The sequence below is a fragment of the Sorghum bicolor genome, chromosome 7 (assembly GCF_000003195.3).
Source record: "Sorghum bicolor cultivar BTx623 chromosome 7, Sorghum_bicolor_NCBIv3, whole genome shotgun sequence".
NCBI classification, from domain to species: domain Eukaryota; kingdom Viridiplantae; phylum Streptophyta; class Magnoliopsida; order Poales; family Poaceae; genus Sorghum; species Sorghum bicolor.
This window is the reverse complement of record NC_012876.2, coordinates 3,002,870-3,071,733: the sequence shown is the minus strand read 5'-3', so window position 1 is coordinate 3,071,733 and position 68,864 is coordinate 3,002,870. Positions and strand designations below refer to the sequence as shown.

The 68,864-nt window shown below is 44.3% G+C and overlaps 10 protein-coding genes across 12 annotated transcripts in view; 8 read left to right on the top strand and 2 right to left on the bottom strand.

Annotated features, from left to right (window-relative positions):
• Window positions 1–631, top strand: part of LOC110436995 — a 2,108-nt gene extending 1,477 nt beyond the window's left edge. The window contains exons 2-4 of the mRNA XM_021464918.1: window positions 1–156; window positions 230–376; window positions 456–631. The exon at window positions 1–156 is cut by the window's left edge and continues 793 nt beyond it. Of these exons, the coding sequence (XP_021320593.1) occupies window positions 1–156; window positions 230–376; window positions 456–631 (479 nt within the window). The remainder of the gene's footprint in view (window positions 157–229; window positions 377–455) is intronic.
• LOC110436994 lies at window positions 755–5,410 on the top strand. Its single transcript, XM_021464917.1, has 5 exons — window positions 755–1,528; window positions 1,606–1,782; window positions 2,211–2,315; window positions 2,399–2,487; window positions 5,296–5,410. Exons 1-5 carry the CDS (start codon window positions 755–757, stop codon window positions 5,408–5,410), a joined length of 1,260 nt encoding a protein of 419 aa, XP_021320592.1.
• On the bottom strand, window positions 14,322–15,570 carry LOC110436992. Its single transcript, XM_021464914.1, has 6 exons — window positions 15,509–15,570; window positions 15,290–15,436; window positions 15,187–15,210; window positions 14,998–15,071; window positions 14,429–14,920; window positions 14,322–14,333 (listed from the first exon to the last, which is right to left on the bottom strand). The coding sequence occupies exons 1-6, from the start codon at window positions 15,510–15,512 to the stop codon at window positions 14,322–14,324; spliced, it is 753 nt and encodes a 250-aa protein (XP_021320589.1). The 5' UTR covers window positions 15,513–15,570.
• LOC110436991 lies at window positions 16,474–18,737 on the bottom strand. The gene is made up of 6 exons (XM_021464913.1): window positions 17,726–18,737; window positions 17,480–17,626; window positions 17,335–17,400; window positions 17,188–17,261; window positions 16,623–17,114; window positions 16,474–16,527 (listed from the first exon to the last, which is right to left on the bottom strand). The coding sequence occupies exons 1-6, from the start codon at window positions 18,735–18,737 to the stop codon at window positions 16,474–16,476; spliced, it is 1,845 nt and encodes a 614-aa protein (XP_021320588.1).
• Window positions 26,010–29,333, top strand: LOC8076542 ((E)-beta-farnesene synthase). Its single transcript, XM_021464537.1, has 7 exons — window positions 26,010–26,305; window positions 26,987–27,263; window positions 27,394–27,760; window positions 27,960–28,178; window positions 28,287–28,422; window positions 28,509–28,760; window positions 28,887–29,333. Exons 1-7 carry the CDS (start codon window positions 26,186–26,188, stop codon window positions 29,166–29,168), a joined length of 1,653 nt encoding a protein of 550 aa, XP_021320212.1. The 5' UTR covers window positions 26,010–26,185; the 3' UTR covers window positions 29,169–29,333.
• On the top strand, window positions 42,904–44,723 carry LOC8076541 (U-box domain-containing protein 8). Its single transcript, XM_021464278.1, has one exon. The coding sequence runs from the start codon at window positions 43,121–43,123 to the stop codon at window positions 44,186–44,188; it is 1,068 nt and encodes a 355-aa protein (XP_021319953.1). The 5' UTR covers window positions 42,904–43,120; the 3' UTR covers window positions 44,189–44,723.
• Window positions 52,662–54,752, top strand: LOC8076540 (DAG protein, chloroplastic). The gene is made up of 5 exons (XM_002444976.2): window positions 52,662–53,062; window positions 53,707–53,804; window positions 53,903–53,968; window positions 54,069–54,248; window positions 54,323–54,752. The coding sequence occupies exons 1-4, from the start codon at window positions 52,725–52,727 to the stop codon at window positions 54,242–54,244; spliced, it is 678 nt and encodes a 225-aa protein (XP_002445021.1). The 5' UTR covers window positions 52,662–52,724; the 3' UTR covers window positions 54,245–54,248; window positions 54,323–54,752.
• LOC8076539 (organelle RRM domain-containing protein 2, mitochondrial) lies at window positions 56,122–61,426 on the top strand. Its single transcript, XM_002444975.2, has 4 exons — window positions 56,122–56,295; window positions 57,218–57,286; window positions 57,362–57,468; window positions 60,914–61,426. Exons 1-4 carry the CDS (start codon window positions 56,175–56,177, stop codon window positions 61,037–61,039), a joined length of 423 nt encoding a protein of 140 aa, XP_002445020.1. The 5' UTR covers window positions 56,122–56,174; the 3' UTR covers window positions 61,040–61,426.
• LOC110436801 lies at window positions 65,148–66,644 on the top strand. Of its 2 annotated transcripts, none has more exons than XM_021464310.1 (2): window positions 65,148–65,738; window positions 66,180–66,644. In XM_021464310.1, the coding sequence occupies exons 1-2, from the start codon at window positions 65,416–65,418 to the stop codon at window positions 66,235–66,237; spliced, it is 381 nt and encodes a 126-aa protein (XP_021319985.1). In that variant the 5' UTR covers window positions 65,148–65,415; the 3' UTR covers window positions 66,238–66,644. The 2 variants fall into 2 exon arrangements, with proteins under 2 accessions (XP_021319985.1, XP_021319986.1); XM_021464311.1 differs by having other exon boundaries at window positions 65,898–66,644.
• LOC8076538 (protein CHROMATIN REMODELING 35) overlaps window positions 68,215–68,864 on the top strand; it is a 6,137-nt gene continuing 5,487 nt past the window's right edge. For both annotated transcript variants that reach the window (XM_021464862.1, XM_002444974.2), the window contains exon 1: window positions 68,215–68,579. In XM_021464862.1, coding sequence (XP_021320537.1) covers window positions 68,549–68,579 — 31 coding nt within the window. In that variant the 5' untranslated portion in view covers window positions 68,215–68,548. The remainder of the gene's footprint in view (window positions 68,580–68,864) is intronic.

Genomic DNA, 68,864 nt, shown 5'->3' with positions numbered 1-68,864 from the left:
GTCCTGCGCGGGAGGCTTTGGCTGGAGGAGGATCTCCGCCGAAGGGTGGGCAAGAGGAATCCAGTGATGAGGCAGAGTCTGTCTCTATTCGAAGGATAAAGAGGGTGGAGGCTCCACCGCGTGCGGCTGGAGATGGTATAAACTCGTTGTACATGGGTAAAGATTTTATTTTTATTGATTCTTGTTTTTCTGCGTTTTTTGCTTGACTTGGTCTCATTTTTTTTTTCAGAGGATGTTTTTGCTGGGCTGGCTACCGCGGAGGAGTTAGCTAAAGGCGCCAGCGTTGCGCAGGAAGGACTTGCTGTTCCTCCGCGGCGTGAGCCCGCGCCTTCTGCGTTGGCAAGTAGGCCTTCGCCTGCTGATGTTATTGGTCCCGGTGAGTTTCTTCTTTTTTGTTCAACTAATTGGTTTGTTTTTTGGCATTTTATTCTAAGGTTTGTTTTTGTTTTGCGCAGGTGCTTCTGATCCTTCGATCACAGGTTGGACTGATGCCTTGCGCGAGGTTCATTCCTTGGTCGGAGGTTCGTTGTCTGGCCTCCGCCAAAGGTTTTTTGTTTCTTACGATGTTTTTTCTTACTTGTTTTTGCTTTACAGATCGTTTTCGTCAGAAGCTCCACGGCATGGACTTTGACACGCTCCTTCGCGTGCAATATGAGCACCATAGCCTTGTACGTTTGCGATGTGTTATATTTTCCTTCGCCGTTTTTCGCTCGGAGGTTGGTTGTAATTCTTATTTTTTGAGCAGGGTCCTCACATGGCTGCCGCCTTGGAGGAGCGCTGCTCCCGGGAGGTTATTTGCCGGGACGAGGCTATTGGTGCTCTGAAGAAGGAGAACGAGACCTTGGAGGTTGAGAAGGCTCGCCTGACGGAGGAGGTTAAGGAGTTTTCTTCCGTCAGGCGGGAAATTGAGTCCCTGAGAAAGGAAAGGGATGACTACAAAACTGGGTCGGAGGCCTTGAAGAAGGATAAAGAAGATGCCGAAGCTTCGGCGGCTGTCCTCCGCACGAGTGTCACTGAGGCGGGGAGAGTTAGGGACTTGGCCCTGCAGCGAGCCGAGAAGGCGGAGGACATTGCTGAACGCCTTCGCAAAGAGCTTGACGCTGAGCGGACGTCTGCGGCTGAGCTGCAGACTCGCATACAGAAGGCGGAAGCGGAGGCTGCAGCTATTGTTGGGCTCTATGCCGACTCGCTGGCGAAGTTTGGGGGTAGCACCTCTGCTCCTCCGTCCGGCGGCGACGTTGGGGCTGCCCTCGCATGGCTGAAGTCTCATATCCGCATGCTCCCTGACTTTGTCGGGGGTGCTGTTGATTTTGGGGCTTTGGCCGCGGTTAGCTCCTTTGCTAAGCTGCTGCGCCGCGGAGGTTGCTCCCACGCGGAGGATGTTGCCAAGGAGGAGTTCGCGTCGGCGAAGGATGTTGGCGAGGGCACCTCGAGCCTGCGCAAGTCTGTCCGGAACTTCATTAGTTCGTTCTGGATTAGGTTTGGGCGGGCTGAGGCGAAGAAGATGGCGGAGGCTCGTCGCGCTGAGGTATTCTTTGACTTGGTTTTTATTTTTGTATTATGTTTTGCTGTTTTGCAATGTTACTTAAGATGGATATTTTGTAGGAGATTGCGAAGAAGAAGGCTAAGGTTGACAAGGCCGGTCCTTCGCGTCCACCAAGCGAGGCGCATCCTCCGACCCAGGCTGAAGCGGAGGCTCGTGATGCTGGTGCCAAAGCTCCGGAGGGATATGCTGCCAAGGTTCCAGAGCTGCCCGAGACTTCTGCTCCTCCTCCGCCTCAGGTGTGAGGCTTTTTAGTTTTTAGGTTTTTCTTAGTCTTTTTTGCGTCCAAGCATGTGACGTTTTTTTGTAACTAAGGCCGGAGGTTTTGCTTAATTTGTAAAGACTGTTGAAAATGTAATATATTGAGTTGTTTTCAGATAAGGACCTGCGCAGGATCATTACATTACTCCCCTTTCAATTTTTTACAAAGGGATTTATGTTTCTGGCGAATTGTGGGAGTACTGGCGAATTGCCTTCCCTAACATGAGGGTGGTGGATATGTTTGAGTTTGTTGGATATGACCTAGATGACGAACGATCTGAATTCGTCCGGTCGCTTGCGCGCCGAGGTTCATGGCCTCCGGCTTAGGTGGTTGTTTTTGCTTTATTTTTCGTTTATCGTAGGTTATGTGTATATTTCTTTGACAAGGTTTGTTGTTTTTGCGCAGCCGCCATATCCTATCCTTCGCATCTTTGGTGAGAAGGATAGGGTACGCTGGGTGTCGGAGGTTTCCGAGGATTTGGCTGAGCCTTTTCTCCATGGTTATCCGGAGGTTCGAAAGTTTCGTAATACGTTTTGGTTTTATCCTTCGTAATACGTTTTGGTTTTGAAGTTTCTATCTTTTTTTTTGTACAGGTTGTGAGGTCTGGTCCAGAGGATGTTCTTCCTTCGAACTTTGTCGAAGGAAGCTACGTTACCCCTGTGACGTTCAAGCGTGGAGATCTGTATGCGAGGGGTTACCTGATTGATTGGTGGCGCCATAAGTATCCTACGCGTAGTATTGATGACTTAGTGGATTTTCTTGTTCGTGATTACTGCGATGAGCTTAGGCTTATTCCAGATTCGTATGTAAAAATTGTGCGAGGGTCTTAGAACCTTCGACTCTTGACGGTCGAAGGATGTTTTTCGTTTTTGGTTGTAAACTTTTGTTGTTTATAGTTAATAAAGATCAGACATTTTAACCATTGCTTCGGCCATGGTCTCCGCACCTTTTAGCTTTATTTTTATTGCAACCTTCGCGCTATAACGTTTATACATTGCAACGTCACGGTGGTGTTGATCCTAAGGATCTTTGTGTTGTTGTGGCATGCTTGTGCTTGATGCTCGATGTTGCGAAGGTGTTGTTGATTTTTTCTTGCGCGGAGGATCGCCGCTTCTTGGCCTTAGAACCTTCGACTTTATTGGTGCGAAGGAGCCTCCGCTGAATTGTGCTACTTTTTTTCTTTGCTCGACTCCCATGGAGTGTTGTCGAGGAGAACCTTCGGGTATCTGAGTCGGAGGTTCTGAAGGGACGTTACGAGACTTCGTGCGATACCCTTCAGAGACCTCTGAGTCTGACTTCCATTGTTTTTGTTGTGGCTGTACACGACTTTGTGGTCGATGTTCATCACAACGCCGCAGTTCTAGTATTACGAAGCTTCGTGTGATACAAACTTTTGTTGCTGTTGTGAGGCTAACTCCTGCTTCCATGGTGGCCTAGGATTTTTGCTTTTTGACTGCTAGGTTTGCACTCGATGCTCGGGTCTTTGTATACTGATCCTGATTGAGGGTGGGGGCAAGGTGAGCCTGGTTTTATAGGCTTTCATGCATTTATTTTATGTACTCTGTTAGGTTAAAAATTTATTATCGGGTTATTGATGGTTGTTGTGGTAGTTGGTTTTGCTGTACCTGACTGAGGGTTATTGTAGTTTTGTTTTATTTTCACACTTTGTTTGTTAGGGGTCTGCTTAGAGTAGCAGGATACCTTCGACCTTATTTTGGTGAAGGTTATGTGAATTTTGATGAGGTCTGTCCTGTGAATGTTAAACCTCCGCTGCCTTTTGGCGAAAATAATATAGTTCCTGATGCCTGATTGTCCTCAGGTCTTTGTCAGGTTTGAAGGTTTTGTTCCTTCTGGCCGTGTGATGCCTGAGGAGGACAGGACTTTTTCACTTTTTGGCCATGCTATCCTTGCTGCCCGGCTCTTGGCTAGGTCTTTTGCTAAGGATTTGGTGCTTTTTCACCTTTGAGGACGTTCCGAGCTTTCTTTGCTTTTGGATGAAAGCTGCGGAGGGTCCTTGTGATCACGTGATGGTTTGTCGAATGCTACAGCCTCGTTGCTGGCTGTTTTTCGACTTTTGGGCTTTGGTTCTGGGGTGGATTCCTCTTTATATCTCAGAGGTTTTTACATAGGTTCTGCCTCGTTAAAAACCTCACCTCCTGGTAGGAGTACCCTTGTGAGGAAAAGAGTGCAGACCTTGGAGTGCGAATAAGTAGAGAGAAAAAGAAAACAAGCGTATTTAGGGACGTGGATGCCGCCGCTTATTTTGCGGGGGTCATCCTTACACTCAAATGTAAAATCTTCGTAGATTGTCGACGTTCCACGTGTGGGTGGAGGTTCTACCTTCGAGGTCTTTCAGGTAGAAGGATCCCGACCTTCCCGCTTGTATTGCTGTATAAGGTCCTTCCCACTTGGGTTGCAATTTACCAGCGTTTGGGTGATCTCCTTTTTTCCTGAGTACCAGGTCCCCATTTTGTATGTCTTTTCGTACTACCTTGCGGTCTCTCCAATTCTTGGTTTCTTGTTGATACCTGGTAATGTTCTCCACTGCCTCAAGTCTTATTGATTCTAAGGTTTACTTGCAGTACTCTTCATCTTCAGCCAACTGCTGCTTCATGGAACGCAGGCTTTGGTGTTTGATTTCTTCGGGCAACATTGCCTCTTCCCCATACAAGAGCTTGAATGGAGTGAACCCAGTTGTTCTTGAAACTGTTGTGTTATGTGACCATACAACTCTGGGTAGTTCTTCAACCCATTTCCCCTTGCGTAGGTTGAGTAAGGTCTTGGAGATTGCGGAGAATATTGTTCTGTTTGCTCTTTCCACGGCCCCGTTTGACTCTGGGTGATAAACAGACGCGAAAGCAATTTTGGTTCCTATGTGATGGCAGAATTCCTTGAAACTGTCTGAATCAAACTGCTTCCCGTTGTCAACTGTGAGCAAGCTTGGAACTCCGAATCTGCAGACTATGTTCTGCCAGAAAAATTTCCTGATTGTTTCAGAGGTTATGGTTGCCAGTGGCTTAGCTTCGATCCATCTTGTGAAGTATTCGATGGCCACGACGGCGAATTTGTTTCCCCCCTGGGCAGTTGGCATCGGTCCTACCAGGTCCATTCCCCATCTCTGCAACGGCCATGATGCTGATATAAGCTGAGTTGGTGCTGAAGGTCCTGACTGAATTGGTGAGAAGGTTTGGCAGGCTTTGCATGTCTTCACTATTTCTTCAGCATCTTTGATGTGAGTTGGCCAATAGAAGCCTTGTCTTAATGCTTTAGCAGACAATGCGCGAGGTCCAATGTGAGACCCGCACATTCCAGAGTGTATCTCTTGCAGGAGCTCTCTGCCCTCGCTTTGGGTTATCCTTCACCCGAGTAACCTCCAACCTGGTAGCGTCTAAGGCTATCCTCCACCCAGGAAACCTCCGTGCAGATGCATGCGGAGGACCCTGAGAAAGGCTAACGTTGACATGACTCTCGCTATGTTGAGCATATGCAGGGACTGGAGCACCGGCGGAGATCTGCGGGCGAAGAAGGGGGGAACCTTCGAGCTTTCCTATGGCGAAGGATGTTCGGGAGATGCGGCGGAGGAGATAAACCTCCGGCGCATCTGAGCCGAGCGGCCTCCGAAGTGGCCAACCCGAGCAACCTCCGACTCAGCCAGCTCATGGAACCTTCGACGCAGAAGAGTCGAAGGATCGACTGCCGGGCGAAGGATACGAGCGTTCGACAGTCTGAAGCCCCGGACGAGGAGCGCGTGGAGAGCCTGTAGTGTGAAATTACGCAAGTAACTTGGGATCAGCAGACTGTGATGTACGAATATGCTGGAATATTCCCCCACCGTCACGGGGCATATCTGTAACTGTCTTAGGTCGGTTTCCGAGCCCTATAAAAGGAGCACGCCGACATTAATAAAAAGAGGGAGGGCATTCACTGTTTTCACCTACTGTTGAGCCTACTGTCCGTTGGAGCTCAAACCCCTCACGGCACCGAGTGAGAAGGTTCACGATTCACCGTACTGCTGGGGAGTGCGGAGAGCATCTCCCCAACATTGGCGCCCACCGTGGGGCCCGAAGGATCACCTACGATGGCTGGAAAGAGAACAAGCACCACAAGACCTCAATCAGAGCCCTCCAGGAGAGGAAGGCCGAGAAGGGCCGTGCGGAGCACGTACGCGTCCGAGGAGAGAGAAGGCTCTGAGGGCGAGCAGCCGGACAACGAGCGGCCGGAGCCCGACCAGGATCCTCCTCCCGCCGCAGGTCCGGCACAACCCACGGCCACGCAAGAGCTCCAGCTACTGCAGACGCAGCTGCAGAACCTCCAGCAGGAGCGAGACCGGATCGCTGCCGCCTACGCCGCCAGCCAAGAGGCAGCAGTGGCCGCGGTGCAAGCTGCTGAAGTCAGGCAGCAGCTTTCAATCCTGCAGGCAGAGATCCTTAGCATGCAACCTCCACCTCAGCCGACGATCCAGCCCACTGTCTTGCCCAGCACCGGCCCAACATTGAATGTGCGGCCGGCAAACTACGGTGGCACGCTGCGGAGCACGTTGGACCTTCGTTCCCCTCTGTCCGAAGGATTGCAGACCTCGCCTTGGCCAGCAACCTACAAACCAATCACGCTCCCCAAGTTCAACGGAAAAGCTAACCCCCGCCAATTCCTGATGAGTTTCGAGGCAGCTGTAGCCTCAGCTGGAGGAAACGAAACTGTAATGGCGAAATCCTTTGTGATCGCGGCCGAAGGAGATGCCTTGGCATGGTACTCAATGCTCAGGCCCGGGTCGATCTATTCATGGGAGAACCTCCGAGACAAGATTTTGGCAAATTTCCAAGGATTCGCTGTTGAGTCGCTAACCTCCACGGACCTGTTCCAGTGTCGCCAGAGTCAAGGAGAAGCACTGCGGGAATATTTCCAAAGGTTCGTGCAGACTAAGGCAAGAGCACCCGGCGTGCCGGAGGAGGTTGCCATTGAAGCAGCCATCAAAGGTCTTCGCATAGGGCCCTTTGCAGCTCACTTGGCCAGAGAAAAGCCAGCATCCATGCACGAGCTGTACCTTGAGTTCGAGAAGTATTGCAGGTCCGACAACGACTACCGCAAGAGGTTGGAGGACCAAAACTCTCAGAAGAGGCAGAGCAATGACAGAAACTCGCAGAAGAAGAACCTTAGCCAGGATGAACGCCGGCCACAGCGAGAGGCTGGTGGACACATGATGAATATTGAGCAACCAAAGAATGACAGGCCGGAACATAACCGTCCACCGGCGGAAACGCGAAACCCGGAACGCAAACCCAATCAAGCCGGGAGAGGGGGCCGAAACGCAGGATGGCCAAAAAATCAAAATCAGCGGCCACGGAAGCAATATTGTTTCTTCCATGGGGAGGAGAAGGGTCACTCCACCAGGGATTGCCCGGATGCAAAGGAAACTCAGGAGAGAATCAAGAGCAGGTCAGCTCCGCAACCTCCGACACCAGTTGCCCAACCTCGGGAGGTAAATCACACATTCCCTCAAACCTTCTACCATTCATATGTCAGAGGTTCAAGCCAGCAACACCCAGCTCCAATTCAGCCAAGCGCGCTAGCCTCCGCTTACTATCCCAGCTTCCTACCAGCTTGGCGCCCAGCCCAGCAAACCGCGGACCACAACCTTCCACCAAACTATGTTCCTCCACGACCTCCACAGATTACATACATCGAAACCCCGCAACTCCACCAGCAATCACTGCCTCCCCCCCCAAACCAGCTGCAGTTAGTCCAAGCTCCACCTCCACCGAAAATCGAACCCCACCCCGATAATCAGATCGGCCCTCATACACCCCTGCCCACGATTGGAATGATCTTACCAATAGCTGGAGGGTCCTCAATGGAGTTCCAGACAAAGAAGCAGAAGAAGGATCACCTCCGGCTTGTTAACAACGTTGCAGTTCAAGGGCCAGTAAGATATACCGATTGGTCCAGAACCCCAATAACCTTCACCGAGGAAGATCTAAGGTTGGAAAGCTACCCTCACACAGATGCCTTGGTCATAACAACAAATGTTGCGGGTTGGGGAGTAAGCAGGATCTTAGTGGATTCAGGAAGTTCCGCAGACATAATATTTGCTGGAACCTTCGACCAAATGAAGCTCAGCAGAAGCCAACTCCAACCTTCAGAGTCACCTTTGATCGGGTTCGGAGGAAAGCAGATACATGCTCTGGGGAAGGTCGCCTTGCCCGTATCCTTCGGCACATCGGAGAACGCAAGAACAGAGTACATCACCTTCGATGTGGTAGACCTGCACTACCCATACAATGCCATATTCGGACGAGGATTCTTGAACAAGTTCAATGTGGCCGCTCACATGGGATACCTGTGCATGAAAATCCCGGCTCTGCACGGAGTGATAACGGTTCACGGAAGTCAAAAAGAAGCAAGAAACATAGAGAAAGCGATTTACAAGTCCTTCCGGAACATAAACTCCGTGGACTCCACGCAACAGGAAGCTTCCCAGCCACCAGACATGCCAAGGGGTAAAACAGACCTGGCCGATCAGGAGGAAACGAAATGTGTCCCTCTGCAGGAGGCCGTTCCACATAGGAAGGTCACCATCTCCGCCACCCTCAGTAGAGAGGAGGAACTCGATTTGCTGAACGTGTTGCAAAAGAATCAAGATATCTTCGCTTGGAGCGCCTCTGACCTACAGGGAGTCAGCAGAGATATCATAGAGCATTCGCTGGACATCGATCCAAGAATGAGGCCAAAGAAACAGAGACAGAGAAAAATGTCTGAAGAAAGAACCTTAGCCGCAAAAGCAGAGGTACAAAGACTTCTGGACGCAAAGGTCATCAGAGAGGTCATATACCCGGAATGGCTGGCGAATGTGGTCCTGGTCCCCAAGAAGAATGGTAAAATGAGAATGTGCATAGACTTCACAGATCTCAACAAGGCTTGCGTCAAAGATTCCTTCCCCTTGCCAAGGATAGATACCTCCGTTGACAAAGCCGCTGGTTGCCAGAGATTTTCACTACTGGATTGTTTCTCCGGGTACCATCAAATCTGACTCAAAAAGGAAGACGAGGGGAAGGCAAGCTTTACAACCCCGTTCGGCACGTATTGCTACACCAGAATGCCAGAAGGTCTTAAGAATGCTGGAGCAACCTTCTCCAGAATGATGGGGAAGGTTCTGGGAAGTCAGCTGCAGAGAAACATCATAGCCTACGTTGACGACGTTGTCGTCATGAGCAAGCGCAAAGAAGATCATATCAAGGACCTACAGGAAACCTTTGTCAACCTCAGAACCGCCGGGCTGAAACTCAACCCGGAGAAATGCGTATTCGGGGTCAGCAAAGGGAAAATGCTGGGATATATTATCAGTCCTGAAGGAATCAGAGCAAACCCAGACAAGACAAAGGCAATCATGTCAATGGCGGAACCTTCAAGCAAGAAAGAAGTGCAAAGGCTGACTGGCCGAATAGCAGCCCTCAACAGATTCATTTCAAGATCCGCAGAACGGAGCCTTCCATTCTTCAAAGTGCTGAGAGGAGAAGGTAAAACAGAATGGGGTCCGGAAAAATCAGAGGCCTTCAGGCAGCTCAAGAATTACATTGCAACCAACCTGGTGGTAACAGTGCCTGAGCCAGACACCCCACTACTACTGTATGTGGCTGCCTCCGAGCACGCTGTCAGTGGTGTCCTGGTGCACGAGACAAGCGACAGCAAGGGAACGGTGCAAAGGCCCGTTTACTACGTATCCGAAGCTCTGTCAGGAGCAAAGTTGAACTACACGGAGATAGAAAAAATCGCGTACGCGGTCTTGTGTGCATCAAGGAAGCTCAAGCATTACTTCCAAAGCCATGAGATTAAAGTACCCACTTCGCAGCCATTGGGTGATATCCTTAGGAACAAAGAGGCTTCCGGACGTATAGGAAAATGGGCGGCCGAACTGTCACAGTTTGACATCACCTATGTCCCCAGAACCTCCATAAAATCTCAAGCCCTGGCTGACTTCATGGCAGATTGGACACCTTCGAACAAAGAAGAGGAGAAGGTAGTCGATCAGCCGTGGACGTTGTATACAGATGGCGCCTGGGGTCAAGCAGGAGCAGGAGCAGCAGCCGTTCTAATCGCACCATCTGGACTCAAACTAAAGTTTGCTGTACGACTCGAATTCAAAGCAACAAACAACATAGCTGAGTATGAAGGTCTCATCCTCGGGCTGAACAAAGCTAAGGCTTCGGGAGCAAAAACCCTACTCATCAAAACAGACTCCCAGGTGGTGGCAGGGCAAGTGGAGAAGGAATACCTAGCACACAACCCGGAGCTGGCAAGATATCTGGCCGTCGTAAGAGGCCTGGAAAGAAGGTTCAAGGGATTCACTCTGCAGTACATTCCAAGAGCCGAGAACTACGAGGCAGACGAGCTAGCGAAAGCAGCAGCCAACAACACCCCCTTGCCAGAAGGAACCTTCCACCAGATTATTGCAACACCCGCAACCGAATCGTTGCCAAAAGCTTTTCGCTCAGTCCTGCTGACAGAAAGCGAAGATTGGAGGCAGGCAATAGCTGATTGCCTCAAAGGCAAGACAGCTGCAGATGACGAAGCAATAGCCAAGAGGATGGAGGCAAGAGCAATGAATTACACCACCATTGACGGGATCCTGTACAAGAAAGCCGTAGTCCAACCTTTGCTGAGATGCATATCACAAAGCGAGGGCAGAGAGCTCCTGCAAGAGATACACTCTGGAATGTGCGGGTCTCACATTGGACCTCACGCATTGTCTGCTAAAGCATTAAGACAAGGCTTCTATTGGCCAACTCACATCAAAGATGCTGAAAAAATAGTGAAGACATGCAAAGCCTGCCAAACCTTCTCACCAATTCAGTCAGGACCTTCAGCACCAACTCAGCTTATATCAGCATCATGGCCGTTGCAGAGATGGGGAATGGACCTGGTAGGACCGATGCCAACTGCCCAGGGGGGAAACAAATTCGCCGTCGTGGCCATCGAATACTTCACAAGATGGATCGAAGCTAAGCCACTGGCAACCATAACCTCTGAAACAATCAGGAAATTTTTCTGGCAGAACATAGTCTGCAGATTCGGAGTTCCAAGCTTGCTCACAGTTGACAACGGGAAGCAGTTTGATTCAGACAGTTTCAAGGAATTCTGCCATCACATAGGAACCAAAATTGCTTTCGCGTCTGTTTATCACCCAGAGTCAAACGGGGCCGTGGAAAGAGCAAACAGAACAATATTCTCCGCAATCTCCAAGACCTTACTCAACCTACGCAAGGGAAAATGGGTTGAAGAACTACCCAGAGTTGTATGGTCACATAACACAACAGTTTCAAGAACAACTGGGTTCACTCCATTCAAGCTCTTGTATGGGGAAGAGGCAATGTTGCCCGAAGAAATCAAACACCAAAGCCTGCGTTCCATGAAGCAGCAGTTGGCTGAAGATGAAGAGTACTGCAAGTAAACCTTAGAATCAATAAGACTTGAGGCAGTGGAGAACATTACCAGGTATCAACAAGAAACCAAGAATTGGAGAGACCGCAAGGTAGTACGAAAAGACATACAAAATGGGGACCTGGTACTCAGGAAAAAAGGAGATCACCCAAACGCTGGTAAATTGCAACCCAAGTGGGAAGGACCTTATACAGCAATACAAGCGGGAAGGTCGGCATCCTTCTACCTGAAAGACCTCGAAGGTAGAACCTCCACCCACACGTGGAACGTCGACAATCTACGAAGATTTTACATTTGAGTGTAAGGATGACCCCCGCAAAATAAGCGGCGGCATCCACGTCCCTAAATACGCTTGTTTTCTTTTTCTCTCTACTTATTCGCACTCCAAGGTCTGCACTCTTTTCCTCACAAGGGTACTCCTACCAGGAGGTGAGGTTTTTAACGAGGCAGAACCTATGTAAAAACCTCTGAGATATAAAGAGGAATCCACCCCAGAACCAAAGCCCAAAAGTCGAAAAACAGCCAGCAACGAGGCTGTAGCATTCGACAAACCATCACGTGATCACAAGGACCCTCCGCAGCTTTCATCCAAAAGCAAAGAAAGCTCGGAACGTCCTCAAAGGTGAAAAAGCACCAAATCCTTAGCAAAAGACCTAGCCAAGAGCCGGGCAGCAAGGATAGCATGGCCAAAAAGTGAAAAAGTCCTGTCCTCCTCAGGCATCACACGGCCAGAAGGAACAAAACCTTCAAACCTGACAAAGACCTGAGGACAATCAGGCATCAGGAACTATATTATTTTCGCCAAAAGGCAGCGGAGGTTTAACATTCACAGGACAGACCTCATCAAAATTCACATAACCTTCACCAAAATAAGGTCGAAGGTATCCTGCTACTCTAAGCAGACCCCTAACAAACAAAGTGTGAAAATAAAACAAAACTACAATAACCCTCAGTCAGGTACAGCAAAACCAACTACCACAACAACCATCAATAACCCGATAATAAATTTTTAACCTAACAGAGTACATAAAATAAATGCATGAAAGCCTATAAAACCAGGCTCACCTTGCCCCCACCCTCAATCAGGATCAGTATACAAAGACCCGAGCATCGAGTGCAAACCTAGCAGTCAAAAAGCAAAAATCCTAGGCCACCATGGAAGCAGGAGTTAGCCTCACAACAGCAACAAAAGTTTGTATCACACGAAGCTTCGTAATACTAGAACTGCGGCGTTGTGATGAACATCGACCACAAAGTCGTGTACAGCCACAACAAAAACAATGGAAGTCAGACTCAGAGGTCTCTGAAGGGTATCGCACGAAGTCTCGTAACGTCCCTTCAGAACCTCCGACTCAGATACCCGAAGGTTCTCCTCGACAACACTCCATGGGAGTCGAGCAAAGAAAAAAAGTAGCACAATTCAGCGGAGGCTCCTTCGCACCAATAAAGTCGAAGGTTCTAAGGCCAAGAAGCGGCGATCCTCCGCGCAAGAAAAAATCAACAACACCTTCGCAACATCGAGCATCAAGCACAAGCATGCCACAACAACACAAAGATCCTTAGGATCAACACCACCGTGACGTTGCAATGTATAAACGTTATAGCGCGAAGGTTGCAATAAAAATAAAGCTAAAAGGTGCGGAGACCATGGCCGAAGCAATGGTTAAAATGTCTGATCTTTATTAACTATAAACAACAAAAGTTTACAACCAAAAACGAAAAACATCCTTCGACCGTCAAGAGTCGAAGGTTCTAAGACCCTCGCACAATTTTTACATACGAATCTGGAATAAGCCTAAGCTCATCGCAGTAATCACGAACAAGAAAATCCACTAAGTCATCAATACTACGCGTAGGATACTTATGGCGCCACCAATCAATCAGGTAACCCCTCGCATACAGATCTCCACGCTTGAACGTCACAGGGGTAACGTAGCTTCCTTCGACAAAGTTCGAAGGAAGAACATCCTCTGGACCAGACCTCACAACCTGTACAAAAAAAAGAGAGAAACTTCAAAACCAAAACGTATTACGAAGGATAAAACCAAAACGTATTACGAAGCTTTCGAACCTCCGGATAACCATGGAGAAAAGGCTCAGCCAAATCCTCGGAAACCTCCGACACCCAGCGTACCCTATCCTTCTCACCAAAGATGCGAAGGATAGGATATGGCGGCTGCGCAAAAACAACAAACCTTGTCAAAGAAATATACACATAACCTACGATAAACGAAAAATAAAGCAAAAACAACCACCTAAGCCGGAGGCCATGAACCTCGGCGCGCAAGCGACCGGACGAATTCAGATCGTTCGTCATCTAGGTCATATCCAACAAACTCAAACATATCCACCACCCTCATGTTAGGGAAGGCAATTCGCCAGTACTCCCACAATTCGCCAGAAACATAAATCCATTTGTAAAAAATTGAAAGGGGAGTAATGTAATGATCCTGCGCAGGTCCTCCGCCAGAGACCTGCGCAGGATCAAAGTGTAAAACAAAGGCTTATCTGAAAACAACTCAATATATTACATTTTCAACAGTCTTTACAAATTAAGCAAAACCTCCGGCCTTAGTTACAAAAAAGCGTCACATGCTTGGACGCAAAAAAGACTAAGAAAAACCTAAAAACTAAAAAGCCTCACACCTGAGGCGGAGGAGGAGCAGAAGTCTCGGGCAGCTCTGGAACCTTGGCAGCATATCCCTCCGGAGCTTTGGCACCAGCATCACGAGCCTCCGCTTCAGCCTGGGTCGGAGGATGCGCCTCGCTTGGTGGACGCGAAGGACCGGCCTTGTCAACCTTAGCCTTCTTCTTCGCAATCTCCTACAAAATACCCATCTTAAGTAACATTGCAAAACAGCAAAACATAATACAAAAATAAAAACCAAGTCAAAGAATACCTCAGCGCGACGAGCCTCCGCCATCTTCTTCGCCTCAGCCCGCCCAAACCTAATCCAGAACGAACTAATGAAGTTCCGGACAGACTTGCGCAGGCTCGAGGTGCCCTCGCCAACATCCTTCGCCGACGCGAACTCCTCCTTGGCAACATCCTCCGCGTGGGAGCAACCTCCGCGGCGCAGCAGCTTAACAAAGGAGCTAACCGCGGCCAAAGCCCCAAAATCAACAGCACCCCCGACAAAGTCAGGGAGCATGCGGATATGAGACTTCAGCCATGCGAGGGCAGCCCCAACGTCGCCGCCGGACGGAGGAGCAGAGGTGCTACCCCCAAACTTCGCCAGCGAGTCGGCATAGAGCCCAACAATAGCTGCAGCCTCCGCTTCTGCCTTCTGTATGCGAGTCTGCAGCTCAGCCGCAGACGTCCGCTCAGCGTCAAGCTCTTTGCGAAGGCGTTCAGCAATGTCCTCCGCCTTCTCGGCTCGCTGCAGGGCCAAGTCCCTAACTCTCCCCGCCTCAGTGACACTCGTGCGGAGGACAGCCGCCGAAGCTTCGGCATCTTCTTTATCCTTCTTCAAGGCCTCCGACCCAGTTTTGTAGTCATCCCTTTCCTTTCTCAGGGACTCAATTTCCCGCCTGACGGAAGAAAACTCCTTAACCTCCTCCGTCAGGCGAGCCTTCTCAACCTCCAAGGTCTCGTTCTCCTTCTTCAGAGCACCAATAGCCTCGTCCCGGCAAATAACCTCCCGGGAGCAGCGCTCCTCCAAGGCGGCAGCCATGTGATGACCCTGCTCAAAAAATAAGAATTACAACCAACCTCCGAGCGAAAAACGGCGAAGGAAAATATAACACATCGCAAACGTACAAGGCTATGGTGCTCATATTGCACGCGAAGGAGCGTGTCAAAGTCCATGCCGCGGAGCTTCTGACGAAAACGATCTGTAAAGCAAAAACAAGTAAGAAAAAACATCGTAAGAAACAAAAAACCTTTGGCGGAGGCCAGACAACGAACCTCCGACCAAGGAATGAACCTCGCGCAAGGCATCAGTCCAACCTGTGATCGAAGGATCAGAAGCACCTGCGCAAAACAAAAACAAACCTTAGAATAAAATGCCAAAAAACAAACCAATTAGTTGAACAAAAAAGAAGAAACTCACCGGGACCAATAACATCAGCAGGCGAAGGCCTACTTGCCAACGCAGAAGGCGCGGGCTCACGCCGCGGAGGAACAGCAAGTCCTTCCTGCGCAACGCTGGCGCCTTTAGCTAACTCCTCCGCGGTAGCCAGCCCAGCAAAAACATCCTCTGAAAAAAAAATGAGACCAAGTCAAGCAAAAAACGCAGAAAAACAAGAATCAATAAAAATAAAATCTTTACCCATGTACAACGAGTTTATACCATCTCCAGCCGCACGCGGTGGAGCCTCCACCCTCTTTATCCTTCGAATAGAGACAGACTCTGCCTCATCACTGGATTCCTCTTGCCCACCCTTCGGCAGGATCATTACATTACTCCCCTTTCAATTTTTTACAAAGGGATTTATGTTTCTGGCGAATTGTGGGAGTACTGGCGAATTGCCTTCCCTAACATGAGGGTGGTGGATATGTTTGAGTTTGTTGGATATGACCTAGATGACGAACGATCTGAATTCGTCCGGTCGCTTGCGCGCCGAGGTTCATGGCCTCCGGCTTAGGTGGTTGTTTTTGCTTTATTTTTCGTTTATCGTAGGTTATGTGTATATTTCTTTGACAAGGTTTGTTGTTTTTGCGCAGCCGCCATATCCTATCCTTCGCATCTTTGGTGAGAAGGATAGGGTACGCTGGGTGTCGGAGGTTTCCGAGGACTTGGCTGAGCCTTTTCTCCATGGTTATCCGGAGGTTCGAAAGCGTCACATGCTTGGACGCAAAAAAGACTAAGGAAAACCTAAAAACTAAAAAGCCTCACACCTGAGGCGGAGGAGGAGCAGAAGTCTCGGGCAACTCTGAAACCTTGGCACCAGATCCCTCCGGAGCTCTGGCACCAGCATCACGAGCCTCCGCTTCAGCCTGGGTCGGAGGACGCGCCTCGCTTGGTGGACGCGAAGGACCGGCCTTGTCAACCTTAGCCTTCTTCTTCGCAATCTCCTACAAAATACCCATCTTAAGTAACATTGCAAAGCAGCAAAGAAAAGTACAAAAAGAAAAAACCAAATCAAGAATACCTCAGCGCGACGAGCCTCCGCCATCTTCTTCGCCTCAGCCCGCCCAAACCTAATCCAGAACGAACTGATAAAGTTCTGGACAGATTTGCGCAGGCCGGGGGTGCCCTCGCCAACGTCCTCCGCCGTGGCAAACTCCACCTTATCAACCCCCTCGGCGTGGGAGCAACCTCCGCGCCGCAATAGCCGAGCGAAGGAGCTAACCGCAGCCAAAGCCCCAAAATCAACCGCTCCTCCGACAAATTCAGGGAGCATGCGGATATGGGACTTCAACCACGCGAGGCTAGCCCCAACGTCACCGCTGGGCGGAGGTGCAGAGGTGCTACCTCCGAACTGCGCCAGCGAGTGGGTGTAGAGCCCAACAACAGCCGCAGCCTCCACCTCCGCCTTCTGCAGACGGGACTGCAACGCAGCAACAGACGTCCTTTCAGCATCCAACTCCTTGCGCAACCGGTCAGCAACGTCTTCGGCCTTCTCAGCGCGCTGCACAGCCAGGTCCTTCGTCCGTTCATGCTGGGAAGCACTCTCGCGAAGGACAGCCGCAGCAGCTTCAGCCTCCTCCTTCTCCTTCTTAAGAACCTCCGACGCAGTCTTAAACTCTTCCTTCTCCTTCCTTAGCACCTCAACCGCCTGCCGAATAGAAGCAAATCCCTTAACTTCCTCCGACAGGCGAGCCTTCTCAGCCTCCAAAGTTTCATTTTCCTTTTTAAGAGCCCCAATTGCTTCATCACGGCAAATAACCTCTCGGGAGCACCGCTCCTCCAAGGCAGCAGCCATGTGATGACCCTGCCCAAAAACAACACACATGAAACCTCCGAATAAAAACGGCGAAGGAAAATACAACACATCACAAACATACAAGGCTATGGTGCTCATATTGCACGCGGAGGAGCGTGTCAAAGTCCATGCCGCGGAGCTTCTGACGAAAACGATCTGTAAAGCAAAAAAAAGTAAGAAAAAACATCGTAAGAACCATAAACCCTTTGGCGGAGGCCAGACAACGAACCTCCGACCAAGGAATGAACCTCGCGCAATGCACCAGTCCAACCTGTGATCGAAGGATCAGAAGCACCTGCGCAAAACCACAACCAACCTTAGAATAACATACCAAAAAACAAACCAATGGATAGAACAAAAAATAAGAAACTTACCGGGGCCAAGTACATCAGCAGGCGAAGGCCTGTTGGCCAACGCAGAAGGCGCAGGCTCACGCCGCGGAGGAACGGCAAGTCCTTCCTGCGCAACGCTGGCGCCTTTAGCCATCTCCTCCGCGGTAGCCAGCCCAGCAAAAAGATCCGCTGAAAGATATACAAAAAACATGAGACCAAGTCAATCAAAATATGCATAAAAACACATAATCAACAAAAAATCATTACCCATGTACAACGAATTAATACCGTCACCAGCCGGACGAAGGGAAGCCTCCGCTCTCCTGATCCTCCGAACAGAGGCGGACTCAGCTTCATCGCTGGACTCCACCTGAACCTCCTTAGGCGGGGAACCTCCTCCAGCAGATACCTCACGTGCAGGACTCGCCTGCCGTGCACGACTCGCCTCCCGTGCAGGACTCCCCCTAGGGGCCTCCGCGTCGGAGGAATCCTCACCAAGAAGCGACGCAAAAGGCGCCCGCAAAGACGAGGCCGCACGGGAAGCTTGAACCTCAGGACCTCCGCCAGCAGCGACGATCTCCGCAGGAGTAGAAGCCACCGAGTTCGACTCGGCAGCAGAAGATCGCGCGGAAGAAGACTCCACAGGAGTCTCCAGCACAACACCCGCCTTGTGCTTCTTCGCAAGCTGCTTGACTGCGCCGCCCCCCTTCCTCTTCTTCGACTCCGCCAAAGCAACAGCCTTGGAAGAGTCCTTCTTCTTCTCCAATCCAAGCAACACATCCGGAGGAATAACATAATCCTCATACTCGATCCCCAATTCCTCAAAAACACGGTTGAAGCGGGGCATCGTCCCGAGCGCAGACCTCCGCTGGAGATATTCCTTCTCCGAGATCTTCCCGACGATCCTCCGAGCAGAAACCTCCACGCGATCAAGGAAGGACTCCTTGGTCTCATCCTCCGGAATACCCGCGCCAAACCGGGGAAACGGTAACCCCTCCGGAGGACCAAACACAGGAACTTGCACCATCTCAATGGTGAACTCATCGGTCCTGCGGCCAAGGGGCCAGTAGTCAGCAGCGACCATCTCCTCAACCAAATCCCGGCCTCCGGAATATCGGCATGCCAGCGCAAATGCCTTATCACAGGCCAGTCGCTCCTCCGACATTTCCTGCGAAGGATCAACCTTCGAGAAAGGCTTCAGCTCCTTCATCAACGACGCGTAAGGATAAACCTTATCAACGCTGCCGTCATCTAAAGTCTTCGACGCAGCGGGGGTCTTCACGTAGAACCAGGCTCTCATCCAATCCTTCTCCCACTTGCCCTTTTGGCAGTAGGACATCTCGCACCTTGGCCCAGGCATTGTGCGGCGCGGCATGAACGCGCAGCTTCCAAACTGCGCAATGCACTCAACACCTTCAGCATCCTTCACCTTCTTAGGTTGACGCTGAAGTTCAAAATACGAGCAGAAAGTATCAATGTGGGGCATGGCTCCGTAGGATTCACACGCCCAGGCAAATTTGCTAAGGGTTAGTATCCCATTGGGGCTGAAATGCTGTAGCTCCACGTTGAAACTCTCCATCACTTCGCGAAGGAAATGATACGGAGGCATCCGAAGCCCGCAGGTGAAGAAATCCCTAAAAACCACCGCATAACCTTCCCCAGGCGCAGGCACCGTTTGACCCGCAGGAGGAGCCTCCGCCCGACCATCCTTGAAAAATCTAGCCTCAACCATATCGGCGATGTCCTCCATCCTCACAGTCGACTGCCCAAACTCAAAGGTAATCGCCGCCATCTCCTCAAACTCCTTCGCACTGACCAAGTCACCAACAGAAGCTTCGACGTCAGATAACGTCTCCTCCAGATCTTGAGCTGCGGCCACCTCAATCATCCACTCCTCAAACCTCCGCAGCCAACCTCCAGACCTCACACTAAGGAAATTGCGCAAAGGACCAGAAAAATCTGACCTCGAAGGACGCGGCGGAGGAAGTTGAGCCACCGTAAAACCTCCGACAACACTTGGGAACACAACCAAAAGGCGCGCGAGCAGCTCAGAGAGCAAGATGTGGCGAAGGAAAGCGTGCAGGCAAAGCGAGGCAGGGGTGAGAGCTCAAAGCTCCCCATCATCCCCTTTTATAGGGGGGGGCCTGCGACCACGTGACCGTTGCGATTCCCCGCGCCCAACGGCTAAAAGCGGAGGATTCGGGCCGACCGTTGCGATTCTCCATCACCAACGGCTAAATCCAACGACTATAATAACCTCCAAAATATAAATCGCGAAGGATAACAAGGTATCAGAACAGTAATGACCATAGGATCCTTGCAAAACAAACAAACCAAAGAAATTATGACTAAGTAAAAGAAACATTTTTCCAACAATGCTAACAAGCACATCCTGCGCACCAGGGGGGAAGGCAGCAACCGTGCTCGTAGCCTCCGCAGCGCGGCATGTTTTTGAGCACATGGACCGCAGGAGTGCCATTAGCCCAAAAAGGGGGGAACTGTTGGGGAACAGCTGCGTCCTTCCCCCTGGTAGCGTCGAAGGTTATCCTTCACCCAAGGAACCTCCGACGCCTGAAGCGTCGAAGGATATCCTTCACTGGAAAACACTAATGTTGACGACTCGTCTGGTCGTGCTAAGTGTGTGCAGGGACTGAGACACCGGCGGAGGCCCGCAAGCAAGGAAAGGGGGGAACCTCCTACCTTCCCGGGTCCGAGGATGGCGAGAACGCGGCCAGGCCGAAGACCTCCGACTCGACTAGGCTAAGGGGGAACCCCCGGGGTGGCCGGGACGAGCGACCTCCGGCCCGGCCAGGCTGAGGAACCTCCGACACCGAAGTGTCGGAGGATCCGCGATTGGGCGGAGGATCCAAGCCTCCGACCGACTGAAGCCCCAGACAGAGGATAAATGAAGGACTTGCAATGTGAAGTTACACAGGTGACTTAGGGTCAGTAGACTGTGGTGTAAGAATATGCTGGAATATCCTCCCACCGTCACGGGGTATTTATGTAAATGTCGTTAGGTCGGTTTCCGGGCCCTATATAAGGGGCGCGATGCCGTCGTTAATGGGGAGAGAGTATTCACTGTTTTCACCTACCGTTGAGCCTACTGTCCGTTGGAGCTCAAGCCTCTCACGGCACCGAGTGAGAAGGTTCACGTTTTACCGTACTGCTGGGGAGTGCGGAGAGCATCTTCCCAACATTTAGCCTTGTGGTCGTGGGTTCGAGCCCCACGGTGGGCGCCAATGTTGGGGAGATGCTCTCCGCACTCCCCAGCAGTACGGTGAATCGTGAACCTTCTCACTCGGTGCCGTGAGGGGTTTGAGCTCCAACGGACAGTAGGCTCAACAGTAGGTGAAAACAGTGAATGCCCTCCACCTTTTTATTAATGTCGGCGTGCTCCTTTTATAGGGCTCGGAAACCGACCTAAGACAGTTACAGATATGCCCCGTGACGGTGGGGGAATATTCCAGCATATTCGTACATCACAGTCTGCTGATCCCAAGTTACTTGCGTAATTTCACACTACAGGCTCTCCACGCGCTCCTCGTCCGGGGCTTCAGACTGTCGAACGCTCGTATCCTTCGCCCGGCAGTCGATCCTTCGACTCTTCCGCGTCGAAGGTTCCATGAGCTGGCTGAGTCGGAGGTTGCTCGGGTTGGCCACTTCGGAGGCCGCTCGGCTCAGATGCGCCGGAGGTTTATCTCCTCCGCCGCATCTCCCGAACATCCTTCGCCATAGGAAAGCTCGAAGGTTCCCCCCTTCTTCGCCCGCAGATCTCCGCCGGTGCTCCAGTCCCTGCATATGCTCAACATAGCGAGAGTCATGTCAACGTTAGCCTTTCTCAGGGTCCTCCGCATGCATCTGCACGGAGGTTTCCTGGGTGGAGGATAGCCTTAGACGCTACCAGGTCGGAGGTTACTCGGGTGAAGGATAACCTCAGACGCTACCAGGGGGAAGGATGCGGCCATTCCCCAACACAGATGATCACCATAATCTGAGAGAGCTCGACTCCCTTGGCCTCTTCTCTGTTCTGGAATATTCTTTTTGTTCTTCTCTATCTGCTGCTTCTCCCCTTTATAGCTGCTACTTGGTGCTTGCAGTCCAAAACAACAAAGCCTAAAGTCGCTGACAACTAGGCCCATGTATCGTATAGTATCAGGTGTGACAATACCACCCCCACGAAACATTGCATGTCCCCAAGCAATGGCTTGAATGTTGTGGCCGTCAGTGCCACCAGGATCCCATGGTACATTCAAATATATTGCTAACAGTGCCCTCCCCATGTCATATAGGGTGTCTCCAAAGACAGTTAAGGTGTAGCATCCTCTTTTACTACTCATACTTGGAAGCCAGACCCAGAAACGCTCCCTTGGATCATACCTTTCTGCTGATTCCAGGTACACGCTTCCATCATAGCCACCAGACATATGGACGACTCCATTCGGGAAATCAGACTATCCTATTTCCACGATATTCCCGAAGCTGAAAATTCTCTTATCCAGGCTACAAATTAGATGTTCTAGATAGCATTTCAATTGTCTCAATGAAAACCATGGTGAAGCCTAATTGTTGATTCGACGAAGTCTTCAAAAGCGCTCTGGCCGATATATTGTGAACCAGAGGCACGCTCAGGTTTAGCCATTTTCTGCATTGGTGCGAGTTCTTGGCCCAAAAAGGTGCCATTATGTTAGCAACCCACATCCACAGGCGACCCTGCAACAGCTCCCAAGCCCAGGAAGTCATCAAGGCCTAATTCAAGGAACATCCGTCTCGCTGGCCCTGAATGGGCTTGTAACGCATGCGGAGGGCCAGCGCGTGACATATATGGGAGGATAGGATCGACAGCGAGGGCATCGTCAGAAACCCTAAGCATTTACTTTTACTTCCTGTAATAGAACCGGCTCCGCCGGCAGCTACACACATTACTGTAGTTCTTCTCCGGTTCTGATCGGCAACAGTCGCTATTGCCGACACATTACTCAACTCTTGACCCATGCATCTTCTACCAGTTGGTTGAAAGATTTTGTAAGGTGTCTCTGGAAGAGATGCCTTGCCAGGACCATACATGCAGGTTTCTACATGCAAGTGATAGCATTGATATTATACTAGATATATGCTCGTCATGAATTTTTTTTGTCCACACATACGGCGTAAAATTAACGACGGACATAGACGCTTAATAAGCAGCAATGGATTTGCATCGGACATGAACATGTGGATGAGGTCTTTGTATCGAAACCGAATTGGACGTGGACGTGTGAGGATAGATCGAGATTTCATATCACCATGTAGACGTGTGGGTATGGATCAAAATTTGTATCGCCTTGGTAGACAACGGCGAAAACTTACAGGCACGCACCACAGAAGTCATTCCCCCATATCATGCATGGCCCCATCGGCCATCCGGGGACGACACCGCGGCACCCCTCCTTCTCACGGAAGTCGCAGCTAGCTGCAGCGGCGGTGTGGCCACGGCCACTGGCCAGCAAGTCGGCCGTGCGGCCACGGCCACGGACACGGTCACTAGCCTGCGAGGTAGAGACACAGCAGCGGCCAGCGCGCCTAGCGACGCAACCGAGCGGCCAAAGTCGCTTAGCACGTGTGTAGCCTGGTCCGTATTCAAAGTCGCTTAGCTTAGCATGTGTGTAGCTACACAGGGCCTGTTTGGTTGTCAGCATGTATGTAGCCTGGTCTAGCTGTATCCATAAGTCTCGCTCACCTTAGCCAGACTGAGCACATGTATGCTCTTCTGTTTGGTTCCTTGTATACAGGTAGTATGATTCGGAAGAGACATTGTTTAGTTCTACGTATAGGTATAAATCATGTAATGCAAATATGTCAAAATAAATACTAAAATATTAATTATTTATGATATTATGTCATAATAAGATTTAATTTACTTTATACCATCTTAATTTATCTTAAAATCACTTAATATTCACTAATTATATGCTAATAACATCATTAGCTACACTAATCCTGCACGGCACGAACCTGGCTTGCAGGATGCGATCAATTCTTGTGTTCTCCTTGCGCCTGGCTCGGAGGGCTCCTTTTGCATGCGATGGGCCTGGCTCGGCGGTCCACATAGGCAACCAAACACAATGGAGTTGCATACGACGGACTTGGCTAGAGGGCATGCAAGCAACCAAACGCCTCCTTACATAGCGCGGTAGCGGTGTCCAAGGCCCTCTCAAATTGAGCGAGCAGGCCAGTAGCGTCCGGACCCTCCCCCTTTCGTTTGAGCCAGAGAGGGTCTTAATGACGCCAGAGCCTCATGACTTCCGTTCAGGAGAAGCGCGCATACGAAGTCCTGTGCATGAAACCCCTTTGTATTTTTTTGGCACAAGCGGCAAGGAAGCCCTCTATCTATTTTTTCTTTTATTGAAATATAGACAAAAGAATACAAGAATGAAACGAAAAACAAGGCCTTCAAGGCCCAAAACAAAAAGCTGGAAAACACTAAAGCCTAATCTCGCACCAAGCTTTCAAAGGTTCAGCAATCTCTTCTTAGCCTTGACACAAACCAGGCGAAGGTACTCCTTTAGATGGATTTTCCAATCAACTAGAGAGGTTGCTTTATTGTCCAAGATGATGCCATTTCTTAGCCTCCAAATTGTCCAGCAAGCTAAGATGAATATTTCTCTGAAGATATGACTTCCAAAGTCTGTTCTGGCTTTGATCAACATATCGAGAGGCTGAAGAGAGGTATCCCAATTGATGTTTAGGAGATTCCAGCAAGCTAGACTGAAGCTGCATTCAAAGAAAAGGTGGAAGCAGGTCTCTTCTGGGCAGTGGGGGCAAAGCACACAGGAATAGCTATTCAGATGCATTTTTTCTCTTGAGAAGGTTCCTTGTGCATAACCTCTCCCTAATCAACAACCAAGCAAAGAATTTTCCGCATGTTTCCACCTTTCCAAATCCATAGGAAACTAGAGAGGCCTCAACTTGTCATTTGAGGTGTTTATAAGTCTTTCTGGAGGAGTAGGCTTGACCCCAAACATATTCCCAGGAATCATCAGCCTCTGGGTCCTCAATCTTATCAGTTACGAGCACATCTAATTCAGAGAGTTGATCAGTAGCTATTTCAGAGGTGTAGGAAGAGGGTAGTTTCAGGATCCTTTTCGACAAAGTACTTGAGGGACCAATGCTTCTTTTTACAGAAAGATTGTAACTGAGGGAACACAGGCTCAAGCAATTGTCCTTATCTGACCAGAGAGTAGTGGAGTTTCCTTTTCCAGGCTTGCAGACTACAAATTTCCTGAATTTTGGGAAAAAGTTTCAGAATGTCTTTCCACTAGAAATAACCACAGGGGCTTTTTGTATAGGGGGATGTTTTCATTGTGGTATAGCTTGGTCCATGTTAACTGAACCTAGGGAATTTCAGCATGGTTATAGAACTTATCTAGGAATTTTATGAGTAGTGCTGAGTTTTGGTTTTCCAAATTGACAATGTTCAGGCCCCCTTCTTCCTTTGTTCTGCACATTGGTTCCCATGCTACTAGATAGGTACTCTTTCTGTTGATGTCACCCTTACTCCAAATGCAGTGTTTCCTGAATCTATCAATCTGCTTAATGACCTGAGGTGGTAAGATGAGGGTGCACATATAGTAAGTGTGGGGAGAGCAGACATGATTAGCCTTCCATGGTAAAAGCTGCACCGTATATCCAACATCATAGTGTTGTCAAACTGAAAAATGAAACCAGAGCATCTAATCCGACTTATGTACAAGTGCGATGACGGGAGATATGCATGCGTGAACAACGTCTAAAATTCAGAGGACATATATACATATACATAAATATATATGTCGTTGTCACGTGGAACATGTGGAAAATATGTCTTCCTCACGTATATTTGCCACAAGTGGGCAAGAGATATTGTAGGACCATCAAGAAGCAACTTGTGTTTGTTGTTACAGAAGATCTAAAGGACAACCGTGCATTGTCAAAAAAAAAAGGACAACCATGTGTTTCTATCTCACTCAGCACACGATTTTTCCGAATCGCTCCAATGCCAGCCATGCCTTGGCCCCGCTAGCTAGCTAGCTGAGCGGATGCGAAGGTACCTAGCGCTTATTAATGGGACCTGACGGGAATGGAATAATATTTTGTAATAATTTAACATATATTTCTCTGCCATTGCAATTCATAGAAATAAAAGTTATGTTATTCCTAAGCTATATCACTTTATTCAATAAATTATAGAAGTCGCATGTGTAATGCAGTCTACGAAGCTAATAACGGAAAACATGTTGTTGTCAGATTTAATATGCATGGTTCGCAGACTGTTAAAACTTGAGTAAATTAAATGATGCTTCTCTCGCGGGCGCGCTTGAATTGAATGGTATTTTTTCATTATAGGACAACTTAGATACTCATGACGAACGCAACTACGCAAGTTTATCCCAACGTACACACATTCAACCCTAATACATAGATGCAAACTCTATCTTTATAAGTATCTTTCAAGACAAGGACGGCATATCCTTAAGATCAAAAGAGTCACTCATTATCAACAGGAACATCGGCTACTGCTGAAACCACAAGTCAACAATGGCGTTAACCTTGAAATATTCGCTCTCACGAGCAAGTCGTTTTTAACTAGTGGTATTGAATTATTGATTTATTCATTTCCTCCAGTTCGGGGGTCTATATAAATTAAAGCCAGGCAAGGCCATCTCCTCCAAGCTACCCAGGGAGCCCCGGCAGCCATCCTCTCGGGGTTTAGCATTGAGATAGATCCATATGGCCACCAGCAGCCCCGTCGCTCTGATCTCGCAGGTGCAGCAGCGCAAGCCCCGGCCATACACCCCAAGCCTATGGGGTGACTTCTTCCTCCACCACATCCCATGCACTCCATCACAGGTAAGGTACACGCAAACCGGCCGCCATTATTGTTCCCTTCCTGTCGTTTTAGAGACACACATGTTCGTCTTTGTTCCTTTGGCAAAAAGTACTGGATTTTGGGCTTTCTGGAACCAGGCTCTGAGTGGATGCAAGCTATATGTTACCTAGTTAATGATGTCGTTAAATGGATATTAATGTATTTTAAAGAGCTACAATAAGGCCAGCTTGTTTAATTGGTAAAAATTTTTGAGTTTGGCTACTGTAGCACTTTCGTTTGTATTTGACAATTATTTTCAATCATGAACTAATTAGGCTCAAAAGATTCGTCTCGCAAATTACAGGCAAATTTGTGCAATTAGTTATTTTTTTATCTATATTTAATACTCCATACATGTGTCTAAAGATTCATGTGACAGATAATCTTGAAAAATTTTGGAAAATTTTTGGGAACTAAACAGGGCCTAAGGAAAATAGTGGTTTTCATGGCAAACTTTTTCTTTTGTTTCTTCCCACATATACTTTGAGTAGAACTTCAAATTTCAAAGCATGGTATACAACAAACCATGCATATATTGACTCCAAACTAATTTTTCAAACACAAATATGTTGATTCAATGAAGTTTTGTTGCCCACATGTGAATCAAATGGTGCATGCTTGTGGCTGGATATTTCCCTTTATCAATTTATTATCCATTGCAGCTCTTCTCAATGAAGAAGAAGGCACAGATCAAGAAGGAAGAAGTGAGGCAGATTATATTAGAAACCCTTGCCTCCTCCAACCTGGTTGAGAAGATGGAGCTCGTCGACACGCTTCAACGGATTGGGGTGGACTACCACTACAAGAAGGAGATCAATGATTTGCTTTGCTACGTCTACAACGACAAAGATGGAGGCTCTAGCAATCTCTACATCACCTCACTGAGGTTCTATTTGCTCAGGAGTCTCTTCAGGTACATAAGATCATCAACTACAAGTAGTATTTGCTTCCTTTCATCGATATTTGGTGACGGTAAAGTGTGTTGGCTAAAGTAGTATTTATGTAAAGTGTGAAATTTTGAGCTGTGTTAACATATGCATGATGAATGAATGTTCAATTACGTGTGCAGATGTGTTTGAGAAATTTAGGGATGAGCAAGGGAACATTACAAGTGATGATATCAGTTGCTTGCTGATGTTGTACGACGCTGCGCATCTGAGAACTCATGGGGAGGACATACTTGACAACATTATCACTTTCAACAAGAGCCGCCTCCAGTCTCTACTGCTGGGAAATTTGGAGCCACAGCTACAGGAGGAAGTCCAGTGCAGTTTGGAGACACCTCGGTTCAGGCGGGTCAAGAGAGTGGAGGCAAGGCGCTACATCTCAGTATATGAGAAAAAGGCTACACGGGATGGGACCATACTGGAATTTGCAAAACTAGACTACAACATCTTGCAAGCTATCTATTGTGATGAGTTGAAAGAACTTACAGTGTAAGGAAACCTCCACACGCGCATTAGTATATGTTGGTAGCAATAATTTACTTAGGTGAGTTACTTACATAATTGACAATATAATAATAACAGTGTAAGGAAACAAACATTGCCATATAAATTACTTAACTAAATTGCTTACATAATGAACTTATTATAGTGTGCATTGTGCTACAACACTAATAATACCCATGTACAGATGGTGGAAAGATTTCCAATCACAAACATATCTGAGCTTTGCACGGGACAGAATGGTGGAGCTACATTTTTGGATGCTCGGAGTGGTTTACGAGCCCTATTATTCATATTCAAGGATAATGATGACAAAGTTCATCGTATTTGCATCCTTGCTCGATGACCTTTATGACAACTATAGCACCACAATGGAGAGCAATACCTTCACCATGGCCATGCAAAGGTTTGCCTAGCTATACGTTCTTGAATTATTATGTTGGATCACAAGTAATAGGATGAACAAATTTCATGCATCACCTAAGTTTACCTTTGCTCGAAAAACTAATGCCAGGTGGGATGAACAAACCACAGAACAGCTTCCAGCATACTTGAAAGCACTCTTCATCAACATATTAAACACTACAAATAAGATTGAGGAGGAGTTAAAACTTATGAAAAACAAGCATGCTGATTTGATCAAAAGACTGGTAATGAACTCCAAAAGATCACATTAAGGCAGGAAACATGATGAGTTTTTTGAGTTAATTTTAACTCATGACATTTATCTATTTAGGTGATTGACACTGCCAAATTCTACCATGCTGAGGTTGAATGGCGTGATGAACACTACATACCAACTAGTGTCGAAGAACACCTCCAAATTTCCACCCATAGTAGTGTTTGCATGCAGATAACAAACCTTGCGCTCATTTCGCTTGGAGACGTGACTACTAGGGAGGATGTTAATTGGGCTCTCACCTTCCCCAAAATCATCAGAGGTGCTTGTATTGTGGGGCGTGTTGGCAATGACATCGTGTCACATGAGGTTTACCAAATCTCTCCACATATAAATAAACTTCTTATAAATGTTATTAGCTCATTTTTAAATGTTTTTATAAGCAGAGGAAATGTTTACATTCTAACTATTTGCACTTTTCGCCATCCCTTGAAGCGTGAACAAACTTCAGAGCATGTCACATCCACGGTGCAAACTTGCATGAAGGAATATGGGGTGACAGTAGAAGAAGCCAATGAAAAGCTTAGAATTATAATCGAAGAAGCATGGATGGACATCGTCGAAGACTGCCTTGAGCAAAAACGTCCCATGGTACTTTTAGAGACAGCCATCAACGTTGCAAGAACAATGGATTTCATGTACAAGCGTGAAGACGCATATACCCTCTCATTCAGCCTCAAGGATGTTATAACTTCAATGTACGTCAACTCTGTGTGAGCTTGTTGATCTAGCATTAGTAAGCAATACTTTTTTTATGTTTGTGGATTGGCATAATGTCTGCTGAGGGTACAGTTAACTCCTAGATTATGAAAACAGTTGTATTATCCTATTTACGTGTATTGGGGTCAAAATAGAGCCTTTGCGGTTATTTCTGAAACATTATTATTTTAGCTCTCAATTAAGTGGTACCTACAGTATTCCAAAGAAGAAGATATTGTTCTCAATCGAGCCATCAGTTTACTTGTGGAAAAGATAGTGTAATGCAAGAACATTCTACGCAAATGCAACGCGCCTATCTATATGAGGCTACCGTGGTGGAATTATTTTTCCAATAACAGTATTGAAGCTGATCGGGAAGAATCAAAGAATAAAGCATAGACATAACAGAGAGTTGTAATTTTCTAATTTTACTAGGCTAGCAGTCCACGGCTCACGAAACTTGATGGAGCCCGTCCCTAGGTATGCAAACTTATGTTTAGGGCCTGTTTAGATTGAAGATGAAAATTTTTTAGATGGTCACATCGGATGTGTCGGAAGAATGTCGTGAGGGGTTTTTAAAAACTAATAAAAAAACAAATTACATAACTCGTTAGGAAACTGCAAGACAAATCTATTAAACATAATTAATCTGTCATTAGTATATGTGGGTTACTGTAGCACTTAAGGCTAATCGTAGACTAACTAAGCTTAAAAGATTCGTATCACGATTTTCAACCAAACTGTGCAATTAGTTTATTTTTTTATCTATATTTAATGTTCCATGCATGTGTCCAAAGATTCGATGGGATGGATGAAAATTTTTAGGTGGAGAACTAAACAGTGCCTTATAGGGTGTGAGCAGTAGGCATGAGCATTTGCGTGACTAAGACTCTTAATTAGGTAGTGCTTGGTTAGGGGACAATGTGGGATAGTATGGACCCGTCTCAGTTTGTAGGGGCAGGACGATCACATTTGTTATTTGGTTGAGAAGGGACAGATGACGCTATTTTCTATTGGGTTCTGAGATATTAAAGGGGAGACAAATGACCTCACAGGTTGGATCCACCCGTCAATATCTTATTTATTTTTCTTTCTCTTCCTTTCCCTTTCTTTTTCTTACGTACACACATATAGTATCTTCTTTCATCACAGTGCTCGCATGCATCTTCCTCCTCTCCCTTCTTTTTTCCTACGTCATCTTCTTTCTTCCAGAGCGAGGCGGGGCTGCTGCTTGCTCACGCACCGTGGGCTGAATCTCGGTAGCGCGCCGTCTTCGCGGCAGCAACGGCCTAGACTCGGCCACGCGCTCGCGGTGGCAGCGGCGGGCTGCATCTCACCCAAGCATTCGCCCGCCGGAGCTTCACCGAGCGCTCAAGGGCTAGGGCGGAGCTCTCTCCCACGACAGGTTGATAGCATGAAGCAGACCTCTCTTCTCTTCTCCGCGACGCGCTTCTGCCTCTGACGCGCCACCTCTCCGTGAGCGGTGAGCCGCTCATCCCACTTGGGGCGACGTGAAATTTTTGGGGACAGGTTCACCCCGTGTCTCGGGCGAATATTCCGGTCAAAGATGTCCTTGCTCCAAGTTGCCTCCCAACCAAACAACCCTTGCTCTAAGGCCATCACATCACACTTTGTCCCCTGCAGCCCTCCCCCGCCACACACACACACACCAAAAATAGCCTTATGTTATAAAGTGGAGCTAGATGCTACTAGGAAAAACCATTTTTACCAAAAATGTTTTTACAATTGATTTTAGTAAAACCAATGGTGAAAAGTAGATTGCTTTTTACGGGTGATTCAAAACACAAATTGATGATGAAAACCAGTCATGATAATATGAGCATGTTCGCTACAGCTTTTTTTAGGGTAGCCGCAACGTCTACAAAGGATAGGTCCATTTTCCTCCTTTAACTTTTGCGAAAGTCCGCTTTTCCACCTTAAACTTTAAAACCGGTCAAACCACCTCCTTTAACTTCTAAAACCGTGTGTTTTACCTCCCTGGCCCGATTATAAGTGGTTCTAAAGACGGTTCTATCTTTTTCTTTTTATTTATTTTCGCTGAATCTTTGAAAAATCATAGTAAATTAAAAAATCATAAAATAAAAAAATAATTTTATTGAACTTCACATGAGTAGATTTACACAGTAAATATATAATATGGTATACTTTAGTATAAAGTTTTTGTTGTAAATTTTGATCTATTATTTTCTATAATTAATTGAAATAATTCATAACTGAAGTTTCTATGGTCCAATTGTGGTAAAATTTTTATGGTAGCCTAATTACTGTATGCTTAAACTGTAGTAAAATTTTCATACTCATTAGATATTTAATATTTCATCTGTCTACAAATGCAGCCGTCTAAGGTGTGAAGGCCCAGTACGCTAATACGAGCAGGAGCAGGCCACACCCACACGATTTGACTCCAAGCCTGATCGATAGTCGATGCGACTTCGAGGGTAAGCCCGTGTGCTGCCCATGGGCCACAGGCCCATCGCGGAAGAAGAGTGTCAGGCCGGCCCACAGCGAGATGGATCACGGCAACGCGGAGGAGGTTGCTGCTCTGGGCCGTCTCGTGTCATCCGGCCCATTTCATATTCCAGACAGGCACTAATAGTGGGTGGCAGCCAGAACCACAAACTGGGCCTTTGAACGGCCTGTTAGAGAGTGGCTCGACACACACGCACCAGCAAGATATGTGAGCTTATATTCACTCCTCCCGTCCTTCCGTCCAAAAAAACAATATTAATATCATTTTTAAAAGTCAATTAGTTATAAATTCATCTGATTATATAAATACTAATATTTATGGGTGTAATAAAAAGTACAGTTAGAGTAACCATAAAATATACTTTTATAATAAATCTAAAGGAGATGTAAATATGATATTATTTTCTATAAATATAGTTATATTTAAGAATATGTTTGACTCATGAAAACGCTTTGTTTTTTTGGACAGAGGTAATACAATTACTTTTGCTGCCGTCACTGGTCACCCCATAATGACATGCCGCTAATAAGCCTCTCGTAAAGAAGTTGGTAGTAATGCCTCCGTTCAAAAATGGTGTATTCCCTTTAATTCCAAATTATAAGATATTTTAGATTTTCTAGCTACATTACTTTCATTATATCTGAACTGAAAAAACAAAATATATTATAATCTAAAATGGAGGGAGTAACTATCATAGCTATTATGCTCTAATCAAACCTTCTAATGTTTAACCAAGTTTATAAAAAAAACTATTAATAAGCGCAATGCATCTATACTCATACGAGTCAGAACAATGTGTCTTCTAGCCACTAATAAAGTCCAAATCTAAGACATATTGAAACAAATGTCGTAATAGCTAAATATTTTTGAGCCACAAATTTTCTAGACAATTATGTAATAAACACTTATAACGCACGGACAAATTTGATATCATAAGTTTAAGGCCTTGTTTAGTTTCAAAAATTTTTGCAAGACAGGTACTGTAACACTTTCGTTTGTTTGTGAAAAATATTGTCCAATCATGGATTAACTAGGCTCAAAAGATCCATCCCATCAATTCCGACCAAACTATACAATTAGTTTTTATTTTCGTTTATATTTAATACTTCATGCATGCATCTAAAGATTCGATGTGACGGGAAATCTGAAAAATTTTGTAAAATTTTTTAGAAACTAAACAAGGCCTAAATGATAGAAGTTTGAAGGGAAACGGCGGCACACACACAGACCTCCCAGCGTAACTGACGGGCTGACCGAAGGAGCACGCCTGCTGACTGACTGAGCTGACTGACCGAGGGCCTGTTTGGTACAGCTCACAACAGAGCTGTTTTTTTGCCAAACACTTATTTTCAAAACAGCTTCATAGGTGAAGCTGTTTTTTTCCTCCTCTCACAAAGACATAAGTTGGATGAAGCTGAAAAAAAATAGCTTATTTTAGCTTCTCCCTCATTTCTCTCTCTCAACAATGCATGAAGTAGTTGGTGAAGCTATTTTGCCAAACACTTTCTCCAAAACAGCTCAGCTTCATCTAGAAAGTCACTCATAAAGCTATTTTCTAAAAAAACAGTTTTACTAGTGAAGTTGAGCTGTGCCAAACAAGTCCTGACTCTAAGACTGACTGGTTCTGTCCGTGGGGCCCACGACGCGGTCAAACTGTCAGTCAAAGTACACGCGGTAACCAACGAGGCAAGCGGCTTTCGTTTCGTAGCCGTTGGGACAGCGACGGACGGTCGCTCCGCCGGCAGCGCCTCGCCTCGGCTTCCGCGCTCGCTTTCACCTTCACCGCGCGGTGGAACGAACGGTCGTCGAGCTAACCGTACCTGCACGTGGAGCCCAGTCCCGTGGGTCCCGCCGGCCGGTGACCAGGAAACGGATAAGGCGCAGTACGGTGGGTGGGTGAAGGTGAACCTCGCCAAATGGTTGCCTTGCCCCACGACGAGCGGTGACCCTACCTACCCTACCGCCTTGTTTTTTTTTTTGGAAAATTCGTTAGTATTTAATAAATATTATTAAATCATGAATTAACTAGGTTCAAAAGGTCTTATAAATTACAGATAAATTTTGTAATTAGTTATTTTTATCTATATTTAATACTACATACATGTACCGCAAGATTTTAACTGAAAAATTTTATAAAAAATTTAGGAACTAAGCAAGGCCTCAGTCTCCGGTACATACTCTTTTGCAGCATGCACAATGGTTTGGCGTGAGATTGTCAACCGAGAGAATGATTTTTACGATCTCTTCTCATTCATCATTACATAATACTCCGTCCATCATTGAACAAATAGATTTTTGAAGTTATCTGAAGTTATGTTTTTTAAACTTTGACCAAGTTTCTAAAAAATCTCACCAAGATTTATAATATTAAATTAATATTATTACATAAACTATAGGATATATTTTCATAATACGCTCATATTATGAAATAAATGTTATTATTTTTTTCTTATAAAGTTAGTCAAACTTAAGATAGTTTGACTTGCACGGATTCTAGAAATTTATTAATGGTATATCTATATCAATAGTTCAATACGCTTGTTAATCTCTTCTATTTTTTATAAAGGGCTGTTTGGATAGTTTCTATTTCTACCAAAACCAGCTTTCACCCGATTAGTTCTTTGAATAATCATAAAAATTGTTTATTGTTTGGATTTGGTCCTTGGTCGCGCGCCCTACAAAATTTGACAGCCGAGCAAAATTCGGCTGCTTAAATGGTCATCCTGATTTAGCTGTGCGACAAAGGGTAAAATGAATTATGTCATGTTGGCAATGCTAGTTGGGGCAAGCCAAACTGCATGAACAAACCAAATATGGCTTCTTCCTAGGGTCAATGGCCTAAGTTTGCCCTAGCTGCATAGGCGAATCTAGTTAAAAACATCATCGAAGTTATTGGAGTAAGCTTCATTACATGACATAGGTTTTAAAAAGTTACAACGGTATTTTACTAAAAGATTTATAGTTTTGTCAGGATATATAGGCAGATCTCAGACATCCACCTCTACTTGGCACCTATTGGCATCCAACCAAACACGAGTCCTTAGTCAAACATATAATAAAAAAACATAGCAAGTTTTCTTTGTACTTGAACTACTGAATTTTGTGAAACCTATTCATCATATTCCCTTTTCCTAATAGGCAGGAACCCTAGCTACCTTGCCTCTCCCTAGCGATCCCTTTTCAACTGTTGGCCATATGACATTGTCCTACAAGAAATAAACTATTATCATATCTACTCATTTGAAAATGTATATGTACATTTGGTGGCTAATTACTTTTATTATGGGTGGATAGTTACTTTTATATGTAAAAAAGCTTCCATTAAAACAAACTAACTCATCGATGGACTATATTAAAACCTTGTTTACTTAGGAACATACAATAAGAATAAATAATATACTCAGAATTTAAACTAGTGTGTTTTGAAAATTACTCTGGTTATTTTTCTGATTGTTGGTGACCCTACCCCAATTTCTCTTGGTTCTTAGCTCTTTGTGTTGGTTCATGCATGATGATACCACTAGTGCCATCATATGTTGGTTGGTGCATGATGACATCACTAGTGTCATCATATGTAGCATATAAATACTAAGCCGAAGCACAAGTGCACGATATAGATGTGTATATGTTATTAGCATATGATTCTGAGATTATCAAACAAGAAAGCTATAAGAAACTTTTAAGTATATTTTGCTATTGAACTGGTAGGGATATCTAGTCACTGATTTCCTGAAAGTGAAGAAAATTGCTAATGGTTTAGGTAACTTCTATTCATATGTTGGCAAATGAGAAATTTACCTTATGAGATAGTTTCAAACATATGTTGATTGTTGACGGTGGAACAAGAATTATGGACCAAACCATCATACTAGAATTGAATGAGGGATTGCGTATTGTAATAAATACTCCTCACACACCAAATTATAAGTCATTTAGTTTTGTACTAAGTCAAAATTGTTTAACTTCGACTAAGTTTGTAGAGAAATTTAGTAATATCTATAGTATCAAGTAAAAGCAATATCAAAATATGTTTCATAGGCTACCAGTGTATCTAGTTTGATGTTGTAGATGTTTGTGCACATTCCTAAAAACTTAGTCAAAATTATAGAACTTTGACTCTGGAGTATGTGTTTATTGGGTATTTTAAACGCAAACAGAAAAATCCGCAAGCGCACAGATACCGATGTAGCTTTCACCCGGGAGTATTCCAGAGTATCGATTTTCCACAGGGAACGTGAGTATACTAATTAAGATTCAAGATCGCCCAAGGATAACTATATAATTATTTTTGGTGGGAAGAGAGGAAGTTTCCTGAGAGTTCTCTAGTTGATCTAATAATCAAGAATTACTTCAAAGATTATTTATTTCGGGACATCAGAACACTAACCAGAGAAAGAGATGAGAAGGGGGCTAGGAAGCTCTGACTACGGTCCTACAAACACCGATCCGAACGAGATGGAATACGTCGACCGTTAGGGCTGTCACTACCCTAGGGCTACCACAACAATCCGCAGGATTGGGTGCAATTCCAGGTAATTGCAAGACTAAACACCACGTCTAATCTATTAATTACTACTCTAGCGTTTCAAAGACTAGAGCACTTGATGCAAGCAGAAATCCAATAAATAACTTGAATGTAAATAAAAGTAATTAAAGAACTCAGGAATTATGAATTGAAGAACTTAGAGAACGATGAAGAACGAACCAGTTGCTGCATAAGTACAATGTTGAGGAAGATCCAACAGATCCGGCTCCTCCTCCGCTCTCCTCTTCTCTCTCCCTATTTTCTAGATTACAACTAGAACTAACTAGAACCAGAACTAGATGAACTAGAACTAGAACTAGATAAACTAGAGGGATCCTCTCTACTTGGATGGATAATTGAAACCCTAGCTTTGATTTTGTAGAAGAGGTATGTTCTCCAGGGGCCAGGGGCCTGCTTGTATAGCCCTTAAAAATAAACGTAGGCCGTCGGATCAAACCGACCTTAATCGCACGGTTTTCCTTGATCCTCAAAGGCGGTGGAGCACGATCCGCGAGACCTGCCCTGATTGGTCACCAGGGCAGGGCGGGCGCCCAAGGGGGAGGGCGGGCGCCCAGCCCCCGTGCCCGCTCGGCCTTCCGCTCGTTCTCGTGGCTTCTGGACTCTTCTAGATGTTGGATAATTTCGGTGCACGTTAATATCTCTATGTAAACCCGACGTGTGGACCTTTCCTCCATATTTCCTGATAACCCCCTGCAGAAATAGACAAACATCAAAACTCGTGGAATTCTGTCAGATGAAACCCTAATTTTGGATGTTGGTTGCATATAGGTCCTTTTCCATGATTAGTTGACGGTTAAATGTGAGCATCAAGGACCGTCAACAGTGTTAAATATGCACAACCACTCTGAAGTATATCAAATATGCACTATGTTTTGTTGTCCTTGCATGGGATGACTTTGTTGATTTTATAATGATAGCAAGCTGCATACAAACTTAGCAAGCATGATGAGCAACCTTGTATTCAACCATCAACCCAAAACTTCTAATGTGGTAGAAATTGGCATTCCAAGTTGTAATGTGTGTGGAGACGATTCTGTAGTTCAAAACAAGAAGATACAAATTGCTTGCTAAGTGCTAGCTACAAAGGATTTTATGTTTTTTATACAATTTTAATATAATTACTGTATATTTTTCCTTGATAACCATGTTGTTGCTTTGTCACAACAATAGGCACTTGTCTACAAAATAAGGAACAATAACTTTTCAACCAACTACACAAACATCTATTTTAGCATAACACAAGATTTAAGTTTGTGTATAAGATTTTTTTTCATCTAATTCCCCATGTTATCCTTGCCTGGTACAATAGCTCGTTCTTGTCACAATACATACATCATTATGAAATTAAGAAATGTGAGAAACCCTTCTAGCCAACTAAACTCGGAACATTTGTTTCCTCACTCTATAGGCTTTGAAATATGCCATAGAAAAAAAGAACAATTTGTTTGTGTCTTTGTGCACGTGTCTGTACATGTGTGGGTTTATATAAAATAAGTGTTTATGCAACTAATGTACACATTTAACTAGGGCATGTTTGGATTCAGCATGTGGACACCCTGCCAAAATCGACAACTGGCCAAAATCCAGTGGCTAAAATGGTCATCCTGATTTGACTGCGCTAAGAGAGAAAAATGAACTACAATTTAGCAAACGTTAGCGGGGGCAAGTCAAATAGCGGCAACAAACCAAATGTAACTGCTTCCTAGGGCTAATGGCCGAAGTTTGACTTGGCTCCTACATGAGTTCAACCCAAGGCACCCTTAGTCAACCATATAATAAGAATAAGCATAGCAAGTTTCCTTCCTCCGAGTTGTATAAAATGCCTTTTGTCATGTTTTTCCTAATAGGCAACGACCTTAGCTACCTAGCCTCCTCCTAGTCAACCATCTCAATTGGTTCATACATGACAATACCACAAGTGCTAGCACTACAACCTATAGATAATGAACCAAAGCACAAGCACCAACTATGTGATAGTATAAAAAAGCAAATTTTATGCTTTATACTCAATTGAAATCTAATAGATGGTTTCCTTCGCTATTGTGTGGAATCTTATCATTTAGTTAATTTTTCTACTATACATAGGTATAAGGGTAATTTAAATTTTAAGATGGTTTCAAAAAATGCATATAGTTCAATTGAGGAAAGGCGTTAGAACAATTTTTTCATAGTAGTAGTAGTAGTAACCATCCAATATATATGCATCATCTTTCCTTATGCTTGTGTGGAATAACTGAGCTGATTTATCATGGTAGCCAGCTAGGCACCATACTATCCTCCCCTAATAGTGTCTGACTCACTAGATCTAGTGACTTTTGCTAACTTCTTAGTATATCTAGATTGATGGACATGATATTGTCCTACAAGGCTACAGTCAACAGTTATTATGACATCTATCAATTAAAAATATTATATTTATATGGTGGCTAGTTTCTTTTATCTGGGGTTGTTTGAAAAGTTACTTTTTATGAAAAAATAAATTCCATTAAACTAACTTATTATTGATAAATAAACTTACTTATTTAGGGGCATACAAGAAGGATAATCAGTTTACATGGGACTTCAACTAGTGTGTTCTGTGAAATAACTCTGTCTCATTTTTCAAATTGGCAAAGACCCTTGCATTGGTTCATGCATAATGATGTTATTGGTGTATTTTCGCTCAACATATGTAGCATATAGATACTAATACAAAGCACAAATGTCTAGTATAGATAGATATATATATTATCAGCATGCAAAATTATCAAGAAAGCAAAAATAAGCCATTTTTAATGTATATTTTGCTCATTTGAAAGGGCAGGGATATCCCATCGCTAATTTCCTAAGAGCTATAAAGCAAATGGCTGATGGTTGAAGTGACTTTTATTTTATATATATATATATATATATATATATATATATATATATATATAAATATAGGAGTAAATCAGCTTATGTGGCATTCTTTTCAGGTATAATCAAATTTGCTCCCTGGAGGTGGGTTTGGAAGATGTGGGCTCTGCTGCATTGCTATTTTTCCATCTAGCTAGCTCTGAGAAATCGGTGTTGGACTATCAAATATTATTGTTGTAGATAATCTTACCACTTTTCTCAATGACGATGTTGTGGCTTCATCATGATGATAACCATTTGTCTACAAACTTAGGCACAAGAACGATCTGAACAACTAAACAAACATCTATTTTAGAAACCATGCATTAGCACACAATTATATTCTCCTTATTATCCATATTACAGGGTACAATTAGGTCATAATCACAACATACATATTTAGAAAACTTAAAAATTTGAGAATCCTTCTAGCCACTTAGAACAGTCAACTTGATCCTATTCGCTAATAGACTGACCATGTGACTAGTCATGATTAGTCATCGACTAGGGTGACTAGTCGGAACTGCTAGTAGCAATAGTCAAGAATCAAGAACAAGATCTCAAGGAAATGGAGGAGTAATGGAGAAAGTAGCATCAAAGAAGGAGCTAAACTTTGTGGACAAGGCAACAACCATTAGGATGGGAAAGGAGGAGGCGATCGTTAGCGCCTTGCGGTGACAGCTTCCACGGCTTTTCTCCTTCACCCGCTTGCACAAGCTTTCCATGAGGCCTTGTCGAGTCATCGTGGCTGCAAGAACAAGGATGGAAAGGAGGTAATGGTAGGAAGGGAAGTGAAGGATGCAGTGTCGTCCAACAAAGCAGCTTCTCCTGCCCGCATATTGGGATCTCACCTACACAGACGCTGGTGGTGGGTAGGATGCAACTGACGATTAGGAGAGAGTGAGATGTGAGAGACTGAGGGTGATAGGTTGTATGGTTCCAAATTGGTCTGAAAAATATATGCCTAAGAGGTCCATGTCGTTCCAAATACAGTCCATATACTAATTGTCGAGGGATCCCTTTATGTTTTTTTGTCATCCTTGCCATTCGATTAATCGCAGTTAGTTGATGACAATTCAGGTGACCAGATAACTTATCGGCCTAATCAGATTGTAGCCCCAAGTCGTGACCAAGGTAGCGATTAGGACAACTAATCACAAGTAATCTTGATTAATTGAATGACTTAATAACACTGCTTTAAACATTAGTTTTATCGCTCTATGGGGTTTCAAATATCCCACAACATAAATAACATTTTGTGTGTGAGCGTCATGTGTATGCATATAAAGTTTATATAAGTAACATAATAACCCATTTAAGCACTGGAATAATACTTTCCTTTTCAGAGGCAAATAGATTTACAGATCTTTCATATTTATTGTTCAATTTTTAAAAATATTTTCATTGAATTTTCAAGCCTATATATCATGATGAACGATTAACTATTTACCTTTTGGCATATATGTGAGCCTTCGTAGTATATATGGTATATGACCGTTGACTAAACAAAGTTTTTTCATGCTTCTTTAACTAGTTGTTCTAGAAAGATCACAGTCCAACAAAAGGACTTAAAGAGCAGAATAAATGGATTTTTGAGGAAGAATATTCCTTTGATGGATATTTGCAAGTGGTGGCATACATAGTTCCGTGTCTCGGGGCACTTCAACCCAACAAAAGGCATCAAAGAGCCCATCAAGTCCCAATCTTCCTAGCCCCCACAACAATCAAAAATATATTTTAAACCCTATTGCCATGCAAAGCACGCATGAAAGAAACATACGTCATGGCACAATAGCAAAAGAGCAAAGTGCCCTGCTCCTAGTCCAAATTTGGGGCATTGATTATATACTACAAAAACAGAATAGCAATATGTCTCCAGACATTAAGGTTGTGGCGTTTGTCCAACCAATTTTGGCACGAGGAGCATGAATCCTTATCAACAGCAATATCATTAAATTTAGTCCATCTTAGCTATTTCAACCATATCTTATCAGTTTTATCATTAAAGGCATAAATCCTCCATCCAATTAATACTAACCAAAATATACATGATTTTGATACTATACAACCTTTGATATCTAACAATTTAGATAGTAACACACAATCCTTTGTGAACTACGCCACAAGAGAAATATTTTTGAATTATTCTCTTTGAAGGTACATTCACCATGCCTCAGTTGGAATTATAAAAATAAATAGTTTGATTGTATGCTAGTATAATTGATTTTAGGATTTACTATTCCATTACATTATATACAATATAGATGAAGCAAGACACGCTCCACCTAACCTGCCCACATTTGAGTCACGACTCTTCTACACTAGATACAGATAATATGGAAAAATGCCCATGGCTCCGCACTAATGAGTAATAAGTACATTAAAAACTTATTCGTTAGCTTTGAAATAAAAATAGATATAGATAATATGAAAAGATACACATGACTCCGCACAAATGAGTATGCTAAAAGCTTCTTCACCAACTTTAAAATGAAAACAGATACAGATAATATGAGAAGATAGCCACGGCTCTGCACTAATGAGTATGCTAGAAGTTCCGTTACCAACTTTAGTATGAAAACAGGTGAACGCATTTACGCGCAACTTGAAAAGACAAACTAAAGCCACGGCTTCGCGCTAGCGAGTATTTGCCAACTTTGGAATGAAAACTGATACAGATAATAAGGAATATATTCACGGGCCGCTGCTAATGAGTGTGCTAGAAGTTTCATTACTAACTGCCATGCGGAAATGGATGAACATATCTATGGACTGGACAGTTTAGGAAAACAAAACCACGGTTTCGCGCTGGTGAGTATACTAAAAGCTCCTTTGCTAGCTTTAAAATAAAAATAGATACAAGAAGATAACCATAGCTCTACAACAATAATATATACTAGAAGCTTCTTTACCAACTCTAAAATGATAGAGGGTGAATATATTTTATAGAAATTTCAGATGGACAAAATGAAAGATACACGCAAAATTCATTATATGTGAGACTTTGCATAGTGTGTGTGACACGCTTAAGCCCACCCGGTGGTCTCCCCACTCCCACAATAGCCCATTTTTATCCTCCGAAAATGCCGATCTTTCCCTACTCACTCCCCACATTTACGCATTTATGCGCAACTTGAAAAAACATTAAAGCCACGGCTTTGCGCTAGCGAGTATGCTAAAAGTTTCTTTGCCAACTTTAAAATGAAAATAGATACAGATAATACAGGAAGTTATCCACCACACCGAGCTAGGTCTTGTTTAGTTCCAAAAAATTTTGCAAAACACGTACTGTAGCACTTTCGTTTGTTTGTGACAAATATTGTCCAATCATGAACTAACTAGGCTCAAAAGATTCATCACATCAATTCCGACCAAACTATGCAATTAGTTTTATTTTCGTCTATATTTAATACATCATACATGCGTCTAAATATTCGATGTGATGGGAAATCTAAAAAATTTTGCAAAATTTTTTAGAAACTAAACAAGGCCCTAATGAATATGCTAGAGGTTCCATTGCTAATTGTCGTGTAAAAACAAATGAACGTATCTATGGCGGGTGAACGTATCTATAGACAATTTAGCAAAACAAAACCATGATTTCGCGCCACTGAGTATGCTAAAAGCTTCTTTGCTAACTTTAAAATAAAAATAGATACAGATAATAATATAAAAAGATAATCATAGCTCTACAATAATAATATATACTAAAAACTTCTTTACCAACTTTTAAAATAGAACCGGGTGGACAAAACAAAAGATACACGTAAAATTCATTGCACACAAGACTTGGATAGTGTGTGTGAGTGAGTGAGAGCACACTTAAGGCCACCGGGTGGTCTCCCCACTCGCTCCCACGGCAGCCCGTTTCCGTCCACCGGAAGTGCCGGCCTTTCCCCACTCGCTCCCCAACCCCTCCTCCCCTCCTCTCCTGACCCTGACCTCCTCTTCTTCGTCGTCGTCTTTGGCTTCCTCCAGGACTGAGTCCCACACGCTTCCCATTCCGCTCGTCCCCTTTTCGCGTGAACGCGCCGGCGCCGCGGATCCTGCCGCTCAAGAATGGAGGCGTGGCCGGACGATTTCCTATGCCCCATCACGCTGGAGGTCATGACGGACCCCGTCATCCTCCCCTCCGGCCACACCTTCGAGCGCCGCAGCATCCAGCGCTGGCTCGACGGGGGGCACCTCACCTGCCCCGTCACCAACCTCCCGCTGCCGCCCTGCCCGCCGCTCATCCCCAACCACGCGCTGCGCCGCCTCATAGCCGCCGTCTCGCCTTCCGCGGCGGCGGCGGCTCCCGTCCCTGCGGATGGAGGGGCGCAAGCGAGGCAAGAAGCGGCGGCGGTGCCAGCTCGGTCCGCGTCGCCCGTACCGGCGCTGCTGAGGCTGGCCAAGTCCGGCGCCGCCGGGCGGAGGGAGGTGCTGGAGTCCGGCAACGCGGCGGTGCTGCTGCGTCACGCGGAGGCCGGGGACGAGGCGGCGGCCAGGGCGCTCCTGCACCTCAGCCTGGACGGCGACGACACCCGCGTCGGGCTCGTGGCGGACGGCGCCGTGGACGCGCTCTCCGCCGCGGTGTCCCGCGGCGGCCCGGCGGCGGCGTCCGCGGCCACGGCGCTCACCAGCCTGGCCACCGTGGACGTCAACAAGTGCACCATCGGGGCGCACCCGTCCGCCATCCCGGCGCTGGCGGGGCTCCTCCGCCGCGGAGGCCCGCGGGAGCGCCGCGAGGCTGCCACGGCGCTCTTCGAGCTCTGCAAGCTGCCGGAGAACCGCCGCCGCGCGGTGCGCGAGGGCGCCGCGCCCGCGCTCGCCGACTTCGCCGCCGACGGCTCCGCGCGCGCCGTCGAGGTGCTCGGCCTCCTCGCCAGGTGCCGGGAGGGCCGCCAGGAGCTGTGCAGGATCCCCGGCATCGTCTCCGTGCTCACGGGCGTCGCCAAGAGCGGCAACGCCCGTGCAATCGAGCAGGCCCTGCTCGTCCTCAACTGGATTTGTTCCGAGAGCAACGAACTGGCATTGGAGGCAATCAAGCTGCAAGCTTTCGACCTCTGCGAGGCTCTGGTGAACGATGACAACTGCAAGATCGCCAAGAACGCGGTCGAATTGGTCCGGACGCTCGAGAAACAATAGAATTGGATTGGATTGTGCTATCCAAAGATGAAATTTGCCATGGGTTTTGATTCTGCACCTGCTCGATTGATTGGGTGTTGGCCTCATTGTACAGAGGTAGCAACAGCAAAGGTGAACCTTTATCTTATTACTCTGTTTCATTTCCCTTTTCTTTCCAAGTTGTAGCTGCGCCAAAAGAGAGACAAAAAAAAAACAGTAGAATTTAGCTTATGTTCATATCTTTAGAACCAAAAAAAGAGAGGAGTATGGTTGCTGAACTTGTCAGTTAGAACTGCTTCCGTGTTTCAGAGAGTCACCAGATCATCCAGTCTGAGATTTTGTTCACAATGATTCATCTGATGATCTAGTGAAAGTGACCAAATGCTCTGAAAGTCTGAAGTGGCTCAATCAAGTAGGATTGCTAGTCTTTTTCTTCCTTCCTTTGCTGTGCTCTATAGTTTTACATGATTACATGAGGAGAATTGGATTGTGTGTTGTAGCCTATCATCTCCTTGTGATCGACTTATGATAAAGAATGAAATGAAATTCACCAGAAGTACTGAGTCTGTGACTTCCTGTCTGCTCAGAAAATCTTTCGTGCTCGTTCACTTGATGTGTACTTCATCAGCTATTTGCTCTACTAGGTTTGACATTTGGTGCTCTATATTGTTTTTCATGTAGTGCATTGAAAGCTCGTGATTTGTACTAAGTTTTCCACGTTTGGAAGTAAATAGCTTAGGATGAGCCCATATTATATAGCCACTAGAGATCCTGATGAAACTCGCGTAGGACCCTCAGGATCTCTTGCATCATCCTAGAGTCTTAATTACTCAGTAGATTGCGCAACTGGTGTCCCTTATTCAAATCTGGGTCTGGGTACGGCCATGGATTTGAGATTAGGCTAACTTTTGCTCTATAAATTATATGATATTCTATCGGTTAGTTTGGAATAAACTTTCAGAGTGCTCTTATGTGGAAACCTATTATATACACCATTAAGAAGAGGTCCTGCAACCAAAGCCATGTGAATCACTCCATTTTGCTTGTGTCACTTTTGTCCTTGAGATAAGCGAGTGGTTATCGCGCACCTTTGATTATCATTTTTGCTTGACAAGGACTTGCTAGTTTTATTTAGATTAGATGGCCCAGTTTCTGCTACGTCGACTAACTTACAATCTCGACATCAAATTAAGTATGGAGAGGTATAATAGTATAAGCACGCCTTTGTCTCATTAGTCGGCGGCAAAGCAGTGGGGATTCTTGAGCTCCGACCGGATCATCAGGAAACGCCCAAGAAATGTGGCGACTTTTGCTTGTGGCTGATACCTTTTCTTTTCACCCTCTACTTCATTGAGGAAGGCTGAGTGTTCATCCTCTGATGAATTTCTATACGCATGCTTTCCAAGCCCTACTATGGGAGTATGGGTTAGGGGGGAAAAGGTCTTACTGTTTCACTTTGATTTGCCATAAAGATGGCCAGCCTTTGATTAACTGTCTAATTAGATTTGGTAAGTATAAGTATGGGGGTATAGTACACAGAGACCTTGGCCTTGTTTAGTTCCGAAAAGTGAAAAGTTTTCGGTACTGTAGCACTTTCGTTTGTTTGTGACAAATATTATCCAATCATGGACTAACTAGAATCAAAAGATTCGTCTCGTGATTTACAGCTAAACTGTGTAATTAGTTTTTATTTTTGTTTATATTTAATGTTTCATGCATGTACCATAAGATTCGATGTGACGGGGAATCTTGAAAACTTTTTGGTTTTCAGGGTGAACTAAACAAGGCCCTTAATAGTGTGCATTATTATGCAGTGGTGATGTGGCGATGATGTTGACAATATGTCTGAATGGAAACCTAGCAACCGTAAGATAAGGGTTGACCTTGACCACAAGTTTTTCCTGGGGGGGAGGGGGGTGGTTGGCATGTCCATTCTGAACGCATGGCCTGTTCTAAACCAACAAAAGTCTGTTGGCGCCATTACTCAAAGATGAAACACGGGGGATCTAACCCGGTGATCGCGTTTAGTGGACAGGATTAGCAGCGATGATGCCAAAACCCCAATCATCATCGCCTTGGGGTGACCCATCCATCCTTTGTGCAGTTCTGATGTGCTCATGCACACCTTTCTTAGCATTGCAGTGATGACTGAATGGTGTGAAGGATTGTGGTGTCAAAACACCTTTCAGAGAGCCTTTCCCGTTGTAGCACCGTTTTGGTAGCATTGTGATGGATGGATGGATCATGGATGGACCTGACTGAGGCTGCTCAGATTTGTGCTGATGCTGAAATAGCATGCATGACATGGGGGCCAGCAGCTGTTTCCTGAAACACGCTTGTTTCTTTCCTCTGATTCCTGTCATCACTGCCTCCTTTTTTTCTGCCCTGGTTGTGGACTTGTGGTGTGCGGCGGCGGCAGATCTATCCATGCATGGTTGCTTGCTCCTTGAGGCCTTGTTTAGTTGGCAAAAATTTAGGTTTTTGGCTACTGTAGCACTTTTGTTTTTATTTGACAAACATTGTCCAATTATAGAGTAACTAGGCTCAAAAGATTCATCTCACAAATTACAGGTAAACTGTGCAATTAGTTTTTATTTTCGTCTATATTTAATGCTCCATGCATGCGATCAAAGATTCGATGTGACGGGAAATCTTGAAAATTTTTGCGAACTAAACAAGGCCTGATATGCCTGTCATTAAAGAAGTTGTGGCATGGTACAACACAGCCTGCCGATGAAGTTATAAGCCGTACTTTTTCTGCTAGCCAATAATATTTTTGTCTCATAATAAATCAGCGAACATTATTTTAGCTGACTTTTCAAACCAGCGAACAAGCTCCTAGGTCATTAGTAATATCATCAATCATTGCCTATTGGGATTGAACTCCCCCTGTCCCTCAGGAGTTGGTAGGTAGGAGATAAATTCCGTCACAAGGAAGGAAAATGCATCCATGGTTAGGAGATGTGTGTTGATCATGGTTGATTTTGAATCCTAAACGCGAGACGGCAAACGTCATGAGTTAGGCCTTGTTTAGTTCACCCCAAAAACAAAAAACTTTTCAAGATTTCTCGTCACATCGAATCTTGCGGCATATGCATGGAACATTAAATATAGATGAAAATAAAAACTAATTGCACAGTTTGTTTGTAAATCACGAGACGAATCTTTTAAGCCTAGTTACTTTATGATTGGACAATGTTTGTCAAATAAAAACAAAAGAGTTACAGTGTCTAAATTCAAAAAAAAAATCGGATCTAAACAACTGACATGTGGGCTGCACTGCTTCTTGAGCCAGGAAGTAAATGGTGGGGATAATAATATAATATATATATATATATATATAAGTAAATGGTGAGGATAATAATATAATTGTTGGTATAGTAGTAGACTAGTAGTACTCCGGTAGTAGCCAGGAGCAAGGAAAGAGTCCAATGGCCGGCAGCAGATGTTGTCAAAAGGAGGCGCCTACGAAGAGTCCGCGTGTACAGTGTCGTTGCCTGAAGCGGTTTTGGAGGCCCCCACGCCCAGTTTGGCACATTTTGAGCAGAGCAAAGACAGCAGCCGAATCCAACCAATGGCACATTGACATTTGCATATCTGCATTTGCATTGTAGCACCCTCTGTCCTCTTGTTCGGTTGTTTCGCACTCATGGCCTGTAATTATTTTGGTCGGAATGATTGTGTAATTTGTATAACAATTTATTGGTTGGATTGGTTCCTGTCTCTATTCCGCTTGACAAAAAAAAAAACTATGACTGAAAATATTGTTTACTGAGTTACTATAAAAAAAACACTGTTGAATGGTTGACAGATTCGATAAATAAGATCAAACGAATACGACCAAACCAAGTGGAGAAGCGCTGCCGAGTAAACGGAAGAAGGTTCTAGACGTGTGGGTGGTTGCCTTGTTGGCCTGCCAAGAACAACAAGGCAGGCAAGAAAGAACACCATGAATGAACATCAGAGGCGGGGGAAAAGTCGTAGTGGAACCGAGACGGACAATGGCGGTGGTGGGCTAAACTTCTTTGGACCCCAAATCCTCTTGTGCCTACCGCGCGGGCGGCCACTTGTCGACACGCCGTGGATCATTGCCGCCACCCCACCGATGGTACACTCGTTGTTGGCTAGTACTACCCCGTACCCGTGCCCCTGCCCCTGCCCCCCCATTTTCGTTTGTTTGTTTGGGCTCTTAATCTTTTGCCATGGGTTCATTGCATTGCATTGGATTGGAATTGGATGTTGCTCATTAATCTCCCTTCTCAGATTGCGACGTGTCTTCTTCTCTCTCTTTGGTTGCTGTTGATGCTCGAGCCTTTGCGAAAAATATTCGGTTCAGATCTTATCTTCGGTAGCGTCGTGAAAAAAAATCTCCTATAAAAATATGCTTTATGAGTGTGTGCGGAAAATTTTTGATATGATGTACGGTCCATGGTATAGATGAGAATTCAAAAACTCTACATACGGAAGTAATGTTGGTCCATATGCATATATATGCACTACAAGACAAAAAAAAATTCTTGGTGTAGTATCTTTTTCCAGTTTTCACACTTGGGCCTAGATCCAATTTTTTTTGAATTTTGACACTGTAGTATTTTTCGTTTATAAAGTAACTAGGCTTAAAATATTCGTCTCGCGATTTTACAGTGCAATTAGTTTTTGTTTTTTTCATATTTAATACTCTATGCATATGACGCAAAATTCAATATGACGAAAAATCTTGAAAAGTTTTTTTATTTTTTGGGTGAACTAAACAAGGCCTTGAGTTTTCTTTAGGTATCCGGAGAGATGAGCTAGTATCGTGTTCACTACAATGTATACTCTCTCTGTCCCTAGAATATGTGACGTCTTTTAACTTCTAGACTTGTTATTTAATCATTCATCTTATTAAAAAAATTATATAAATATTATTTACTTTGTTATGACTTATTTTATCATTAAAGATACTTTAATAATGATCTAATATTATTTGCAAAAACAACTAAATAACACAAACAGATAAATAAAAGAAGTCTAAGAGTCAAAAAATCACTTATTTTGGAGGAGGGAGGGAGTATAGGTGTTTAGGTGATTTTGTATGGTATCTAGAGATTCTTCCATGCAGTTATTCCCTCTAATTATTGAGGTTTGACGTGTAGCAGCGAACTAGTAGTAGCAGCGAGTGGACCTGTTGGTCAAGGATATAATATGTCTGTTGTAAAAAAAAAGAGATAATATGTACGTCTAAAAACTTGTCGTCCAAGAGGGTAGTATGACCAAAGTTAGGAGTTGGCTGATGGAGGGAGGGAGATTATTTTATTTCTACTAGAACGTCATCACGAGCTTATGAGACTCGTATATATAGGCCTCGTTGAGTTTAAAAAAAATTGCAAAATAGACACCGTAACATTTTCATTTGTATTTGACAAATATTATTCAATCATGAACTAACTAGATTTAAAAGATTCATCTCACAAATTTCAGATAAATTGTGCAATTAGTTATTTTTTATCTATATTTAATGTTTCATATATGTGCCGCAAGATTCAATATGACGAAGAATTCTAGAAAAATTTGCGAACTAAACAAGGACATAGTATATATTTATCGGGCAGGACGTACGAGTTAGGTGCTGAAATTAAGGTCGGATAGGGATAGAGAGACTAGTAGACAAGAAAACAAGATGAAGCATACGTCCACCGTTCAAACAAGTTGGGTGTGGGACATGAGACAAAGAGGGGGGAAGAGATGTATCATAATCTGTGAACTGAACACGTATGTGTTTACTCGGGTTCAAATTTTTTATTTGAGGTGGGTGCTTGCTTGTGGCGACTTTATCAAACTCGAAATGTATTGGTCTAAGCTCAGTCATTCAAACATGTTCATAGACGTAAAGCGTGTGCGCGTGTCTATACATCTCTACTTTGATTCAGTGCTAATAATCGGGTACATAGGCATAGCAAATGATTTGCCCGTTTATGAGAATGAAACAGCTAATGTGAGAGATATTATATTTTTTATATGGACCATGCTAACACTAAAGTTGATAAAAAGGCCAATATGCTTATGCTTCGTATATGAAAAAATATTCCGTGCAGACCACTTTTTCAATGAAACTGTAAAAGCCCTCTTAAAAAATATACTTAAGAGTATCTAATAAAAATTCTATAAACGACGTGCATCCATATATAGTACATCTATAATCTATAAATGTACATTGTCACCAAATGGAAGGGTCAAACTTCGTTGAGAAAAAAAATCATATGAGATAAACAAATTTTAGATGCATATGTACTAGAAGAAAATTCCTGAGAATTTATCTTTGAGTGTGTATGCATATGAAATTTATTATTTTCTACAACTTTTACAAAAATGAGTTCAAATCCTATAGATGCACTATGGATTTTTAGAATATTTGAGAACTTTTAGGTATGTTTTTAACGGGACTTTCATGTTTTCACGAGAAAGTGGTTTTCACTAAATCGATATTTCCCCGTGTTTTAGTAGCGAACAAACTTGTTGACAAGTCGAGGCGAGGCGACCACAGTTATTTTCATAAAAAGAAATATTTTTTCACGAGCCCCGTGTATCAATAGCCTCGCGTAACCCACGATGCTGCATGTGCAGCCCATGGGCCCTTAGCTAGAAATCATAGTTGGCGCCTTCTGATTTAGCCCATTGCCAGCCCACAAGCCCCTCAGGAACAACATCTTGCCAAAGCAATTTAGGACCGTTTGCTGGTGTTAATAGCAAATTTTTACTCCATTGTCTCCATTTATATCCTTAAAGAACAGCATTCTCACTTCCAGAAAGTCAAATATGTATAACTTTAATCAAATGTATATATAACTAATAATATTTATGATGCATAATTAGTATCATTAGATTAGTCGTTGAATATATTTTTATAATAAACTTATTTAAATATAAATATTGATAATATATTTTTTACAAATCTAGTCAAACTTAAAGAAATCTGACTAATACGAAGTAACACTTTTTTAGATAGAGGGAGTATTTAACACTTGTGTATGACAGGTTCTCAACATACGTTTTTAATGGTTATTTCAAGTTCCATCTATTTAGTTTCCTTGCACAGTTGATTTTTATTTTATCCCATGAATATTTATTCTTTTATTGCATATTAGCTTTTTAATTCCTCGCTCTTTTCTTACATGAATGCCCATAAATATCCTTAATTAGTTAATCTCTTGATTAGTTTCCTTACATGTCCAATGGACTTTATTTGTTGCTACCCTTAAGAACAAGTGAGAACGCGATAATAGCCCGATTTGGAGATTGTCGCACTGAGGCTATAGTATTTGTCTGCAGTGGAATAAGATAGACAGTCAGTCTTATGCCCCAAGTGTTGTATTTACCCTTTTTGTCCCGCCCTATGTGTTGTGTCATACACCCGACACACAATAATTTTTTTGTAGGCTTTGTTTGGATACATATGAGTATTCACCTCAATTTATATGAGTTAGACTAAATTGTGGTTGAATTAAGTTTAACTTCTACCGTAATCCATTCTAACATATGTGGATTTAGGTGACTACACGTACATCCAAACAAAACCTAATAGAAATTGTTCCCATAGGAAGCCATATGGGTGCCTATCACAGATTTACAACATGTGTGTATGCGCAACCATCTCTAACACATTATACACACAACCATTTAACGTATGAGATAAAAACATGATATGTGATAGAAAAAATCATTAAGGACGTCAACCCATGGCTAAGAAAGAAAGGGAAAGATAAAAAGATGATAGGTTGACATGCAGGACTGTCTCGCGTTGAATCATCGCATCAACTCCATAGCAAAATTGACGCATCCGGTTTTGATAATACAAAGAAGGTCATTACGTGGCTTTAGAGTCTAGCGTAGGGTAAAAAAATTAATAAACTATACTAAAAGTATATTTGATACATCTGAATAGTTGCTAGTTTTGGACTAAAAATTAGTTCAAATTAACTATAACTGGCTAACAACTAATTGAAGTATTGTCTAACAATTAGTCCACCTATTATATTTTCTGTTTAGTAGAGCTAATTTAGACAATTGTTTAAACCTAGCTAATTAGCCTTTCCATCAAACATGGCCTAAAGAGTGTTTTTTTTTTTGTAAAAAGGCCTAATATGATAGTTTAAGTCCCCCTAAGTGGCGATGTTCTGATGTCTCTTTGCTTTTCTAAACAAATCTTATATACTTTGCTGCATTTCCAATCTTATTGTAATGGAAATAGGGAGATTCTTGGTTCAAAATAGACCTAAAGTTCGGTCGTAAAAATATTTTATAGAATCTTTTTTTAAAAAAAACTTCTTACCACCAAACTATTTTTTATTATAAAAAAAGGAAACCTACTCGCAGTTTTTTTTTTTCCAAATGGAAAGCAACTCTCTGGCAGTCTGGCCATCAGGCCCGGCCACTGACGCTTGTAATGGGCCGGCAATCCTCGGAAAAAAAAAAATCTTCTCGTCCTCTTCTTTAAAGTGCGCACGGAGAAGGACACTCGCCCTCTCTGTCTTCCGCTCTCACCTTATCCCCTTGCGGCAAAAACCTCCGCGCGCTCCCCATGGCCGCCTCCCTCCCGACCACCGCCGCGGCGGCGCGCCTCGCGGCGCAGGCCTTCGCGTTCCCGTCGCTCAAGCCTCCCTCTGCCTCCGCCTTCTCCGCCCTCCCGCGTGCCGCCGCCTTCCCCTCATTCGCCGTCGCGGCGGCGGCGCCCCCGCGCCCGCGCCCCGCGAGGCCGACGGCGGCCCGGGCCGCGGGCGACGAGAGGGAGACGATACTGCTCCCCGGGTGCGACTACAACCACTGGCTGATCGTCATGGAGTTTCCCAAGGACCCCGCGCCCACACGCGAGCAGATGATCGATACCTACCTCAACACCCTCGCCACCGTCCTCGGCAGGTATACCCCACTCACCGATGCTTACGTGTGGTCCGCTCGTGCAGCGACTGCGCACGCTAAATTGCAAGGGAAATGTGGTTGGGGGGGGGGGGGGGGTAACAAAATGCTATTTTTCTGTAGTGGCAGTGATGGGGCGGCGGCGATTGCTCACATGCTAAATTGCAAGGGCAATATGACTTGGGAATGAAATGCTATTTTTCCGTAGTACCAGTGATGGGGTAAAAGGGGGTAAAAACCGTAAAAGATGGAGCGTTCTAGTTTGGATAGGGATGGGTATACAAGATATGTAAAGATAACAAATAAGCTACTGCATAGTCGACAAGATTGAAAAATGTTTGGCATACACACAGGGAGTGGCAGTTAGATAGCAATTAGAGGTTAGAACATACAACACAGTTTCGTTTTCCATGGTTACTGCACATAAATAAATGTGATTAGTGACATTTTGTGGCCTGATGTAACCTGGTGTGTAGTTTAGCGCCAGCATTTTATGATGCCAATATGCCATATGAAGACTCGTCCTCTAGCTTATCGACCTGATAAGATGGCCGTGACATTATGTCTTTTTGGTTAAATTAAATAATTATGTGCAACAGTGCATATGATTCCTAGACTGAATGTTTTGTCGCGTTGGCACTTGGCAGCATGGAGGAAGCCAAGAAGAACATGTATGCCTTCAGCACAACCACCTACACTGGGTTCCAGTGCACTGTCGACGAGGAGACATCAGAGAAGTTCAAGGGTAAATCCTCAATTCAGTAATTCACTACACCAACTAACCAATTGTTCCAAACATTTTTGAATGAGCCCTGGCTGAAACTGTCATTCTGCTTCCTGTAGGTTTGCCCGGTGTTCTGTGGGTGCTTCCTGATTCCTACATTGATGTGAAAAACAAGGACTATGGGGGTCAGTGCAATGCTATCGATATCTGCACAGCGTCACTTTTAGATGCTTCTGGCTTCTTTCATCACAAGCTGTTCAACCCTTTTCGCTTTCCTCCCTGCAGGTGACAAGTACATCAACGGTGAGATAATTCCCTGCACGTACCCAACCTACCAACCAAAGGAGCGGAGAACATCCAAGTATGAGAGTAGACGGTATGAGAGGCGAAGAGATGGCCCCCCAGCAGCCAGCAGGAAACCAAGGCAACAGGCTCCTCAGACTGAGTCAGCATCTTCATAATGAGGTAGAAAAACACATCCAAACCTAACCATATGTTCAGATTGGTATCTAGACCTAACCTGGTGTTTCTTGTATCAGTTTTGCAGGCATTTATCCACATACTTACTAAAACAAAAGAGCACGCCTAATTCTGTCACTTTGGCACTTTAGCACCACACATACAGGCAGGACAGGCAGATCCATCATCATCATCAGCCCAAAATGTCACGCGGTACTGTCCAAGCAGCCTGGGCAGCTTGTATTGTATCTGGATCACGTGGTTGTGTGTGCTGATATTTTGAGCTAGGTGTGACAGAAACTGAAAACCCTACTATTCTTCCGACTCCTAGTGAAATGTGTGATGCCGACTGGTCTAGCTGTATTGCTGATTGTGTGAAATGTGTGGCTTTTCCCTCAGGGCATGTTTAGTCTGAATGAAGTTGGCATTTAGCCATGGGATCAAACTCAGCATTGTTATGTTCCATATTGGATCGCTGAATTAAGTGAGATTTGCAGGTCCTTTGAATCTGATGTGTTTCTTGAGCACTGGATTGTGTCATTGTGAAATGCTGGCTAATGTTTGATTGTAGGATATGAATCTGGACGCTCTCTCTCACTCCTGAACTATAACCATCGACCGTTAATCTTATTTATCCAAGGTAGTTGGTTTGTAATGGAATGGCTTAGGCCTTGTTTAGATACACCAAAAAATCCAAAACTTTACAAGATTCTCCATCACATCGAATCTTGCGGCACATGCATGGAACATTAAATATAGGTAAAAAAGATAACTAATTGCACAGTTTACTTGTAAATCATGACACGAATCTTTTAAGCCTAGTTGCTCCATGATTAGACAATGTTTGTCAAATAAAAACAAAATGCTACAGTGTCAAAATCTAAAAAGTTTTTGGATCTAAACAAGACCTTAGCTGGCTAACCATTAGAACTAACAGGTCAACTGTTCGGTTGAATTTAGTTTAAGAATTGTTTAACTTATGCTTTTGTTGAAGAATTGTTCATTCATCTCCTATTTGGTTGTGCGCCTGTGCTCGGCAGCTCTTAGTGAAGAATTGTTCAACTTCTGCTTTTGTTGAAGAATTGTTGATTCATCTCGTATGTGGATGTGCTTGGTTGCTGCAGCCGGCTGCTTGGTAAAAACAGTATCTGCTGAATTGTGCGGCTTCAGCCAGCAAACACATGAGGCTTGGTTTGTCTCTTGTTCCACAATTTTATTGAGAGAATCCTGTGGTAAATAAGTTTACATTAAAAATTACGAGAAAAATTCAGAACTGGTGTAAATTTTGATGAAATATTGTCACAGCGAGCTCTGGCGATTAACAGTTGCATCGGCCTTTCAATATACTATCAGACTTGGCATTACGTTTAAGTGTCTCGATTGAGACCTTGTTTAGTTTCCAAAAATATTTTACAAATTTTTTAGATTCTCGAATCTTTAGACGTGTGCATGGAGCATTAAATATAAACAGAAATAAAAACAAATTATACAGTTTCACCTGTAATTTGTGAGACGAATTTTTTGAGCCTAGTAATTAGTCTATAATTGAATAATATTTGTCAAATATAAATGAAAATAATACTGTCTTTTTTTAAAAAAAAAAACTAAACAGGGCCTGAATTTTGTAAAACTATATTCGCAAAAAAAAAGAAGTAAAACCATACTCCAAACAGCCCGGGCAAGGGCCCGAGAAGTGAAGATCTCAACCATTAAGCTGCTAATCCGACGGCCACGGGATATTGCTTGCGGAAAAAGAGAAGCAAAACGAGAGAAGGGTATTCTGGTCAATTTCACAGTAAAACCCTGCCGCCGCTACGGAGGGGGTAAAATGGTCATTTAACGCGGAGCCCTAGAAGGCTCTTAAACCCCAGGTCGGCGCATCCCTAGTTCCACCACCAGGCTCTCAGCACCAAAATTCCGGCGGCTGCGGCGATGGCGGCGGCTGTGGCGAGGTCAGGGTTCCGGCGCATGTTCTCTGTCTCCGCCTTCGCACCGCCGAAGGCGCCCGCCCCGCGCCCCCAGGCCGACCCCTCCCCCAACCTCTTCGTCTCCGGTGCGCCTCCTCCTCCTCCTCCCTTCTCCTGTTTCTCTTTTTCTGGTGAAACCTATGGCTGCGATCTCCTCCATTCGTTTAGCTCGAATATTGAATCTCTGGGCTTGGTGTATGGTCGTGCAGCCGTGATTTTACCTGTCCGTTAGGTTTGGTAGCGCTGGATCTCGTCGTGATTAATGTGTAGAAATGGTTTAATTGTTAGCTTGCTCCTCGGAAATCTGGGTAAAATTTTGAGGTGTGTACTGATTGCGAATGAAATCACGGAATATGCATCCACGGTGCTGGAGACTGACGATGTAGTTTTCTTTCATTCCATCTTAGGCCTTGTTTGGGTAAGCATGTATTCACCTCAATCCTGATGTCCAACTTAGGGTTTTATTATATACTCCTGGTGATTGGTTTAATTTCCATTTATTTATCCCATCAACGGTGGTGTTAGGTACCAATAGAAAAAATTGCCAACAGGCTTCTAGAGAATCAGATATTCAGATCTCATCAGAATGGGAGAGCCCAACAATTGAAATCCCTGACCATTTCCTTGTCATCCCCATAGTTTCAATTGTCTGCACATCAACGGTGGTGTTGGCTCCCAATAGAAAAATTTGCCCACAGGCTACTAGAAAAACAGATATTCAGATCACATGAGAATGAGGGAGGCCAATAATTGAAATCCCTGACCATTCCCTTGCTATCCCATAGTTTCAATCATCTACACTTGGGGGTGAAATTTTAGCCAGCTTAGTTTGTGATTGTGGACATTTGACAGAAAATGGCATCTAATTGGTTTGGATGTTGCTAATTTTTTACAGTCTTAACAAAATATAATGATGCAGTAGTAATCACATTTCTATTACAGAATTAGAATTAGGATATTCTGTCTCTTTGTTTCCATTCAATTCTGATTTCAACATCTAATTTGCAGGATTAAGCAAGCGTACCACAACTGAAGGACTTAGAGACGCCTTTGCGAAGTTCGGTGAAGTTGTGCATGGTATGGCTTTCTCCTTCCTTTGCCATTCTTTTTGCGCTAAGGATGTGAAGCTTCTCATTTCTCTTCCAATTGCAGCTCGAGTTGTGACCGACCGTGTCAGTGGGTTTTCGAAGGGATTTGGCTTTGTAAGGTATGCTACAACTGAAGAGGCAACTAAAGGAATAGAAGGAATGGATGGAAAGGTATGGTTACTTTACATTTATTTTGTCTTAAATTGGCAGAGTGCTTCTGTTTTATAGTGCTTGCTGCAGTCATTTTCGGGACCAATGCAGCAATCCTGCCTAAAAAGTCTCTCTAAAGGGGCAAAACATTAGTGTGAACTATGCTCAGAACATAGATTTCTCATGTTTGTACGGTGGACACAGTCCATAGCCTCTCTTTATTTGACCCTTGGTTGGTTCCTTCCTGTCTGACTATTCTTTCCTCTGCTCAAGGTCACATGCCTCTACCCTCTCTTCTGGTGAGACTGCCACATCAGGCAGACACTTCTGTCAACCCTAGGCAGTTGTTCCATGCTGTCATGCCTTTTGATTGTTTCCCTGTAGTGCGTTCTTTGCTGCCTGATGCATAGTGAGAACTGGTGAAGATGAACCTGATCCGATTGCCCATTTAGTGGCAATTGGGAGGCATCCCAGATTTTTGTGTCTACTTCGTTTTTATGTTATGAAATGGCAGTGAGGAGATCTGAAAGGCCGGTCTTACGGCTGCCTCCCTGTTTCCCAGATATGATGAGTCTCTTGTCTTCTAGGAGTGGGATGGTAGTAGCATGACGTGATTCGGCGAAAGGTTCTCTGAGCCATATACTCAATTCTATTGTCTTTTTAAAATGCATCTCTTCATATTTCACTTCTTCTCTTGAAAATGACTTGGCTTGACTATCAAAATGGCCATTTAGCATTTGTAGTAATGGAATATAGTTATTTACATGCAATACCTTGTTTCAAAATTGAGCCCCAGATCTGTTCAGCGTGTGAGTTGCAATACAAGTCTAGAGCAGAAACATTATTTGGTAGTAACAAATGCAAAAGAAAGGAACTCCCAATCTTTGATGGGCTAGAGTGTTCCATTTCTCAATAGTGCAACCTCATTCCACTTTCCATAAGCTCCAAATATTGTTCTGGCCTGTAAGGCCCAGTGCCTGAGACTTGTTGCCATCAACAGGATATTATTGCTGGCCCTAGAACCTTTAGTTTTCCATTGCATAGTGGACAAGGTGTTAGGCTGGGCCTTCCCTTTTGTAACCTTGATAACATGGACTGTTATACGTGAACTGTATATTACCTACTAACTGCCATAATTTTATGGACATTTTGTCTTGCCACGAGTGCCAATTTGGTTCCTCACAAAACTTAGGAACTACTGTCTCTGCTTAATCTTGCTTGCCCAAGACACATTGCCAGAACATAAATGAAACTATGCTGTGATTGTCTTATAGAAAGGTGAAGTTAAATTTGTGGGCTAAGTGACCAACTCGGATTTCCATTTCTATGCATCTTGGTATGGGTATGGCCCCTTTCTAGTTGCTACCGCTTCTGCATACAACATTCTGGTAGCTATAGTTGTCAAGCAGGACTAGTGTGCAAGTTTTCATATATTAATTTTAGGTTTTGAGTTTTATTCCACCCCTGGCTTTGCTGTGATGATCTGTGCAAGGACGGTATATGAGCGAGGTGGATCTTGAAGGGCCATTCCTTGCATGATTACATCCAAAACTGATATTGTAAATCTGAGCAAACTTTATATTGCAATAAACCTCATATGTTCATTTTTATTGTTCCATTCCATGTAGTTCTGTTAGTTTTTTGTTGGCTTTTGTTTTTTTATGCTCCTTGTACTAAGTGTTTTGCAGCTATCTACATCCTTTTAGTTTTTTTTTTGTGTGTGTGTGTGAACATGGGCTATTTTCACAAATTTGTTTGCCTTGATGACTTATAAAAGGAACGTATCCTCGCTATATCAAAAATTGAATTGACTTTTCAGCAAAACTATTTTGCTGGTCCTATCGTTGTTTGTATCTTAAGATATTGTAGCTTTCTAGTAATATTGTAATTTGTTGTATTGTTTTACATGTAATTCTTGTCTATGGATGATTGCTATGATGACTTCTATTAGGACGGTATCTGAAGGGGACGACTTCTGTTGCATCCCATCTGATTATACCAAAACTGAATATGGTTTCTGAGCAAATCCAGCTTTTCCACTGAAGAACCCAACCAATGATTTACCGTTTTCGATCGTCCTGATTGATGTAATTATGTTTCTTATATTTCTCGCTTTCCTAGTGCCAACGTTATTTATATTATTGTCATTGCCCCTTATCTGTTTTCTAGCACAGTTTTGTCTTCCGTGTTCTCTTCTGGGTCATACTTGTTTTGTTTTGCTATGATGACGCCTATTAGGACGGTATCTTAAGGGTGTGGCTTTTAAGTGCAGCTCTTGTGATTATACCAAAACTGAATATGGTTTCTGAGCAAATTGAACCATGCCTCTGAGGAACCAGCCAATGATTTGCCCTTTTTTATCAACCTGACTGATTGGTTACGTTCTTTACTTTCCAATGCCAAGTTATTATTCTGTTGGGATTGCCCTTTCCTGTCTTTGAGCACAGTTTTCTTCTGTCTCCATTTTTGGATCATGCTTGTTCTTTATATTTGCCATGAGGACTCCTATTAGGACGGTATCTTAAGGGTATCACTTTTAAGTGCAACCCTTCTGATTATACCAAAACTGAATATGGTTTCTGAGCAAATCCAACAATGCCTATGAGGAACCCAGCCAATGATCTGCCCTTTTTTTTATCAACCTGACTGATGTGTTTACCTTCACTTCCCAATGCCAACATTATTATGGTGTTATTATTGCCCTTTCCTGTCTCCTGGCACAGCTTTCTTCTGTCCCTGTTTTTTTTTTGTTCATGCTTGTTCTTTATATTTGCTATGAGGACTCCTATTAGGACGGTATCTTAAGGGTATGACCTTTAAGCTCAACCCTTCTGATTATACCAAAACTGAATATGGTTTCTGAGCAAATCCAACCATGCCTTGAGGAACCCATCCGATGATTTGCCATTTTTCTTTTATCAACCTGACTGATGTAGTTACATTTTCACTTTTCAATGCCAACATTATTATAGTGTTTGGACTGCCCTTTCCTGTCTCTTGGCACAGCTTTCTTCAGTATCCTTTTTTGGATCTTATTTGTACTTTATGTTTGCCGTGAGGACTCCTACTAGGATGGTATCTGAAGGGGTTAGCTTTTAAGTGTATTCCTCCTCTGATTATACCAATACTGAATATGGTTTCTGAGCAAAACTGTCTTTACTATAATTTTTCTTCAGTATCCTTTTATAGATCTTATTTGTACTTTATGTTTGCCGTGAGGACTCCTGCTAGGATGGTATCTGAAGGGGTTAGCTTTTAAGTGTATTCCTCCTCTGATTATACCAATACTGAATATGGTTTCTGAGCAAAACTGTCTTTACTATAATTTTTCTTATTCTCTATGAAAAATATTGATGGCCATCAAGTCAAAGTTTGTTTTCTTTTTTGTATAGCCATGCTGCAATGCATCCTGATATGCAATTCTTTCTCTTCGCACGCGCCCCTAACAGCTCCATTTTTTGTGCAGTTCCTTGATGGATGGGTTATTTTCGCGGAATATGCTAGACCCAGAGCACCGCCGGAGCAAGCAGAGATGAATTCGCCGCCACAGCAATCATGGGGTGCTTCACCAGGATCTTGGGGTTCACAGTAGATGAAGTAATATCATGAGAGCCCCTATCCAGCCTGGGGCTCAGGGCTCACAGCAGGTTGAGAGGCTGACAATTCAGCATCTAATTCATAGATATATTGTGAGTGGTGTCCCAGGTGTGAATGCCCTTACCGTTCCAATATTCCTACCGTGTTTGGGTGGTCGTTTGCTCGCGTCCATGTGTTCCACATGAAGTGGTAGTTGTAGTAGTAGATCTGGATACGGACCAAAACAAATAGCATTACTGTCAATCTGCAACAGTCGAGAAAACAGTCGAAAACCTTTGCGAATAACGCCAGTTGTTGTGCTTGTGGAGATGTCGTTGTGGTTGAATTGTCATCGCTCTTCTCAGCTTGCGGCATGTGCATATGCCGTGTCTATGCTGGATAACGACGCGGCATCTCAGAGTAATGTTGTCTGGTGGGATTCTGGGCTTGATCTGCACAGCACATTTCATCCTTGATCTGATCGGCAGTGCATGGACATGGATCATGTTTTGTTCCGTGGTGTTCTTGTCTTCCTTCTGATTTGCCCATATGGGTTTCCTGAAGTGGTTTGGGCTCGTGTTGCCTGATATGGTTTTTGATGCTGCTGATTCACCATTGGCTCTGCTTTGCCTGCTGATGCCGTCGTCTCCATTTGGTGTACCTGCAGCCAGCCAGCTGGTAATGCACGACACTGCTGTGTGCTGTGCTGTCACATTATCACGTATACACTACAATAAAATGGCCTGGTGGTGTTCAGCCTCAATGGTGTGGCCTCTGCTGCTCATGTAGATGCTTCCATTGTTCCATGGTCTGGCCAGGTTCGCCATCGGCTGTGTCGTCCCTGTCGAATCCGAGCATGGGCGCCACCAGCTTCGCCGGCGTCGGCGTCGGCGGTGAGATACCCAGGGGATCTGGTGTGAGTTCAGGTAACCGAGTGCCGGGCGCCTCAGGGGTGCCTTTCAGGGGGGTCGTGCTCGCGCTGCAGATTTGGGCAGCGGGAGATCCAAGTGACGGCGAGAGGTGCCCGGCGTCGCAGGCAAAGCACCTCGTCCAGTCCAGCTACGTGGATTACGCTCCTTGCACGGCTGTTTATCTATCCGGCTGTTTAGATCCAGATCCAAATCTTAAATGGGTTTTGAATGCGTCAACAGTGACTTGAACCAAACAAAAATGAGACAGTGACCTGTAAGCGTAACACAGGTGTAGCTGAAGCCTTTTTTTTTTTTTGAGGAACAGGTGTACCTGAAGCTAATCCACACAGTAAGAAGGAAAAGATTGGTCCCCCTATTTTAGGTTTTTTTTTGGAGGACATGTCTGATTTTTATTTTTTAAAAAAATAAACACCTAAACAGGTGAGATTCTAAAAATCCCAGATCACATATTTTTAAAAATCCTAAAATCCAAGAGAACCAATAAGGGATACTGGATTCTCATAATCCCAAACCAATCCAAACGGGACCTTAACTGAGATCTGAGGAAGATGCGAATCGCGTAGATCAGATTGCCTTTGTCTAAGTCTTTTTTTTTTCTGCTGTATTAATTGTTAAGTCGATTTTACATAATTACAAGTATTTTTGAACTATTTTTAATATGGGTCACAAACACTACAACTATTTTGACACCTAGCACAATATAATTACAACTACCTCTTAAAACTTCAGCTACTCCTCTCCAATACTAAAGTTTCGGAATAGTACCATGAATAGCTGTAATTTTGTAGAATTTATTCTCTATATTTGTACTACGAAGTGCCTCCTTCGTCTTGAAATGATAAACATATTTTGATTAGGGAAAAGGCATACAAAATAGATTTCTCTTGCAATATGTTGTTAGTTGCTAAAGAACCAATATCGGGTTTGTTTGGTACAACTTATAAGTTGCTTATATGACTAAAATGAACTAAAACTAGCAACCAAACATGATTTTTTTTGCAGCTTATTTTAGCCACGCTTATTCTCACCGCTCTTATTTGTACTAAAAACAGAAGCTGAATCAAACTAGCTTATTTTGACCGCCTCTTTTACTCTATTTGTGCAGCTTATTTGGAAACGCTTCCCAGATAAGTTGTACCAAACAGGGCCATATCGTCCCAAAGTCAGACGCTTTGAATACAAATCTATTGATGCAAATTTTATATCTTAAACTTGTATATAATTGAACTAATTGTTAATTAAACTTTGTAAAGTTTGACTTTTCTCTAGATAAAATACGATTTTATATATCATTCTAGATGAAGGGAGTATTTATTACAAGATTCTTATTAGCTTGCACGGACTCTTTGGCATGACTAAAACATGGAGGATAATTGTATATAGATCAAAACTTCAAATTGTTTGCCCACGTGTTCCAAAACTCTAGTGATTTGGTGCACAATAATAGCGCAAAGTTGTTGATATAAACATCAACATTGGATCTTCTCGATCCCTGACTAGAACTCCTGCACATGATCAACCAACCTTTTTTGGTGCTTTATGCTAAACACGAGACGAAATCAATGTCATAATCTCTCCCACAAATGCTTCTAGAACAACTGTGTACATCACTAAAAAAAGGTAATTAAAGGTGTCCTTTCATTTTACTTTCTCATGTAGGAGATGATACAGTATCTAAACTTACATTCTTGTTCGCTACTTTTAGCAAATTTAGGTTAATATAATGCTTTGAAAGTATGAATAATATTCCTTGTGTGCCAAAAAATTAGTAGCATGTGTTTGGAGCAACTCCAACAATGATCCCCTAAAACAAAACCTCTATTTTGGATTTTGGAGCTTCTATTTTTAAAGGCATTGTTTACTAGACTTTTCTCCAACGATTGCTCTCAATTTTGGTTCTCTACTTTTTTGGATCTACTTGTTAGGCCTTGTTTAGTTTGCAAAATTTGTGGTTTTTGGCTATTGTAGCACTTTTTCGTTTTTATTTGACAAACATTGTCCAATCACGAAGTAATTAGGCTCAAAAGATTCATCTCACAAATTACAGGTAAACTGTTTAATTAGTTTTTATTTTTATCTATATTTAATGCTCCATGCATGCGACCAAAGATTCGATGTGACGGGAAATCTTGAAAATTTTTGCGAACTAAACAAGGCCTTAGTCATATCACTTTCTCTTTGAAAAAAGAAAATCTCCTCTATTTCTCTGCTCTCGTCCCCACCTAGAAGGACGAGGAGCTCCTCTCCTCCCAGAGCTAGACTGGGGACGAAGGGCTCGTAGGGAGGAGGACCTTGACGGGAAGGGGTGAGTTTGGACCTCGGTGGCAGCGGGGAAGTGAGTCGTCGGCACAAAACAAGAAGAAGAAGCATGGGAGAGAGTTGGTGTAGGAAAATAGGAAGCTTCCCTACGCACCCTAAGAGATAAATACTTATGGAAAAATTGAGAGCCTCTATAAAGCAGGGATCTGAGTTGGGACCCTATTAAATTATGTTATTTTTTTAATAAGGACCTCGTTTTTAGATCCTTATTATTAGAGATGCTCTTAGGCTAATCTCAATAGAAGTTTTACGGAGTTCTATCGGTATTAAATACACTAACATGTTACTGTGTATTAAGAGAGAGATGATGAAAGTTTAAAGGAAGTTGCATTGTTTCTAGTGAGTGTGTTGCAAAGTGGGACTAGATGTGCATATAGAAATATACGATCAATCAATTTGAAAATTGACATTTCAAGCATTTTACCAAGCAGATACCTTCGTATATATCAGGTAATATATAGACAGAATACGTCCTACTCGCCCCCTCGACTTTTACACATCAAAACGCATGCACGGTCCCACCCGAGATCGACGCCCATGTGCCATGGGCCCCACGGTCGACGTGTCACATATCTAACACTGTTTGCGTCACACGATTTAGGAAAGCGAAGCACCTACATACATACAGATATTATATTCATTCACGCGCATAAATGTAGTTTAATTAGTTTCCCTCAAAAAAATGGAGTATTTACGTTGCCCTGCCCTGCATGCCACCAATGACTCATGTCCGTCGTCTTCATCAGCAGATTTCACGATCTATCCCAAAACTGACCCTGCTGGCCCCACAGGATCCGAGGGCATTTCGGTCATCTTAACCCCCTTTGAGCACTCTATAAAGCAGCACCTGATCACGTGAAGTTCCCTCACACACAACAGCCCGCTCGGCCCGCTCGCTCCCTCGTCGCTCAGCTCTCTCCTCTCTGGGCCACTCATTGCCGGTTGGCATTCGTTCGTTCCTCCGGCCGGTCAGTAGGCGCCGACGAGGTCTCGCCGCCGCCGGAGTGCTCTCTCTCTCTCTCAAGAAAAAAAACTGGCCAAGAACGAGAGATATAGGATAAGAAAGAGAGGCAAGAGAGAGAGGGGATCGGAGGGCCGGCCGGCCGGGGGGAACATAGAGGGGAGCGTGCGCAGGAAGCTGATGAGGCTCCTGTCGTTCGTGCCCTTTGGCTGCCGTGCTGGACCCGTCGACGACGCGCCGCCCGCGGACCACGCCGCCGCTGCCGGAGACGCCGCCGCCGCCGCGAGGAGGCGCCGGAGGAGGATTGCTGCCGCCAACAGGTCCGCCGTCGGTGCCGCCGCCGCCGCGCAGTGGCGCCCCTCGCTCGGGGACATCTACGAGGAGTACAGCACCGACGCGGCCAAGTCCGCCGCGCGCGCCGCCGCCGGGCCGGCGAGGGTCAGGAAGGCGGCGTCCTGGGACGTCGCTCGGGTGCTGCCCCGCGCGCGCAGCGATGAATACAGGTACAGGACACTGTACCATGCATTTTCTATGAGTTTTATTTTTCCTGTTCAGTACATCATCAAATTACACATTAAAAAAAATCTAAAACAAATATAAGGTACAATATTCTATCTAGATTCTTCTATTCTCTTCTTCTCTGGTGGCTTTTCTCGATGCAGTCGATGCTCTAGATGAACAGATTCCTCTCGAACATCGAAGGTCAGCGTGTGTGTGATCCATATGCCGATCGTGGAACCCGTTCAAAACGCATCTGAATCGATGAAAGAATATCGAGAGTCGTATCGTCAGAGACAACATAGGATGGAGATTCAACACATCCATGATTTTATTTCCTCTCCGGGACCATTTTCTATGAGTTTCTCGACGCTATTTCTTCATGTCTGTTCTACCTCGATGACTCGATCTAATCTAAGAACACGATGCATATGCTTTTTGCACAGGCACCTTGAGAGCGCGTCGTCCATGCCAGCGTTCGCGCCGACGGCGTACCTGTTCTGATCATGGCGTCGGCGTCGGCGTCGGCATCGTCGGCAGCTACCAGTCGTCGTCGACGACGACGATGACGATGAAGACAAGAATCAACCAAAACTACTGTGGGAAGCATATATACAGATTACTATCAACGTATTGTAGAACCAAGGATCTATATGCATCCTTCGGACCGGAATAAAGCTATCTCTCTTCTTCTTCGTGAGAGATAGCGCGCGCGCGCGCGTGTACTACTACTATATGCATGCGTGTGTGTGACGTGTCTATATATACTCTATAGATATGTGATAAATGTGATGATTTGAATGAGCTAGAGTGATGCACATATGTGTGGCATGCATCATCAGTCATCACCATGCATGTAATAATACTATAACTAATAGAATATCGAAGAAGTCTGTTTGGACGTTTGTGTATATGTTTGTCACTGATGAGAGTTGCTAACGAACAGTCCCAATGAGGAGAGGAAAATATTGTATGTAACTCCGCCGCCTGCTGTCCGCAACTTTTTAAAAAGTTGTAGTTATTACAAAAAATATATATTTTTTGAATGGAACAATGGATATGAAACAAGCTGATCGTTGTATACAGTCCAATGCTCCACCTTTTGATTAAAAAAGCAATAAATAAATATGTGTGGATTAGATAATTCCTAGGATTGAGCTCTAAAGAGCAACTCCAGCCTAAGTCCCTAAATTAAGTCTTTAAATTTTTATTTACATGCTATGATAAAAAAAAGTAGGGGCTCAAATTAAGACCAAACTCCAACCCACCTCCTAAACAAGTAGGATAGGGGGTTCTAGATGTGAGGGGCTGAAACTATAATTTAGAAGGGCATGACAAATGAGAGCCCAAGTAGAAGGTGGGTTGGAGTTGATTTTTTTGAATCAAGTCCCTAGATTTAGAATAGGGACTTGTTTAGGAGGTGGGTTGGAGTTGACCCTATTTGTTACTAATTAAAGTAAAAAATGTGTGGATTGGATAATGCAACTCGTTAGGTATAACTAGACCACAAATTCAACAGGTGGCCCGAAGGAAGCATATGTAAAAAAATATATGGGCCATTGGCTGATGGGCTTTAGTCATTCTCTCTCTCTCTCTCTCTCTAGGTCCCTATGGACAATGACCGACTAGTCATGCTTTGCCCCTACCATCGCTACACACTCCACGCCGAGGAACGCGGCACCCCTGCCACTACTCACCTCCATAGTCACCACAATGTCACATCCCAAAAATTCCATTTTATGTTGTGAATAAAAACACTAAATAAAAAAAAGCGATATAATTAAACTTCCAAAAAATATTTAGTCTGTTGACAATTCAAGGAGTAAAAATATGGTTTATAAAAGTTTTACAAGCCAATGTTATTTGTTTTGTTTGCATTCATGCCTCTGAACTTATTTTCTAGTGTGAAAAATAGACTTCTAAAAATATGCTCAGAAAGGACCAAATACTTTAAAACACATTTAAAATTTTTACTTCAAAATCAATTATAAAAGTTTTAATAGTTTTCAGATTTATAAATTAGTCTAGGAAAGTAGTTAAAACTCTATTTTAAAAGAAAAAAAAATCTTTTTTCCCCTATCCTCCTTTCCCTCCCTTGTTTCCGGCCTGTTTCTCCCGTGGCCCACGAGACCCAAACCCAACCGCCTCCCACGGCCCATAGCGCGCAGCTGCCCACTGGCCCAGTGCCTCTAGTCGTCGTCGTCTCCCCTTCCTTGTCTCTCTGCCAGCCCGGTCCCGCGAGACAGTCGTCGTCTGCAAAGCAGCAGCGAATCCAAACCAGCCCGGTCCCGTGCTGACTGGGCCTGATTCGCTCGGATCCGGCCCAGATTCTTCGGCCCAGATGGCACCTTGTTGTCCCTTCACCTGATGCGCGCACGCGTCACGAGGTCTGCGCGCTCTCTCTCTCTCTCCTCACCTTGCCATTTATTATTATATTATTATTATTATTATTATTATTATTATTATTTTTCTTTCTCTGCAGATGCTCCCACTCTCTCTGCTTCTGCTGTGTCTCCTCCCTCGTCATTTTCGTCCTAAAATCCCCAATCCTCGATTCGATTAAACCCTAACTAAGCGCCATGGCGGGTGCGGGGTAGCCACTACTGCAGCCCGGCGGTGCGCCCGCGCCACATCTGAGCGGCTCCCCCGGAACCCGCCCTTGTGCCGGCGTCGACCGTCGCGTCGCGTCGGGGCCCCCGCATCACTGGGAGAGTGGGGAGTTGAGAGCCGCAGACCACGCGGGGGGCGCCGGGTCACCGGGAGGGCGGAGGACGGGAACCGCAAGACGCTGGCAAGCGAGGCGCGTCAACTCAGGATGTCTCAGTCTCCGGGAGGAGGACGGGATGGTATGTTTGTTTACCCCCGATGTTGATCAGTCCCAATATGTGTTCGGTTTTTTCTCTGGATGTTAGAGCTTTGGCAAATGCAGAAGCGTGGATCGATTGGTTTGAGGTTTTTTGTCTCGGGAGTACCTGATTTTACAAAAACCCTGGCTCAAAAGCCACCGAGTCGCGCGAGGGAGAACCCGTTTCGCATCTCTGTTTCTTCTACAACCTGTTCGGCCCTGCAGATATGCCGTTGTGGGTGCATAGTTTTTTTTTTAAAAATATTCCATCTCTTTCTGTATGCCA

Bases quoted from the DNA above. Each gene is read 5' to 3' on its own strand.
- LOC8076540 (XM_002444976.2), top strand. From the start codon at position 52,725: ATGGCCGCCTCCCTCCCGACCACCGCCGCGGCGGCGCGCCTCGCGGCG. The intron at 53,063-53,706 runs GTATACCCCACT...GGCACTTGGCAG, and splicing joins CTCGCCACCGTCCTCGGCAG to CATGGAGGAAGCCAAGAAGA. The intron at 53,969-54,068 runs GTCAGTGCAATG...TCCTCCCTGCAG, and splicing joins GAAAAACAAGGACTATGGGG to GTGACAAGTACATCAACGGT.
- LOC8076542 (XM_021464537.1), top strand. From the start codon at position 26,186: ATGGCCACCAGCAGCCCCGTCGCTCTGATCTCGCAGGTGCAGCAGCGC. The intron at 26,306-26,986 runs GTAAGGTACACG...TATCCATTGCAG, and splicing joins TCCCATGCACTCCATCACAG to CTCTTCTCAATGAAGAAGAA. The intron at 28,761-28,886 runs GTTTACCAAATC...CATCCCTTGAAG, and splicing joins ATGACATCGTGTCACATGAG to CGTGAACAAACTTCAGAGCA.
- LOC110436994 (XM_021464917.1), top strand. From the start codon at position 755: ATGGCTGCCGCCTTGGAGGAGCGCTGCTCCCGGGAGGTTATTTGCCGG. The intron at 1,783-2,210 runs GTGTGAGGCTTT...GTTTTTGCGCAG, and splicing joins CTGCTCCTCCTCCGCCTCAG to CCGCCATATCCTATCCTTCG. The intron at 2,488-5,295 runs GTATGCGAGGGG...GAGCATATGCAG, and splicing joins ACGTTCAAGCGTGGAGATCT to GGACTGGAGCACCGGCGGAG.
- LOC8076541 (XM_021464278.1), top strand. From the start codon at position 43,121: ATGGAGGCGTGGCCGGACGATTTCCTATGCCCCATCACGCTGGAGGTC.
- LOC110436991 (XM_021464913.1), bottom strand. From the start codon at position 18,737: ATGAGAGCCTGGTTCTACGTGAAGACCCCCGCTGCGTCGAAGACTTTA. The intron at 17,262-17,334 runs GTTCGTTGTCTG...TTTGCTTTACAG, and splicing joins GGTTCATTCCTTGGTCGGAG to ATCGTTTTCGTCAGAAGCTC. The intron at 17,115-17,187 runs GTATGTTTGTGA...GTTTTTGGGCAG, and splicing joins AATATGAGCACCATAGCCTT to GGTCATCACATGGCTGCTGC.
- LOC110436801 (XM_021464310.1), top strand. From the start codon at position 65,416: ATGAGGCTCCTGTCGTTCGTGCCCTTTGGCTGCCGTGCTGGACCCGTC. The intron at 65,739-66,179 runs GTACAGGACACT...CTTTTTGCACAG, and splicing joins GCGCGCAGCGATGAATACAG to GCACCTTGAGAGCGCGTCGT.
- LOC110436992 (XM_021464914.1), bottom strand. The intron at 15,211-15,289 runs GTGAGTTTCTTC...TGTTTTGCGCAG, and splicing joins TGCTGATGTTATTGGTCCCG to GTGCTTCTGATCCTTCGATC. The intron at 15,072-15,186 runs GTTGGACTGATG...TTTGCTTTACAG, and splicing joins TTCTGATCCTTCGATCACAG to ATCGTTTTCGTCAGAAGCTC.
- LOC8076539 (XM_002444975.2), top strand. From the start codon at position 56,175: ATGGCGGCGGCTGTGGCGAGGTCAGGGTTCCGGCGCATGTTCTCTGTC. The intron at 56,296-57,217 runs GTGCGCCTCCTC...TCTAATTTGCAG, and splicing joins CCCCAACCTCTTCGTCTCCG to GATTAAGCAAGCGTACCACA. The intron at 57,287-57,361 runs GTATGGCTTTCT...TTCCAATTGCAG, and splicing joins GTTCGGTGAAGTTGTGCATG to CTCGAGTTGTGACCGACCGT.